Source organism: Styela clava, chromosome 10, assembly GCF_964204865.1.
Source record: "Styela clava chromosome 10, kaStyClav1.hap1.2, whole genome shotgun sequence".
NCBI lineage: Eukaryota > Metazoa > Chordata > Ascidiacea > Stolidobranchia > Styelidae > Styela > Styela clava.
In genome coordinates, this window is record NC_135259.1 from 20,683,285 (window position 1) to 20,755,373 (window position 72,089).

General features: G+C 37.7%; 3 protein-coding genes and 1 long non-coding RNA gene across 4 annotated transcripts; 1 reads left to right on the forward strand and 3 right to left on the reverse strand.

Moving 5' to 3' along the window:
* Positions 1 to 5,366: 5,366 nt before the first annotated feature.
* Positions 5,367 to 8,825, reverse strand: LOC120332627 (uncharacterized). The gene is made up of 4 exons (XR_005568122.2): positions 8,332 to 8,825; positions 7,212 to 7,438; positions 6,948 to 7,118; positions 5,367 to 6,536 (listed from the first exon to the last, which is right to left on the reverse strand). It is a non-coding gene; the product is annotated as an uncharacterized LOC120332627 (long non-coding RNA).
* Positions 8,826 to 12,307: 3,482 nt separating this feature from the next.
* On the reverse strand, positions 12,308 to 28,884 carry LOC120338371 (serine protease 27-like). Its single transcript, XM_078117435.1, has 10 exons — positions 28,816 to 28,884; positions 20,599 to 20,754; positions 19,852 to 19,947; positions 19,054 to 19,185; positions 18,154 to 18,308; positions 16,770 to 16,861; positions 15,594 to 15,756; positions 15,139 to 15,244; positions 13,761 to 13,930; positions 12,308 to 12,673 (listed from the first exon to the last, which is right to left on the reverse strand). The coding sequence occupies exons 1-10, from the start codon at positions 28,877 to 28,879 to the stop codon at positions 12,479 to 12,481; spliced, it is 1,329 nt and encodes a 442-aa protein (XP_077973561.1). The 5' UTR covers positions 28,880 to 28,884; the 3' UTR covers positions 12,308 to 12,478.
* Positions 28,885 to 35,893: 7,009 nt separating this feature from the next.
* Positions 35,894 to 47,565, reverse strand: LOC120342793 (serine protease 27-like). Its single transcript, XM_078117434.1, has 10 exons — positions 47,421 to 47,565; positions 44,551 to 44,706; positions 43,455 to 43,550; positions 42,638 to 42,769; positions 41,737 to 41,891; positions 40,351 to 40,442; positions 39,175 to 39,337; positions 38,720 to 38,825; positions 37,342 to 37,511; positions 35,894 to 36,254 (listed from the first exon to the last, which is right to left on the reverse strand). Exons 1-10 carry the CDS (start codon positions 47,485 to 47,487, stop codon positions 36,060 to 36,062), a joined length of 1,332 nt encoding a protein of 443 aa, XP_077973560.1. The 5' UTR covers positions 47,488 to 47,565; the 3' UTR covers positions 35,894 to 36,059.
* A 9,388-nt stretch (positions 47,566 to 56,953) lies between these two features.
* LOC120338384 (tryptase-2-like) lies at positions 56,954 to 69,047 on the forward strand. The gene is made up of 10 exons (XM_039406369.2): positions 56,954 to 57,105; positions 57,973 to 58,095; positions 59,822 to 59,938; positions 61,128 to 61,262; positions 62,321 to 62,478; positions 64,681 to 64,772; positions 65,221 to 65,380; positions 67,064 to 67,169; positions 67,584 to 67,765; positions 68,679 to 69,047. Exons 1-10 carry the CDS (start codon positions 57,042 to 57,044, stop codon positions 68,865 to 68,867), a joined length of 1,326 nt encoding a protein of 441 aa, XP_039262303.2. The 5' UTR covers positions 56,954 to 57,041; the 3' UTR covers positions 68,868 to 69,047.
* Positions 69,048 to 72,089: the final 3,042 nt, after the last annotated feature.

Sequence of the window (72,089 nt, forward strand, 5' to 3'; positions counted from 1 at the left end):
CAACCATGGCATGATAAAGCATTATTATTATTTTTTCTAGTCATTAATTGATACTTAATTAATGATAGACTAATTAACCGGTGTACTACGATGCTAGTACGCTTATGGGATTGCAAGTACGCTTATGGGATTGTTAGTTAAGCGCATATTATATCTAGCTGACACAATTTCTATGCTAACATCTATATCGTTGCACTAATTTAAGACTTAGTTTAATTTTACTATATCATCAATTGATTTAAATACTCGCCTTTCGCCATTGAATGCTCCAGTCAATAAGATGCGGGCTTCAGTCAATAAGATGCGGCGTCGTTCGGTTAGAGATTCGGTTAGGTTTCGGTTCGGTTAGTGATGGAAAGGCCGGTTCCGCAGAGTCTTTTTTTAGCAGCATAAATTTGGTGTTTTACGCTTTGACGAACAAATTTAACAAGGATCGGTACATTTCCTTTGGAGTCCTTTGGTAGAATACGTGTTGTATCAATATCCCCAAATTGAACCGGTCAGGGTTCTCGCCACAAACATTTCAAATCTCTGATATGGTTTAGACCAGGGCTTCCCAAACTAGGGGCCGCGAAACGAATTTTAGGGGGCCGCAAAGAGAACACCAATTTTACACAAAGTACCATATATATTGTACTTTTTTCAGACTGTTGATTCGAAATACAATTATTATACAAATAGTGTAAAACAAAGATTTTACGATTCCGAGTGAAAACATCATCATAATACCGTGTTTTTCCGGAAAAAAAAAAGACACCGTCTTCAATTTTCTTCGGAAAATAACACTAGGGCTTATTTTTGGGATAGAGAATAATGAGATTTTCTATTATACAAAATTTGAATACCGATTTCCATTTACTTATAAATACCACGTTTTTATTTTAAATAACTGCTACATATAGCATTTTAACCATTTAAACAAGTAGAAAATATTTCTTGCTATCGACTGGGACGCAGTGGTTCTCGAACTTCATCGTATTGTGACGCACTTTGCTCAAGTTGCGACTCCCCGTGAAAATACGTATTGATACCTTTTAATAAAAGACCTTTTTCGCAATGAATTTTAGCTCTTATATTGAAATCTTTTTAAAATTCAAGCTTGGTCTTATCTTCGAGGAAACACGGTAGAATGATGGAGCTTGCATAACAATGCATATTCTGATTGTGAAACCCGATTTGCGGTTTGCATAACAATGACGGCTTTAATCGTTATGCTAGCGGTTCCGAAGACGATTTGCTGAGTGCGTCTCGAAACATATTACATATCATATTTATTCTAAATGTTTAATTGTTTCAAATGACGTGTTTATGAATCAAAGTCATTTTGCCGTTCTATGTGTTTACTTTCTGTACGTAGTAGTCTATTGTTACGTAATATAAGAGATAAACCCTACATGCTGCCATTTGGTATAGGCTGCAGTTTATTTATTTGCTGAACCGAGTGCATCAAACTCGAGTGATTTCTTTAGCATTTTAAAGGAAAACCAGGCAGTGATAAAAAGAAAAAAGAAAGTTTTGACCAATTTAATGCAAAACAATCAAATAATACAGCCGTTTCAAACAAAACAGGCAAAACAAAATTGATTCAAAACAATTGTTTTAAAGTAATTACTTTTGAACAAATCTCTATTCAGAGGGTTATTCACAACCTATAAACTTTATTTTTTGTTCACAGCGAATACCGGATTGACAGTAATAAAATATGAGTAATGATTACCTTCTGCCCATGAATCTTGCGTATCTCCGTAGTGTGTGTACCAGATTGGGGTTAAGCAAAAATTTTATTCCGATATTTCTTATTTTAGTTCTATTACGAATTCGGGGACTGTCTGTGTTGGCCAAGTGAATATACGCTCTGCCCTACTCATAGGTTTCAGTCCCTTTATACAACTTGATGTGAAGTACGCGAGCAAACTTAGTTACCGCCATATTGGTACACATGCTTCTGGAGCGCCGAATTTTGCGTGATTGGACAATCAAAAAATAAATGAAATACAGCTACTTTACTTACTCTGTCCGCAGCTTTCTCCGACAAGCACTGCCACAAAAACGATTAATATATAGCTTGAATACATCGCTAAGTTCTGTTAATGATATTTTTGATTAGATCATCGGTTATTGATTAATGGTTACCGGTTATCAGTTATTGAATACCGGGATCATGTATTTTTACGGTTACCTGTTAGCGGTTACCGGTTTTTGGCTTTTGGTTACGTGTTATCACTTATTGAATACCGGAATCAATTCTTCCTTGCGGTTATCCGTTAATAGTTGCCGGTTATCGGTTTTTAGTTACCAGTTATTAAATACCGGAATCATTTATTCCTTACGGTTATTCATTAGTGGTTATCGGTATTTGGTTACGAGGTATAAATTATTGAATACAGGGAGTCCTCGCCTTACGACGTTGCTTCGTTCTTGAGACGCGGTGTAACCCGAATTTCAGTGCAAGTCGGAACAACCAAAACGACGTACAGTATCACTGAAACTGTGTACCATGTGACTAAAGCTTAGTGTATATTCGTTCATAATTGTAATAGTTCGCAATTGGCCACATCATTTACGATGTAAATGCCGAAAACCAATGAGCCCAAAGCTATGATTTTCTTGATAACAATGATCCAGTTTAAGGCCTTAGATATTATAGTACAATATTATGTTTTATATTTTTATGAATTGCGCGTTCGTAACCTCGAAACAGCGTAAGTCGCGACCGTCGTAACCCGAGGACTCCATGTACAGGGAGTCCTTGACTTACGACGCAGTTCCGTTCCTGAGACTCGGTGTAACCCGAATATCAGTATTAGTGGGAACATTATACTGTACAGTACTACAGCGGTACAGTGCATGAATTACTCTATACACATCGTTCTGTATTGTAAAATATGGTACTGTACACTAATAAAATGTACAAATAATGCAAACTAGAAAATCGGTTAGAAACCGAAGACTTATCGATCTAAGGTTAGGGGGTCAAAACAGTGGTCTTACTCCAAAGTGACGCCGTGTGTTCCATCACTAATTAATTAATAACTCGCTAATTCTAAGACACAATCCATCCAAAATCAATAGGCTTCTGATCCGAGCTATGATGAATGCACATGCAAAATTTGGAGTAGATTCAACCCCGCTCTCGTGAGATATCGCGTGCATCTAACACACAGACAAACAGACAGACAAATACCTCTCAAGATCGATAAGTAATAAAAACTTTATTAGAAAAAAAGAAAACAATTCCACATCACGTGAATAAAAGCAAACACTGTACAGTATCTTAACATATTTTTTTAGCTATGAGTCCACAACAAAGGGCAAAAGTAAAAAAAAGGATCAAACAAAATACGAAAATTCGGCTTAAACAATCAAAATGACGTGCAGTATCACTGAAACTGCGTACAGTACTGTATCACTGGAACTGTGTACCATGGTTGCCAGATCCCAGCGATCAAAAAAAGCCAAATCAAGACATGAAAAAAGCCAACAATTTGACCAAGTACAAAAGCCCCATGATTTGTCAGATTTTAAGCGCTTGGCAACAAACTGATGATGATGTAGAGCCATCAGTTCATTCAGTGAGGCACACAAATAGAAAGTAAAGTTCCTATAGAACTGTAGAAAGTAAAATAAGTATCAAGCGGACAGCTTCATTTTACCATTCAATATATACAATACAGTGTGAAGCTTCAGTCTGTCAGTATGTAATATACCTACATGTTTCTACTTAAACTTACGATATGCCTTTCTCCCTATATCAGTATATCGTGCTTTACTATTGAAAAATTTTTCCCTTTCAAATTTATAAACCATCAATTTTATTAAAAAATTATCTAACCCCCTGCCACTCACAGGTGGACCACTGATATCTAATTCAGTAATTTTAGCGTAGTTAATCACATCGTTACTGCAATTGCAATTGCAGAATTAAACTAAAGCTGAAAGCTCATATAAATCATATCAGGCATAATGAAAACTAAGTTATACAACTATTTTTAGGAAACAGAACGTAAAACTGACAAATAGGCAAAACTTTAAAAATGAGGCAATGTTTACAACCCTGCTTGAATATCTGTCTGAGCAGCTGCAGAAACTGCAATTATTTCTTATTGGGTATGGTTAAAAATTAATGTAACAAACAAGGAAATCGATGCTCCAAGAAATCCTAATGTAAAGTAGCTAAGTACGTTGTTACGCACTAAATATTGTATTTCATATGATTTTAATAATAGACACTAGAATAGACTTGAAAAAAGCCAAAGAAACGCCAAAAAGCCAAACGAAAATTCTGACGCCAAACGCGTTTGAAAAAAGCCAAAAATGGCAAATTTGGCGTTAAAAAAGCCAATATGGCAACCCTGCTGTGTACAGTACTGTACTGTACCATGTGACTGAAGCTTAGTGATTATTCGTTCATAATCGTAATAGTTCGCAATTGGTCACGTCATTTACGATGTTAATAACGAAAACCATTGAGCCCAGAGCACCGATTTTCTTGATCACAATGATCCAGTTTATAGGCTTGGTTGTTACAATACAGTATTATCTTTTATATCTGTATATGTTCGTGAAGTGCGTTCGAAACAGCGTAAGTCGCGACCGTCGTAGCCCGAGGACTCCCAGTACATGAATCAGTTATTTCATACGGTTATTCGCCAATGGTTGCCAGTTATCTTCTATTCATTCAATAATTACTGATTTTATTTTCCAGCAAATGTTGTTGTTGCTACGTGCCATAAAGCATTGGGAACCTCTGATATTGCCCATTACCTTAGAAAATGAGTGGTCGAGCAATAATTAGGTGATACCCTAACCTAAACGAACTTGCTCTAAGTCTAATATAATCTGAAATAACAAAATCAAAGGAAACAAATTGAATACCGAGGCAAAAACTAAACACTAACTACCACTTTCATAAATGCATTGTCAGGACTTTAGAATTTGACGATTTACCAAATATTCTCCCTTTGGCTAAACAACAATCGTCACAGTTTCGAACGCAAAATAGATGTTGTAAAAACATTAAAACTATCTATCAAAACAATCTATCTATCAGTATTTATTCCAATTATATTTAGGGACTCGTAACATTGCTTCAGTTAAGAAATACTCTATTCATAAATATTGCGGGTTCGTCAATGAAAAAGAACTCATAAATTTCCTGATAAATTTTACGAAAAGGAAGAAAAATTATTCAACACTTGAACTTCTGTTTGTGTATGATTGTACCCAAAAGTTTCAGTAAACCTAATACTAGCAGAGGGCCTTGAGCTATTAAAGGGAACCACTTCTTTAAAATACTACACTCTAAAAAATATTGACTCAAATTTGACTCAACGAGCCTCCTACTCTTTCAATGAGTCAAGAAATATTTGACTCTTTACTTGAGTCACGCACATTAACTCTTCTTTGAGTCAAATTTATACCTTGATAGAGTCGTCAAGAGTCATGTGCGATGACTCCTCTTTGAGTCAAGTTTATCCCTTGATAGAGTCGTCAAGAGTCATGTGCGATGACTTCTCTTTGAGTCAAATTTATCGCTTGATAGAGTCGTCAAGAGTCATGTGCGATGACTCCTCTTTGAGTCAAATTTATCTCTTGATAGAGTCGTCAAGATCAATTGCGATAATTCTTTTTTGAGTCAAGTTTCCAACTCGATAGAGTCACCAAAAAGTGAGTTCTTGGTTTCCTCTCCAATTCCCACAGCCCCACTTCAACTTTCTTAAGTTACCCATGCATTTACCCAAAAAAGCAGAAATTAAATATACCAAATTTTTCTTGGAAAAGAACTTCAAAAACACTCACCGAAGATGCAGACTAAACCACAATCACCAATGAACAAAAGAAAATGAAATAAATTTCACAGAAAGAAATCATAATGAAAATTATGACCCCAGTGTTTGCTCACATCGACGACTCAAAACTGTAGTGGCCTATGTCAAATTTTGGCGATATGAGACAATCGCTTTTGAAAATTCCAAAAAAAAATCTCATTTTGAGATGAACATCGGGCTATAAAATCTGCATTTTTGAACGCTAAAAAGAGACACTGCATAATTCGTGTATACATATCGATTTTTTATAAAGTGTATAAACCATCAATTCGTACTCTGACATGATGGTTTATCATAGGGCCAAATCAGTATAAAAACAAAATAAACAAAGTGGACACTTAAAAATTACGAAGGTCGGCATAAGCACATTTTCATTTTGAGCCGTCTATGTAGGATCATTTTTTTTTTTACACAAAGTCCAATGCAGCCAACAATGAGGCCACTGAAGGTTTGGGAGCCATGCCGAAAAGAATAGCTTCAAAAAAATTGAAGAAAGTTGCCAGTTTTTCATAGTACTCAATTCCAAATATCCAAAACGAAGCGAACAGTCTATAAAAAGCCAACAATGATGAATTTCCAACTGGCACCGCTTTCTTGTCAAGAATTAAGAAGAATTCCTCAGGATCAGATTTCGGCCAGTATCAGACTTCCCCTTTGTGTTGAGAGGTGGAAAAATCTTCGATAGAACTAGAAGACTCTTTAGTCCATCTAAAATGTGACAAATACTCGAAATATGCTCTCACACAAAATACATAGATATAATAAAGCTATTTCACTGCCGCCCAGTTGGCAATGTGGCAGAGATAGTTCTAAGTCAACTAGTATTTATACATAGAATATAAGTAATATGAAGCATGAAGCACATACCATCATCACACTGAACACAATCCTGATTCATATTAAGAATTTTTTGAATGAGTGGTGGAAAAATTTCCATAAACTTCTTACACTTCGGGCAATTCATCTCAAATTCACAGTCAATCTGAGTTCACAAGAAGCACATTTGAAAAAAAAGATGCTTTCTATATCCGTACTTTTTAAAAATATCTTGATGTGATGAATACAATAATAAACAGCCTATGTACATTCACTTTACATCTAGATTTATTGCTAACTTACCAATCCACCCTCATAAGCATCACAGAACCTTGAGTACTTTTCTAAAATGTCAGTTAAGGTCATAGGCTTCAGCTGTATTTCAAGCCTACGATAGTCATGACTTTCCTTCATTATGTTATATATTTCTGCCTTATTGTCCTTGTTAGGTGTGGTTTCTTTCAGCCATTTAATCTGAAAAGCAATATACATATAAAATATTCCAAAAAATACTAGCTGCGGAGAAATAAAAATAACCACATATGAAAAAAATCAGAAATTTCCCACCTTTTTCAGTATATGGCTATCGTCTTCCAGAAGTGAGGCATCCAGTTCAACAGTACTCCCACTGGTGTCAGCATCTTCGCTACTCCCAAAACTGAAACTACTTGCATATGTTGAGTGGCTTCTCTTTTGTTTTTATACATCTTATCTTCTATTGCCATTTGTTTTCGTAAAGTTTTGAGCTTGTTTTCTATAAAGCCGGAACCACGAAGAGGATCATAATAATGGCCCTGAAAACATTTTTAGCAATTTAACAATAACAACAAAAGAGCCCTAATGACAAAGCTGACAGAGAGCAGACTTGAAGTCAGTAAACACAGAATCATATTTAACACTCATTTTGGCAACTTCAGAAGAGAGGAATACAGCCTTAATGACGAAATATTGAGTACAAGATTCATGAGATTGAATAATGCCTTGTAGGGAAAGCGAAATTATCTCAAAATGAAATTACGTACATATCCGGTTGTTCCCTTCAACTTCAACTTCAGCTTTGGAAATTCCTCGACACACGTCGAAATTCTAATACTAGTTGGTGGATTTTTTTCACATGCCGTAAAAAATTGTCAAGTCGAGTAAAGGTTGTGCAACATTGATTTTGAGAACAAGTAATATTTATATATTTCTTCTTTGACAGATCATGTTGGTGACGTAAATGAAGTGATAGTTCATCTGTCCCCCTCATCTTTCATTCACAACCTTCCATTGGACACACATAAAAATTCATTATGAGGCTCAAAAGGGCCTAAAACAAATACCAGTATACCGGTATATACCAGGTCTATAGCTGTGCAAGCAGTGTGATAAAAGTACCAATTTAACACTGCAATGAGTTGTCGGTAACTGTTTAAGAAGGAAATAGATGGCAGACTGACATAGGCTAGTTGTACTGTTTTATAGACCCAGTAGACTGCAGTCATCAAGTTGTAGGCCTGTGTGTCTGTAACTTGAGATAACAGCATGTAGCCTACTTCAGACATAAAGTTAACTTAACAGTCAGACAGTAGGCCTACCGGTAGCTTAGGCCGGCAGACCTAACTTGGCTCAGTAGCCAGTTGTGTTATACTGCAGTTCATGCTCATTTCGATAATATTATTTGAATCCACTGCTAGCAATCACTTACCGACAACGGACAATCGCTCCGAAACTGTTAGCACTGTCAGAATGTAGCAGGTGAAAGCTAAATTCCATTCTTTCATAACAGCAATTCACTCTGTAATCCAACTGTAAAAAACAACGACCTAGCCTACCCCATCCAACTGTCCTATTGGCCTCTCACGCAAAATAAAAATCCCAGCATAATATCTTTAACCGTAACTGATAGGCCACGCAAGCTGTGAGTGGCCATGCTGCATTCTGGTCCATGCTGATAACCTTCGGCCGAAACCACCGCCGTCGACAACGCGAGAAGGAACATGACGACTTCGAAAACAATTTCCCCGCCCAATTCCACGCTTCGCCGGTTCCAACTTTAAAAAATAAACAGAGAAATTAGCGGCGAGAGAAAGAAGGCGGTCGTCAAACAAGAGAATATTTGACTTAAAAACGAGTGAGAGTGCGAGAGAAATGACGCTCGAGTCACGATTGAGTCATTTTGTTCCTAACTCTTCCAAATTAGTCACGCGATTGACTCAAGTTTTTTTAGAGTGTACATTCCTAAATATTGCAGAATGGCCCATGAAAAAGAATTCATACCTTTCTTGATAACTTCACAAAAATAACGAAAACTATTTAACACTCGAACTTCTGTTTGTGTATGTTTGTACCCAGAAGTTCCAGTAATCCAGGAAGCTTTGCACAAAAATTATGTTTTCTCCAAAACAGTGGTTTCCAATGTTTTTTATGTAGCATAACCCCAATAAAACATTCTTGAAGAAACCTCTTGTTCAAAACCTTAGTGTAAGGCTGTAAGAAAAATATTTAAGCTATTAATATATATGAAAGAAAATATGTATGAAATTGCACTTCAATTTACACTTTTTTTGGTGCTCCCGAAGTATGCGAACCAAGATGGCGGACAACGGAACGTAACATGGGTAACAGGTTAGGGTTAGGCGATAAGTTTTTCCTATTTTAGTCCTATTATCAGTTCGAAGACTAGCCAAGAGCCTCCCGTAGTATTTATACCTAAAATTACGGCCTAACCCTAACCTAGTACACATATTACATTCCGATGTCCGCCATCTTGGTTCGCATACTTCGGGAGCCCCCTTTTTTTAATACTATTTTGAAAGATATTCTTGACATCTTGCGGTGAATATTTAAATACAATCTAACATGATGTAGTTAATTCCAAGATTGGCAGCTCCGCGGGTCACAAAATTACTTTTGCATTGTTCGCGGGCCACAATAGTGCCAAAAACTTTGCTCGTTTAACTTCGCTAGTTGCCTCAGCAAGCCATAACACTAGTCAATTCAGTGACATTAGGGATGCAATAATATGTCAGAAGATTTTTTGCTTAATTTTATGACAAAACAACACGAAATGCGATTTTTTAATTCCTCTCCGAATGTGACGCGGGCCACAGATAATAAAGCGGCGGGCCACATGTGGCCCGCGGGCCTGGGTTTGGACCACCCTGATGTAGTTAATTAAACACACACGCTCAAACAAACGGGGATTTCCATATTATGTTGCTCACATTCTTTTGTTGCTATTAAAAACTTCAAGTGCCTCTTGGTGTAGGCCAGGGGTGTTTAACCTGCGACTCGTCGTGGGCAAAATGCTGTCTACAAGAAAAAATTGTGCGGCCTGCTGAGCAGTGCCAATTTTGAATGGTGTGTGGCCCTCGAAACATATCTGGTACGTGGGAGTAATTCCAAACGCTGTGCGTCGCAATGCTCACAACTGAGTCCAATTTATTATCTATACCAGAGGTGACGGCCCAGCGGCCCGCCATGGAATTTAGTGCGTCCCACGAAGCATTCAGGGGATTCAGAGTATGTTCATCATAAAGTCATAAACCTTCAGAAACTGTACGGAAAAAACGGTAGCGCCAGTGGTATATCTATTTCTGTTGGATCCAAAACAATGGAAGATCTCGAGAAAATGCCTACGTTTCAAAAATCGGTTGGTCGTGACAAGATGGATTTGTATTCAAAATGACTTTTTTTTTGTACAAGTAAATACAAATTTAAGAAAAACACCGCGATTTGGAATAATAAATTATTGAGAATATCGGTCGGAGACCGAAGACTTATCGATCGACACTGCGGTTTTGATCCATGACTCTATAGTGACACCGCGTGTGCCATCACTAATTAATTAACAACTCGCTAATTATACGACATAATTCATCTAAAATCAATAGGCTTCGGGTCCGAAATATGATGAATGCACATGCAAAACAGATTCAACTTTGCTTTCGTGAGATATCGCGTGCATCTAACAGACAGACAAACAGACAAATACCTATCAACATACTTACCGATCAAGATCGATAAGTAATAACAATACAGTTGCGGTTCTGGTTCGGAATGATTTGGGGATTTGGATTTCCGGCGCAATCTTCACTGCATAAACATAATTGGGTTATTTTTATATTTTTTCTTATTTTGAGCAGAAGTGGTGGTGTTTCTTGTGGTGGGGGCCAGGGCTTTGTACAGAGGATCCCGAAATACTTATCCGAAGCGTTATGCGCAAAGTATTTCATTGACGACCAATACGAGTCTATTTATAAATACTTGCTTTAATAATTTATTTGTGTTTTTAATGTAATCTGCGGTTACGTGAACAAATTGAGAACATTACTATGGAATATCACAGCACTCCCAGCCATGACAAGTGTTTCAAAGTACCCAATTATATGTAGTTTTGATTTGCTTTGTTACGAATTAGGTATACAAATTCAACCTGTTCTTGCATCACTGACTCCGCTCCATCCCAATGCTATTATTTTCAGGATATTAACGTCGGTGAAATCCGTATATCTGCGATGAAATATCAAAGAATGCAATTTATTTTAGTACAATAAAATTTGATTGTCCAGCAATACCCCGGTAGTCGACCAAAAATTGTGAATGGTGTGAAATCTGCGAAAACAGTTTAACTTTAGTTTAATCTAGTATGTGAGAGTATTTCCAACTCCTTTTCGTTGCAAAGTATGAGGTTACAATACTAACAGCTAGCCTGTGCGAAGCAAATAACGCACAATGGTTAAGATAGGATTAATTATCTCGGGGAGAGAAAAACAAATAAGACGGCTTAACCATATGGCGAACCACGGCCTCTCGTCCGTCTACCAGTCAATGTCTGGTATGGGATTTGTTAGTTATTTGTTTTCGGAAGCACAAGCTTGATGGTGGAGGAAGCCGTAACCAACCAGCGGTTCCCTGGAACACCCTACGGAGGTATAAGTTCAATGACGAAAAATAAGCTCGGGTGTTCGAGTACCACCGCATTTTTTAATATAATTTTCTGATCGACTACTGCTTGCCAAAAAAATGGCCCCGTTACCGATTGTAAAAAACCAACTCCGAACTTCACGAAATGCAAATTTTGATAATGAAAAGGAGTCAAGCCGTCTTTAATCTGCGTAAATATACTGTTAAAATCGCTTGGTAAACTCAATGCTTTTCGAGTTTCCATAGGAAAGTTGAATTTTTTTTATCCTAGAGTCCGCAGTTACGACTTCACAGCCAGGTTAAAAAACTAGGGCTGGGCATTTTCAAATATTTGGGGATTTCAGAACCGAATCGAATATTTTTTTCGAATCGAATCTCCAATATTCGGAAGATATGTAGTTGTATTGACTGTTTTATTGTAACGGTTCCCTCAGACACATAAATTAGTGAAAACACGTAATCTATCAGTCTGACCGTTCGCTGAGTGTTCACACAGTAAGTAACATATTTCATTAATAACTCACTCGGTAGAAAAGAGACATACTATGTCAGAATTGCATTTTACAATTGCAAAAACCGAGGGATTCATCTCGGCCTGTGGGCGGACCAAAAAACAAGATGGTGGCGAATCGAAATCTTTGTTTGACCTGTTTCAACTTATTTACAATTCGATTCGAAATGCCCAGCCTTACACCAAACAAGTCATATTTTACTCAAACATTCCATCTTAACACCTTTCCTCTCTCATTGGACAAATATGGAGAAAATAACAAAACAAAATTAACGTTTTAAAGTGAGACAATGTTTCTTTTATTTCCAAACATTTCACAAAACTCGCTATATTACAATACATCCCTCCTGGCGTGGCTATATGAAATCTACCAATCAGCATGTTTTTATGGGCGTGGTCATGTAGAATCCACCAATTAGCAGAAGAAAGCTCCAGATGATTCTATTTTGGATATTTTCTTAATCCAACCTTCGAAATGCTCGACTCTCATATACACACCGGGTGTGTTTTTATCACATCTTTGGCCGCCAGTTCCGTAAGACAACGTTGCAGCAACGTACCAGGTACAAGATCTGCATCTCTGACAGGCGACCGCACTTCCGCTGTCTCCCTGGAATAAATAAGGAACATCATTATGAAGCTTCTTCAGACAAGCATTTTACAAATGTTACAAGAAACGCAATACACTGTTGGGTATTTATTGATTGTAATTCAAATTTAGCTTCTTTATTGTTCTGGCACTTTCCCAATCTTATTTATTTTTTTCTATCGTAAACAGACCCAGTATTTAATACCATTATTCATGTGTATGCCATTGCGTTTCTTGTCGCAGTTGCTTGTCTGATAGAGTCTGACCTCGGTCAGACGAAACGTTGCAGAAATATATTTGTGTTAGTGTGCAGCAAGACTCTTGAACTGAATAGAATAGTCATTTTCACTCTTGCTACAGCATCCTTGCGTTCTACGCATACGGACCCGGCATATAAAGCAAGGAAAGGTAGTTAGTTTCACGCAACCTCAACTGTTAGTATCATTATCAGGCATTGGCTTCAGTCAGCTGAATGAAACAACGCGGACTTTTTATCAACTAAGTGCCCAGTATATTCCCCACCTTTTCATTTTCACTCGCTCTCACCCAAAGAACGGATTCGCGCCAAATTGTGATCTAGAGTAGACCAGTGGTTCTAAAAATGTCCTGCCGGACCCCAGGGCTTCGTGAATAATTCCACAAACTATTCGTTTACTGATTAAAATACTGACTTGGTTAATTTTGTAACTATTCAAAGAATTAATAACTGCAATATTAGAATTTGACAAAAATCAAATACGTCCAAGTCGTTAGAAAAAGTAATTTCGATTCACTCAGGGACATTAATAAATATGGCTATAACGCAGAGGTTTTGATACCAGGGGCCAAAAATTTTGCCCACCTGGACTAGCGGGCTATGAAAGTGTGACATAAAAAGTTACATTTTATGAACAGTGTTACAAAAGTAAAAGTGAAAAACAGTAAGCTTCGTGAAAGCCACTTTAACGTATTTTACAGTTGAGCAAATTAGTGCATTACTATAATCGATAATACTGTTAGAAAAATCGTAAAATTAGTTGGAATTTCGAGTTCAGGTAGACGAATACTTATGAGAAGTGTGTTTTCTTAGTCCTTTAAGCTTAATTCCATAACTGTTCTTATATCTTACCCTGCACGCATCCTTCCCTTCACTGAATCTCCCAACACAGAGGTTTTTTAAGCTCGATATATATTGAGTTTCAGGTATGTTCTTCAAGGCGTTCTGGCACGCATCCATAGGCAGTACTCGTAAAGTTACATGTCGCAGATCATCAGAAGCGGCGCCATTGCTCGTCTCGGCTGTAACAAGTAAACTTTGGGATAGAATTACGGTACTCCCGTAGTATGTGTACCAAGTTAGGGTTAGGTCATAATCTTATTCCGATTTTCGCTTTTTAAGTTCTATTACGAGTTCGGAGACTGTTCGTGTTAGACAAGTGAATAGATACTCCCGAAGTATGTGAACCAAGATGGCGGAAACCAAAACGTAGTATGTGTACTATGTCAGGGTTAGGCCATAATTTAATTTCAATTTTCCTTAATTTAGTTCTATTACGACTCACAAGTTGGGAGACTAGCCAAGTGACTCCCGTAGTTTTTGAACCTGAAATTATGGCCTAATAACCCGAACCTGGTACACATACTATGTTCTAGTGTCCGTCATCTTGGTTCACATACTTCGGGAATATCGCAAAATTTTGGGTACTCCGCGAATATTTTATTATGAGAAAACTTTGCTCAGAGATGAATATAGTTTACTTCTGAGTGAGTGCCAATTACTTTGCTGAGAAATAAGTCTCCTTTACGTCTGAGTGATTGCCCATAACTTTACTCAGAGATGAGTCTCCTTTACTTTCGACTGATCGTCCGTAACTTTGCTCGGAGAGGAGTCTCCTTTACTTCTGAGTGATTGACCGTAACTTTGCTCAGAGATGAATATACTTTGTTTCTGAGTGGGTGCCCGTCATTTTGCTAATAGCGAGTCTCCGTTACTTCTGGGTGATTGCCCCTAACTTTACTCGAGATGATTCTTCTTGACTTCTGCGTGATTGCCTGTAACTTTGCTTAGGGATTAGTCGTCTTTAATTCTGAGTTAGCGTTTATAACTTTGCCTAGAGTTGAGTATCCTTTTTCCTCTGAGTGTTTGCATAAAATGTATTACCACAATTATAATGGTTTTAGTGATTAACTTCATTTCCAGTAGTCGCTTGTAACTTTGCTCAGAGATGAGACCGCTTTATATATCCACTGTTTTTAAAAGGTTTAAAATAACTGGTCATGTCTATTAGGTACTCTGTAGTATGTGAACCAAGATGGCGGATAAGGTTAGGCCATAATTCGAATTACAAATACTACGTGAGTCTCTTGCTTAGTCTCCGAAATCAGAACGGAACTAAAATAAGGAAATTGGAATTAAAATATGGCCTAATCCTAACCTGGTACACATACTACGTCCCGGTGTACGTCATCTTGGTGCACATACTACGGGAGCGCCACCTATTACTTACAAAATCCGAATCCAGCGATGACACAGTTGGTGTCCTCAGGAACTCTTTCTAGTTTCGGAAGACAGATTGGTCTGGCCTGTGAACTAATCGTGATGTCGGTCTTCAACTGTGAAATGTAATAATATTTTTATGCGACGTACTTTTACGCTTTCCACAACGAACTGGGCTTGATTTGTAACGAACTCCTACAGTAAGGCTTACCATATATATGGCACAATTAATCGGGGACAGTGCTGATTGGACAACCTTAGTTCGATTTCGATGCTTAGTAATAATCAAACCATTGGAAAACTTGCTCTCTTTTTCGGCATTTTGAATAATTTAATGGCAGTACAGCTAAGGTAATATGCTAAATTGACGTATTAGACATATAATGATTATGACATAACAGATAACAATATAAATATTAAAAACGCGCGAAACTTCCAAATTTCTTACTCCTACTCACTACTCACCTCTATCAAAGCTATATCCGCCGTTGCCAGTGGATGCTCATAATCTTCGTGAGGGTGAAATTTTTGAATTTCTATTCTCTGGCTATTGACAGAAGGAGTGCTGATTTTTATACTACCAACTCGTATGTAAAAATCTTGAGCTGGGAAAAGACTCGCAAACCCTCTGTAACATAAAAGATTGCATACTTGTAGAGATTAGGCATTCTTACATAGTTTTCCATCCTCTGGTCGGACCGCTAGCTCTGACATGAGCAAACTACGACCCGCGGGCCAAATCCGGCCCATTGTGTTATTCAATCTGGCCCGCTTGATGCTGCCGCAACAAGACTAAAACCAAATATTGATGTTTTAGCTAGAAAATAGGTCTACGAATTTGTTGGGATTGCGATTAAATTTAGTTTTGGAACGAGGCTTATTGTTTTCCAATTTTTCTTTTATAACACTGTAAATATTTTCACAAAATGTTTCCTTCTTTCTTTCACGTCACACTTATATGACCCGCCAGTCTGGGTGGGCAACATTTCTGGTGCTCCCGAAGTGTGTGTACCAAGATGGCGCACAACCTAATCCCTAAACTGGTACACATACTATGTTTAGCTGTGCGCCATATTGGTACACATACTTCGGGAGTACCAAATTTTTGACCCCAAAAACCTTGTCCACCTTTGGTCTAACTTGTCAATCAGAAATTTTAAACCTCCCTTTTAAAAATTTCTCTTCTGAATCACATAGAATTCGTGTTAAATATCGATTACCATAGGAATGTTTACAAACTTTGAAAGGCATATAATGTACACAATAACGATCATAAAATTGCGTTTTACTTGAAAAAATAATTCGTGTGAGTGCGACTTGAGTTTTTTCTTTGATAGTTTACGCGAGATTAATATTAGTTCAAGTCTTCACGGTTAGGAAAACAGGAAACAATAAAATAAATATATATATTGACCTGGCGCTCCAGAAGTACATGTATCAATATGGAGGTAACTAATTTTGTCCGCCTACTTTACATGAAGTTGTGTAAAGGGACTGAAGCCCATGGGCAGGGGGTATATTCACTTGGCTAACACAGCCAGTCCACGAACTTGTAATAGAACTTAATTAAATAAGGAAAATCGGAATAAAATTATGCCATAACCCCAACCTGGTACACATACTACAGGAGTACCAATTTACCTTGTGCAATGTGCAGCTGACAGAATCCATCTCTTATGTATGATGCTCCCCCCACACACCGCTGATGCAGTTTTTTTGGACACCATGACTGCCTGTAATACAATTGTGTTCAAAATATTTTTATAAGGCAATCTTTCAATCCCTGAACAAGGCTCTGTACAAGTCACACCATACACGACGCGGCGGCACAATATTGAAATGCAATCAAAACCCAACTTTATTTATTATTCTATTTAATTCAAGAATCTTGCTGCACAATAACACAGACGAAACGTTACAGAAATATATTTGTGTTCGTGTGCAGCAAGACCAAAATTGAATAGAATAGTCATTTTCACTCTTGCTATAGCATCCTTGCGTTATACGAATACCGTTATACGGACCCACCCGCGCAAAGGCATAGACATAGACCAAGGAAAATAGTTAGTTTCTGTAATATACATAGCTATTTATCGTAGCTTGAAACGGTTTTTAGATCTTCAAGCCTATTAAAAACCCGGACTTTTCGGCCGGAGCCGTTAGCTGTTACGGTCTAACTTGGCAATTAGAAATTTCAGATTCTCTCCCTCAAACCACCTTTGGATATGTAAACAAAAAGAAATTTATTTTCCGTATTGCGCATAGGAATTTCTTATAGCGTGAAACGCATTTCAAACCCGCAATACTCTCAAAGACCAACGCTTTCCGGCTGCACATGCTTGCTGTTTTGGTCTAACGTAGCAATTAGAACTTTCAGACCTCTCATTTGAAAATTTCTGGATATGCCCTACAACAAAACTATATACTACAACAAAAACGCCAAAATCCCTCTCTGGAGAGAAATCCATCTTCGATGGAGAAAATTTAATTTAGTACTAAATTCCAGTAAAAGCGTGGGTGAGCGAACACGTACTACATCTTTTAACAATACCTTTCCTGCATTTAAAATCTGCAAGATTTAAACCTGACTTGAGGTTATGTTTGCTTTACCGAATCTATAATCGGTTCTTTATTTTGTTTTTATCAATTATTTTATCGTCTATTACGCTGATTATGAAGTCGCGGCGTTGTGGCTCATCTTGCTAAGCGTTGGGAATACGCTCGCCACCGCACCTCTGATTACTCTGCGTGGGTTCGCAAGTTCGAATCCCATGTGGGAATAGATATGTAAAAGAGGAGTGCTGGACTCCTCACCGCCATTGGGTGGTTCACGTAACCTCTGGTCGGTTACGGCTTCCACTACCGTCAAGTTCATGCTTCCGAAAGCAAATAACTAACTAATCCCATACCCAACATGGAATGGTAAACGGACGAGCAGCCGTGGTGCGCCATATCGGCTTTCCTCTCCACCGAGATAAATATGTAAATCCTATCATATTGAAATGAACTTATAAAATCAGCCTACCACCCATGGCCACTCTCCCAGCATGGACACGCTTCCTCCAAAGATACGTTGAAACGGATTCCTCTCTAAATGAAGTCCGCATTTCTCGTCGTGTTTCCTGCAACATTCAGACTCGGCGCCGTATCGATACGAATATCCAGACTGGCAAGGTGGAACTAAAATAATAAAATTAAATATTTTGAATTGTAGGATATTGAAGCAGAAGAAGATGAAAATACTGGGCTTCCAGAACGGCAATGATAACCATGGCGCCCTATTTTTAAAAATTTGTCTCGCCCCGCACCACAAAAATAACTTGCTAACAATACGTCACAAATATAAGATAGTAAGACGAAAGTATGTTTAATTCAAAAAACAGTACCCCAGTAGTATATGAACCAAAATGGCGGATACCGGAACGTAGTATGTGTACCAGGATAGGATGAGGCCATAATTTTAGGTACAAATACTACGGGAGTAACTTGGCTAGTCCCCGAACTCGTAATACAACCAAAATTGATAAAATTGGAATAAAACTATGGCCTAACCAGGTAAACATACTACGTTCCAGTGTCCGCCATCTTGGTTCACATACTACGGGAGTACCCAGAAACATGTTGAATATACGTGGATGGAACGTAAATATGAAAATAAAGAAATGTAAATTTCCAAAATAAGGCGTGCAAGATCAAATATAACCAATATTTTTAGTTTAATCAACGCCCTTTCCAAATAATTTCGACGCCCCCCATGTGGAATGCGCCTTATCGTTTGAGAACCACTGCTATAAAATCTATACAGGGTTAACACGAAGCACATTTACGGCATCCGGACGTGATTCGAACTTGCGTCCACAGGTTCAATATGCCAGAGCCTTACCTGTTTGGCCACCGGTTCAAGGTGTTAAATCAAACTACTCACTCGAAGGACATGGTTTAACGTTACAATCTTCGTAAGTCTTCTTGCATTTTTCAATAGCCAGGGGGCAAGGGTCAACCTTGAATCTTGTTCCTCCGCCACATTTTTTCGAACATTCCGTGTATTCTCCCCATCCTATGAGTAATGATATGAGATTTTTAAATTTATTCAGGGGGGATAGAAATCTAGGAGACTTGTAATGGGATTTCAATTTTATTCGGGGGGACAGGAATGCCGATAAGACGAATAAAAGATATGAAAACTTAGGAGATGTGGTATGATATTTTCAAATTTATTTAGAGGGGGGGGGGTGGAAAGTCGATAAGACGGATAAACCATATGAAAACCTAGGGGATGTGGTATGATATTTTCAAATTCGAGGGGAGAGGAAAACCGACAAGACGGATAAACGATATGAAAGCTTAAGAAGTGTGCTATAATATTTTCAAATCTTTTCGGGGGGCGAGGAAAAAAAGGAAAATGGTACTACAGGGCGAGGCACCAGGACTGGGTATCGAGCAGCGACACCCATGACATATGTCTAACAGTAGGCTAATAAATAAATAACAGTAATATATAAGTCAAACAATCATTGTTAATACAAGTTCACGTTAAAGTAAGTCGAGGCGACCAGGATACCAAAATGACGCCCGATCCAAGGCGAAACGGATAACGACTCCGAGCACCGTCTTGTGAGTAACGACAGCAAAAGTCTGTACAGTAACGGAATACAGATATCAACCAGGAGATTCGAAATTGCAACGCTCCCCACCTTGATTCAAAATCATTATAGAACATTACCTTTCACGCATGGCTGTACGTTGCACTGTTGGCAAACTCCTCTGTAATCACAGGAGCGGCTGCCGCCACATTTCGCAGAGCAAGGGAAGTTCCAGGCTGCAATTATAAATAAATACCTGCTCACATGAATAAAATGGTGACCGTACATTTGAACCCAGGTACATTCGAACCCATGGGTTAGGGTTAGTATGGGTTCAAGTATCCGCAAAACAAAACAATTTCAATAGGTGCAATAGTATGCAGGTGCAATTGTCGTGGATTCAAATGTACGTGGGTTCAAATGTATGGCAACCGAATAAAAATACATAATGTGTTTTTCCCTTGTCGTGACTTAAATCATTTCCGTTTACTGGTGCATTTAATACTCCAAGGCTGAGCGATAGTCGCATCCTCTTCTCTTGTCTTTCCCGCTCAATTTTTTGTGTGTAGTTGGTTATACGGCCCATCGACAGAAAATGTTGTACGTTGGGTAGAGCGCTAGACATTGAACTATTCAAAAATTTCGAACGGAAATAAATATCTGAATCTGGCTTGCAAGTACCTCGTTCAGAGCGAAAAGATTGACTAGACGTCAAATGAAAAACGATTTTTTTTATAACGATGGGAAGTACCGAAAAGAACAAGAACGAACTATAGGTCCACTACTGTGTTTTCCCGAAAATAAGACCTAGTCAACAACGCAAAATCTTTGTTTGACCTAGTCGATAACAAAGAATCTAGTCGATGTCCAATAACAAAAAATCTTACTCGGTAATGGTTTAGGATTCGGGTCAGGCAGCGAATGTGGGCATTCTTTATTCGTCTTGCAGACTTTTGTATATGTTTCACAATTCCCAAAAAAAGTTCTGCAAACTCTCTTTGTTTGCTTTCCAGTGCCGCACGTAACGGAGCACGGAGACCATCCTAGAAAATAAAAGTGATTTTTAAATATATGCATAAATGACCCGTTTACCATCATTTCCCCGAAAATCGTACGATTTTCGTGTCCCATGGGATATTCAATTGTGTGCTTTCCCATCCCATACCATGGGACGTTTCCCATGGGATTCCTATTCTCGTGGACAAGCTGGAGTCTATTTTCACGGAGTCAGAGTTACAATTGGAGACTCTTAATAACAATGAAGAAGTCGAAATTTAGTACAAAAATTTAAGCATTAAGTTTATCAGGTACTCCTGAAGTATGCGCACCAAGATGTCGCACAACCTGAACCCTAAACTAGTACACAACCTGAGTTCAGGTTGTGCGCCATCTTGGTGCGCATACTTCAGGAGGTCCGTTTATCCATCAAACTCGAAATGCCAAATATTGAAAGAATACGTTGCAGTTTACAACGATATATGTAAAACAAACGGCGCTCCAGAACTATGTGTATCAATATGAAGATAACTAATTTTGTTCGTAATAGAACTAAAATACGGAAAATCGTAATGAAAGTATGGCCTAGCCCTAATCTGGTACGTACACTACGGGAGTATCAAAAAACGAACACAAAAATATACAATTTAGTAACATGTTATTCAGAGATAAAGTTTTGATTTCTATCAATTTATAAAAAAAACGTCTGTTCTAAAACAAGGGCTTTTTTTTAATTAAATTTTTTTTTCTGTCTCTTTTTGTATTTTTTATTGAAATACATCACCGTGGCATCGCCGTGAAACTACGCCAAAATGTTGCGTTCTGGGGGCTGCACACACAGCCGGAATAACAATTTCGAAAATTAAAAAAAAATTCTTGCTTTGAGTTTGACTTTATTCGCATAACTTTATCGACAAATTAGTACCTTCGTGACATTTGAATTACCAAGAATGTTTACCGGAGAAATCAGGAAAACGGTTCGAGTAAGAAAATGCAAGAAAATTTATGAAACATAGCTCACGGGCTTAATACATGTTTTTCATAAAATAAAGGCTTTATTACGGTAAAATTTGTTCAGTTAATTTGAATTATCATACTTTGTTTTTAAGGTTAAAGGTATAGAGTTCGCAGGTATAGAAATTCATTTATCAGGCCGTATTTCAAATTTTTTGATCTTTCAAACGGTAAATATTGGGAATTATTAACCTGAACAAGAAAATTTTGAAATGTTTTAAACTGACATTATTTTTTCACAGTCTAAAAACAATTTAAAATTGATTGTCAAGGCCATTGAGGTTTGAGGGCCTGGGCTTTAGCCGACCTTGCCTAATGGTATACCCGGCCCTGGTTCGAATGCCATAGCGATGTAGGTATGTATGTTTATTTGCCTCAAAAATGTAACAGTATCTGCATAATAGTTAAACAGTATAAAAGAGACGGGATACATGTACAATACCTTACTGGCCTAAGACACAGATGTGCGACATGCACCCCAACAAGTATAACTGCAGTTTAGGACTGCTGCGTTATAGTAGGACAACAGACATGAAATAGACAAATAAAGCTCTTGTACAAGTACAATACACAGGACAAAGAGGTACGGCACCACGACGATATGTACAATAGTCAGTTTATGGCACGTTCATGTCCCAGGTTTTGATGTGAAGGGATGTGATGTGAGTATAAATCGTATTTTTGTGTTTTACAGAAGATTGTACGAAACAAGTAAAAATTTGTTCGGGACATGAGCTTGCCAAAAACCAACGTTTGGTGGGACCACGACACAAAAAGATTAGGTTCCAAGAAGGTAAACAATAAACGACATATGTAAAAATTCTTTGACACAGTTCTTTCACACAGTTGTTAATCATAAGTTGAATGCGACAAAAGAAATGAGAACAATAGAGTCTGGCATAAAATGCAGGTCAATTTCGTAGGCGTTATTTTGTGGAATTTATTGTCACCACGTCTCAGCATGATACATTTAAATTTGTATAAGATGATCTTTTCATTAGCGACGCTCCAACGAAGTAACTGTACAAAGCTAATAAACCGTAAAAATATGCAGGAACTAGAGACAATAGATCAGTGGGTTGCCCGAGACTTGTTTCCTGAGCAATGGGAGTTGGTTGCATCCACGATGACATTTAGTCAAACGGAGATATTTTCATCTGCCAGTCTTTTCTCAAATTTTTTTCTCCAATCATCAAAACGCCCTTTGTATCTGAAAAATAATGCCTGGAGAGTAGAATGTCCTTACTGCACGAAAGACAATATAATTCCAATAAATGTCTTTTGATCTAAATTCGGACGTCGTTTTTGAGCTTTTAATACTGTTAGGCAGTGGATTCCAGAATTTAAGACCAAACATGTGATCGATTCTTGTGCTATTGATTTTCTCACATACGGAACAAAAAATTTATCGTGATTTCTGCTATTTCGAATATTATTATTTATTCGATCACGATCGGAGCAATTAGGGAGTTGAACAGTAGAAGATAAAAACATCAATGTGCAAATCTCAAGTATTAGTAAACCTTCAACACGTAGTAGTTAGCCAAGATTGAATATTAGTAAGGTCAGCATTAGCTTTTTCAATAAGGTCTGGTAATTTTTTCCCATGTAGGAAATGGGTGGTGTCGTCAGAAAATAGGATAGCATCGGAGTTCCTGAGTGATTTAGAGAAGTTATTAATCATAATTAAGAAAAATATAGGCCCAGAAGTGACTCTTGAGGGACCCTAATTGTTAATTCGCACTCGTTTGCGATCAGCCAGGTAATTGCGTAACCACGAAAGGCAGTGGTCCCTAACACCTATGTGGTAGAGTTTGGAAGATATGATGGTCAATGCAATCAAAAACCCTAGATAGGTCAAGAAATAGTCCGAGAGTATAATGGCCTTTTTCAAAGCCACCCAGTATTTTACTTGTAAGTAGAGACGTAGCCTGCGAAGTGGTATGTCCCTTGCGAAAACTAAGTTGTTGATGGTAGAAAGAACTTTTCCGTTTTAAAAAGTTAACTAATCTATTGTACATTACTTTTTCTAAAATTTTTGAAAAAGACGGCAGTAAGCTAATCGGGCTATAGTTTTTGACATTTTTCATGCCTCCGCCTTTGTGAAGCGGTACAAGTTTAGCGATTTTAAATTCATCAATAAATTTTCCCGATTGCAAAGAAAGATTAAAAACATGTCCATATATGATCGAGAATTGTCGCGCTGTTTTTAGTTATTCTGGTCGGTTTGGTTACGGTGGGATAAAAAGAATATTGGTTCATCAACTCAGTCAATTCGTTGACAAAACGGTGCGAGGTGTCCATCAGGTCGTAATTAAGATCACCCATTAGTATACTTTGTCTTGATAGTGAGGGCAAAACAGTGTTCATTGAATTTTAAAAAAATCTTTATTTCTAGAATTATCAGACAGTGGGTATCGGTAAATAGTACCACAAGTTACAATTCGGTCTTTGAGATAAACGTCAACAAATAATGATTCGATTTCTCTTCCATTATGGACAATTCTGGTCTGGTTTAAAAGGTAATGCCATCTCTAATATACAAGCCTACTCCACCACCTTTATGGTTGCTTCTTGCATATGAAATTAATCTGTATTCACGTAAATTTATATGTGCGCCAACTTGGTCGGGTCTAAGCCAAGTTTCGTTAACTGCAATTATATCGGGTCGACTAGTCATTGATTCTAACAAAACTTTCAGTTTGGCAAAATTTTTTGGGTTTGCAAGTGAACGCATATTTGTGCACATTGTGAGAAGATAACCATTTCGCTTTGAGCTTGGACAAATATCTTCAATATCGTTTGTACTTATATATTGACAATTGCATAGACCTGAAGCTATTTCGTCTTGGTCGTTGTCGATGATATCAGAGATAAAAAGGTCATTCAAAGCTAATGGGTCTAAGGTGCTTGCCCCACTTGGAATAGGAGTTATTTTAAATAAATTAATCACTTCTAATCTTGATAACTGCCAGAAGGGAAGATTGCTATTAAGACAGTATCTACAGCACCAGGGAACACAGTCGGGTTCCTTTTCTAATCTTTTGTATTCACTTTGGGATAACCCACTGCATTTTAAATGGATCCAATATGAACAGTGGTCGCAAAAAATACCGTATTCGTTATTTTTCACAATTTTACTACAACCATGGCATGATAAAGCATTATTGGATCTCCGCTCTATAGGAGACCCTTATTATCAGTCGTTCTGTCTGTCTGTGTATCTGTCTATCTGTTTAGATGTAGCGTCTTAATGGCTGGACCAATCTGGATGAAATTTTTCACATGGGTTATCCTGTCACCCTAGTAATGTGCGTTTTATCGAAAGTCCAGATAAATGTTTCGTTTCCATGGTAACAACGAAAAACGCTCCGATCGTTATGAAATTTTTCACAGTTTATCGCCGTTTTCTCGCCAACCAAGTCGAAAATTAAAATTCCAAGAGCGCTTCCTTCCGCATGGCAAAGTACTCTTTTCAATAAGTCGTCTTTGGTCTCGATACTTCATAAACTGGAGAAGCCTTATTTCAGTGAACATAATTTCCCCATTTAGTCACAGTATATCAGTCACGTGAGTTATGTCAACGGAACGCGCAGCGTTTGAAATGAACTCAACGGAACTGGTGAGCCGGTGCAGGTGTTCTTGATATACGGAATTATTATTTGCTTGAGATTTGATGTACTTCTCGCTGTTAGTGGGTGGTTCACCTAAACGCTGGCTACAGTTTCTTTAACTATTTAGGTCTATAAATTAGGATTGCTATATCCGAATCAAACTGGTAAGCAGACATCGTTGTATAAATATGATAAATAAATAATCCTAATAAACCGTAAAGTACCGGGAAAATGTTGAGTCTTGCATGTATATATGTTCCTTCAGCTTAAGTTGTAATCATAATGCCTAGGGGATTTCAGTGAACATCATTTTCTCATTCAGTCACAGTATATCAGTCACGTGAGTATGTCAACGGAACGCGCAGCGTTCGAAATGAACTCAACGGAACTGGTGAGCCGGTGCAGGTGTTCTTGATATACGGAATTATTATTTGCTTGAGATTTGATGTACTTCTCGCTGTTAGTGGGTGGTTCACCTAAACGCTGGCTACAGTTTTTTTTTAACTATTTAAGTCTATAAATTAGGATTGCTATATCCGAATCAAACTGGTAAGCAGATATCGTTGTATAAATATGATAAATAAATAATCCTATTAAACCGTGAAGTACCGGGAAAAATGTTGAGTCTTGCATGTATATATGTTCCTTCAGCTTAAGTTGTAATCATAATGCCTAGGCGAAAGAAAACTATTAAGCGATTATTGGAAGCACAAACAAGCCAAAATTTGGACGAATGTTGCAGCAGCAGTCAGATTGAAGATGACCCGCATAGCGTACAGTCTACTAGCCATTCCATTGTACCGAAAACCATTCTTGTGAGGAAGTATTCAAAGGTACGACGGGGAGGTGTTTCGCAGCGACTAGCCAGACCGCAACAAATAATCGTCAGCTAGTGCAAAACCTACTCGCCTCTCGCCTATTTCTTGCGAGGAAATTTTCATGAATTCATTTCCAAGCGCACAAATTAAAGAGATTTAAATCTGAACGAAGTTAGGCCGACCACTAAAGTGCTACAGAGACTAACATGAATTGGATCCTCGCGATATACTGTATGCCGCGCGCCTGGGTGTCAGCGGAGATCCTGGACGCCTACCGGCTTGTTATTATTTTTTCTAGTCATTAATTGATACTTTCTGATACACTATTTAACCGGTGTACTACGATGCTGGTACGCTTATGGGATTGCTAGTTATGCGCATATTACATCTAGCTGACACAATTCCTATGCTAACATCTATATCGTTGCACTAATTTAAGACTTAGTTTAATTTTACTATATCATCAATTGATTTAAATACTCGCCTTTCGCCATTGAATGCTCCATACATTGTCGAAAGATAGTCGTTTCCGGGCTTCAGTCAATAAGATGCGGCGTCATTCGGTTAGACTCTTGATTCGAAATACCATTATTATACAAATGGGGTAAAACAAAGATTCCACGATTCCGAGTGAAAACATCATCATAATACCGTGTTTTTCCGAAAATAAGACACTGTCTTCAATTTTCTTTGGAAAATAACACTAGGGCTTATTTTTGAGATAGAGAATAATGAGATTTTTTATTATACAAAATATGAATACCTATTTCCATTTACTTATAAATACCACGTTTTTATTTTAAATAACTGCTACATATAACATTTTAACCATTTAAAAAAATTAGAAAATATTTCTTGCTATCGACTGGGACGCAGTGGTTCTCGAACTTCATCGTATTGTGACGCCCTTCAAAAATATTCTCAAGTTGCGACTCCCCGTGAAAATACGTATTGATACCTTTTAATAAAAGACCTTTTTTGCAATGAGTTTCATATAAACGATTATACAAAACCTAACGACAGTCAGTGAAATCGTAATTAATGGGCCTTGGTAGAAAAGCCTGCTTTATATAAATACGAAATCTCAAATAAGATGGGAGTGCGCAATGCTTTTTGAACCAAGCACAAATAATCTTTATCTACAGAAAACCGAATTTCCAGAATTAAACTTTCCTATCATAGCAACATCACAGGTAAGATCGATTTAATCTTTCTTTATTTCCAGTGAAAGTAGAAGATATGGGTTGTTTGAAAGGTTCACAAATCGCAAAATTTTGCGACGTCCTAGCAAAATTGAAACGACGCACTTCCACGAAATTGAGTCAAAAATATAAAAATAAAATTCGCGCTATCGACTAAGTCCTTTTTAAAGGCGAGCTCTTATATTGAAATCTTTTTAAAATTCAAGCTTGGTCTTATCTTCGAGGAAACACGGTAGAATGATGGCGCTTGCATAACAATGCATATTCGGATTGTGAAACCCGATTTGCGGTTTGCATAACAATGACGGCTTTAATCGTGAGTGCGCCTCGAAACATATTACATATCATATTTTTTCTAAATGTTTAATTGTTTCAAATGACGTGTTTATGAATCAAAGTCATTTTGCCGTTCTATGTGTTTACTTTCTGTACGTAGGGTCTATTGTTACGTAATATAAGAGATAAACCCTACATGCTGCCATTTCGTATAGGCTGCAGTTTATTTATTTGCTGAACCGAGTGCATCAAACTCGAGTGATTTCTTTAGCATTTTAAAGGAAAACCAGGCAGTGATAAAAAGAAAAAAGAAAGTTTTGACCAATTTAATACATAACAATCAAATAATACAGCCGTTTCAAACAAAACAGGCAAAAAAAACTTGATTCAAAACAATTGTTTTAAAGTAATTACTTTTGAACAAATCTCTATTCAGAGGGTTATTCACAACCTATAAACATTCTTTTTTGTTCACAGCAAATACCGAATTGACAATAATAAAATATGAGAATATCGGTTGGAAACCGAAGACTTATCGATCGATAGTTAGGGGATCCCCCAAAACAGAAACTGCAGTTTCGATTCATCCGCTCTTGTAACTTGCGCACTGCGCATCGCGCACACACACTCGGCGGGTTTCAAAATTCTCTCGCTTTACAAAAATCTAGATCACTATATCAATAATTGATTGATAACTCGCTAATTATACGACATAATTCGCCCAAAATCAATAGGATTCTGGTCCGAGATAAGATGAATGCACATGCAAAATCTGGAGCAGATTCAATCTCGCTTTCGTGAGATATCGCGTGCATCTAACAGACACACAGACAAATACCTATCAATATACTTACCGATCTTAAGATCGATAAGTAATGAGTAATGATTACCTTCTGCCCATGAATCTTGCGTACTTCCGTAGTGTGTGTACCAAATTAGTGTTAAGCAATAATTTTATTCCGATATTTCTTATTTTAGTTCTATTACGAATTCGGGGACTGTCTGTGTTGTCCAAGTGAATATACGCCCTGCCCTGCTCATAGGTTTCAGTCCCTTTATACAAGTTGATGTGAAGTAGGCGAACAAACTTAGTTACCGCCATATTGGTACACATGCTTCTGGAGCGCCGAATTTTGCGTGATTGGACAATCAAAAAATAAATGAAATACAGCTACTTTACTTACTCTGTCCGCAGCTTTCTCCGACAAGCACTGCCACAAAAACAATTAATATATAGCTTGAATACATCGCTAAGTTCTGTTAAAGATATTTTTGATTAGATCATCGGTTATTGATTAATGGTTACCGGTTACCGGTTATTGGCTTTTGGTTTCGTGTTATCACTTATTGAATACCGGAATCAATTCTTCCTTGCGGTTATCCGTTAATAGTTGCCGGTTAGCGGTTTTTAGTTGCCAGTTATTGATTACCGGAATCATTTATTCCTTACGGTTATTCATTAGTGGTTATCGGTATTTGGTTACGAGGTATAAGTTATTGAATACAGGAAGTCCTCGCCTTACGACGTTGTTACTTATCGATCTTAAGATCGGTAAGTACATTGATAGGTATTTGTATGTCTGTCTGTCTGTCTGTGTGTGTGTGTGTTAGATGCACGCGATATCTCACGAAAGCGAGATTGAATCTGCTCCAGATTTTGCATGTGCATTCAGCTTATCTCGGACCAGAAGCCTATTGATTTTGGGCGAATTATGTCGTATAATTAGCGAGTTATCAATCAATTATTGATATAGTGATCTAGATTTTTGTAAAGCGAGAGAATTTTGAAACCCGCCGAGTGTGTGTGTGCGATGCGCAGTGCGCAAGTTACAAGAGCGGATGAATCGAAACTGCAGTTTCTGTTTTGGGGGATCCCCTAACTTTCGATCGATAAGTCTTCGGTTTCCAACCGATATTCTCGTTTCGTTCTTGAGACGCAGTGTAACCTGAATTTCAGTGCAAGTCGGAACAACCAAAATGACGTACAGTATCACTGAAACTGTGTACCATGTGACTAAAGCTTAGTGATTATTCGTTCATAATTGTAATAGTTCGCAATTGTCCACATCATTTACGATGTAAATGCCGAAAACCAATGAGCCCAAAGCCATGATTTTCTTGATAACAATGATCCAGTTTAAGGCCTTAGATATTATAGTACAGTATTATGTTTTATATTTTTATGAATTGCGCGTTCGTAACCTCGAAACAGCGTAAGTCGCGACCGTCGTAACCCGAGGACTCCATGTACAGGGAGTCCTTGACTTACGACGCAGTTCCGTTCCTGAGACTCGGTGTAACCCGAATATCAGTATTAGTGGGAACATTATACTGTACAGTACTACAGCGGTACAGTGCATGAATTACTCTATACACATCGTTCTGTATTGTAAAATATGGTACTGTACACTAATAAAATGTACAAATAATGCAAACTAGAAAATCGGTTAGAAACCGAAGACTTATCGATCTAAGGTTAGGGGGTCAAAACAGTGGTCTTACTCCAAAGTGACGCCGTGTGTTCCATCACTAATTAATTAATAACTCGCTAATTCTAAGACACAATCCATCCAAAATCAATAGGCTTCTGATCCGAGCTATGATGAATGCACATGCAAAATTTGGAGTAGATTCAACCCCGCTCTCGTGAGATATCGCGTGCATCTAACACACAGACAAACAGACAGACAAATACCTCTCAAGATCGATAAGTAATAAAAACTTTATTAGAAAAACAGAAAACAATTCCACATCACGTGAATAAAAACAAACACTGTACAGTATCTTAACATATTTTTTTAGCTATGAGTCCACAACAAAGGGCAAAAGTAAAAAAAAGGATCAAACAAAATACGAAAAATCGGCTTAAACAATCAAAATGACGTGCAGTATCACTGAAACTGCGTACAGTACTGTATCACTGGAACTGTGTACCATGGTTGCCAGATCCCAGCGATCAAAAAAAGCCAAATCAAGACATGAAAAAAGCCAACAATTTGACCAAGTACAAAAGCCCCATGATTTGTCAGATTTTAAGCGCTTTGCAACAAACTGATGATGATGTAGAGCCATCAGTTCATTCAGTGAGGCACACAAATAGAAAGTAAAGTTCCTATAAAACTGTAGAAAGTAAAATAAGTATCAAGCGGACAGCTTCATTTTACCATTCAATATATACAATACAGTGTGAAGCTTCAGTCTGTCAGTATGTAATATACCTACATGTTTCTACTTAAACTTACGATATACCTTTCTCCCTATATCAGTATATCGTGCTTTACTATTGAAAAATTTTTCCCTTTCAAATTTATAAACCATCAATTTTATTAAAAAATTATCTAACCCCCTGCCACTCACAGGTGGACCACTGATATCTAATTCAGTAATTTTAGCGTAGTTAATCACATCGTTACTGCAATTGCAATTGCAGAATTAAACTAAAGCTGAAAGCTCATATAAATCATATCAGGCATAATGAAAACTAAGTTATACAACTATTTTTAGGAAACAGAACGTAAAACTGACAAATAGGCAAAACTTTAAAAATGAGGCAATGTTTACAACCCTGCTTGAATATCTGTCTGAGCAGCTGCAGAAACTGCAATTATTTCTTATTGGGTATGGTTAAAAATTAATGTAACAAACAAGGAAATCGATGCTCCAAGAAATCCTAATGTAAAGTAGCTAAGTACGTTGTTACGCACTAAATATTGTATTTCATATGATTTTAATAATAGACACTAGAATAGACTTGAAAAAAGCCAAAGAAACGCCAAAAAGCCAAACGAAAATTCTGACGCCAAACGCGTTTGAAAAAAGCCAAAAATGGCAAATTTGGCGTTAAAAAAGCCAATATGGCAACCCTGCTGTGTACAGTACTGTACTGTACCATGTGACTGAAGCTTAGTGATTATTCGTTCATAATCGTAATAGTTCGCAATTGGTCACGTCATTTACGATGTTAATAACGAAAACCATTGAGCCCAGAGCACCGATTTTCTTGATCACAATGATCCAGTTTATAGGCTTGGTTGTTACAATACAGTATTATCTTTTATATCTGTATATGTTCGTGAAGTGCGTTCGAAACAGCGTAAGTCGCGACCGTCGTAGCCCGAGGACTCCCAGTACATGAATCAGTTATTTCATACGGTTATTCGCCAATGGTTGCCAGTTATCTTCTATTCATTCAATAATTACTGATTTTATTTTCCAGCAAATGTTGTTGTTGCTACGTGCCATAAAGCATTGGGAACCTCTGATATTGCCCATTACCTTAGAAAATGAGTGGTCGAGCAATAATTAGGTGATACCCTAACCTAAACGAACTTGCTCTAAGTCTAATATAATCTGAAATAACAAAATCAAAGGAAACAAATTGAATACCGAGGCAAAAACTAAACACTAACTACCACTTTCATAAATGCATTGTCAGGACTTTAGAATTTGACGATTTACCAAATATTCTCCCTTTGGCTAAACAACAATCGTCACAGTTTCGAACGCAAAATAGATGTTGTAAAAACATTAAAACTATCTATCAAAACAATCTATCTATCAGTATTTATTCCAATTATATTTAGGGACTCGTAACATTGCTTCAGTTAAGAAATACTCTATTCATAAATATTGCGGGTTCGTCAATGAAAAAGAACTCATAAATTTCCTGATAAATTTTACGAAAAGGAAGAAAAATTATTCAACACTTGAACTTCTGTTTGTGTATGATTGTACCCAAAAGTTTCAGTAAACCTAATACTAGCAGAGGGCCTTGAGCTATTAAAGGGAACCACTTCTTTAAAATACTACATTCCTAAATATTGCAGAATGGCCCATGAAAAAGAATTCATACCTTTCTTGATAACTTCACAAAAATAACGAAAACTATTTAACACTCGAACTTCTGTTTGTGTATGTTTGTACCCAGAAGTTCCAGTAATCCAGGAAGCTTTGCACAAAAATTATGTTTTCTCCAAAACAGTGGTTTCCAATGTTTTTTTATGTAGCATAACCCCAATAAAACATTCTTGAAGAAACCTCTTGTTCAAAACCTTAGTGTAAGGCTGTAAGAAAAATATTTAAGCTATTAATATATATGAAAGAAAATATGTATGAAATTGCACTTCAATTTACACTTTTTTTGGTGCTCCCGAAGTATGCGAACCAAGATGGCGGACAACGGAACGTAACATGGGTAACAGGTTAGGGTTAGGCGATAAGTTTTTCCTATTTTAGTCCTATTATCAGTTCGAAGACTAGCCAAGAGCCTCCCGTAGTATTTATACCTAAAATTACGGCCTAACCCTAACCTAGTACACATATTACATTCCGATGTCCGCCATCTTGGTTCGCATACTTCGGGAGCCCCCTTTTTTTAATACTATTTTGAAAGATATTCTTGACATCTTGCGGTGAATATTTAAATACAATCTAACATGATGTAGTTAATTCCAAGATTGGCAGCTCCGCGGGTCACAAAATTACTTTTGCATTGTTCGCGGGCCACAATAGTGCCAAAAACTTTGCTCGTTTAACTTCGCTAGTTGCCTCAGCAAGCCATAACACTAGTCAATTCAGTGACATTAGGGATGCAATAATATGTCAGAAGATTTTTTGCTTAATTTTATGACAAAACAACACGAAATGCGATTTTTTAATTCCTCTCCGAATGTGACGCGGGCCACAGATAATAAAGCGGCGGGCCACATGTGGCCCGCGGGCCTGGGTTTGGACCACCCTGATGTAGTTAATTAAACACACACGCTCAAACAAACGGGGATTTCCATATTATGTTGCTCACATTCTTTTGTTGCTATTAAAAACTTCAAGTGCCTCTTGGTGTAGGCCAGGGGTGTTTAACCTGCGACTCGTCGTGGGCAAAATGCTGTCTACAAGAAAAAATTGTGCGGCCTGCTGAGCAGTGCCAATTTTGAATGGTGTGTGGCCCTCGAAACATATCTGGTACGTGGGAGTAATTCCAAACGCTGTGCGTCGCAATGCTCACAACTGAGTCCAATTTATTATCTATACCAGAGGTGACGGCCCAGCGGCCCGCCATGGAATTTAGTGCGTCCCACGAAGCATTCAGGGGATTCAGAGTATGTTCATCATAAAGTCATAAACCTTCAGAAACTGTACGGAAAAAACGGTAGCGCCAGTGGTATATCTATTTCTGTTGGATCCAAAACAATGGAAGATCTCGAGAAAATGCCTACGTTTCAAAAATCGGTTGGTCGTGACAAGATGGATTTGTATTCAAAATGACTTTTTTTTTGTACAAGTAAATACAAATTTAAGAAAAACACCGCGATTTGGAATAATAAATTATTGAGAATATCGGTCGGAGACCGAAGACTTATCGATCGACACTGCGGTTTTGATCCATGACTCTATAGTGACACCGCGTGTGCCATCACTAATTAATTAACAACTCGCTAATTATACGACATAATTCATCTAAAATCAATAGGCTTCGGGTCCGAAATATGATGAATGCACATGCAAAACAGATTCAACTTTGCTTTCGTGAGATATCGCGTGCATCTAACAGACAGACAAACAGACAAATACCTATCAACATACTTACCGATCAAGATCGATAAGTAATAACTATACAGTTGCGGTTCTGGTTCGGAATGATTTGGGGATTTGGATTTCCGGCGCAATCTTCACTGCATAAACATAATTGGGTTATTTTTATATTTTTTCTTATTTTGAGCAGAAGTGGTGGTGTTTCTTGTGGTGGGGGCCAGGGCTTTGTACAGAGGATCCCGAAATACTTATCCGAAGCGTTATGCGCAAAGTATTTCATTGACGACCAATACGAGTCTATTTATAAATACTTGCTTTAATAATTTATTTGTGTTTTTAATGTAATCTGCGGTTACGTGAACAAATTGAGAACATTACTATGGAATATCACAGCACTCCCAGCCATGACAAGTGTTTCAAAGTACCCAATTATATGTAGTTTTGATTTGCTTTGTTACGAATTAGGTATACAAATTCAACCTGTTCTTGCATCACTGACTCCGCTCCATCCCAATGCTATTATTTTCAGGATATTAACGTCGGTGAAATCCGTATATCTGCGATGAAATATCAAAGAATGCAATTTATTTTAGTACAATAAAATTTGATTGTCCAGCAATACCCCGGTAGTCGACCAAAAATTGTGAATGGTGTGAAATCTGCGAAAACAGTTTAACTTTAGTTTAATCTAGTATGTGAGAGTATTTCCAACTCCTTTTCGTTGCAAAGTATGAGGTTACAATACTAACAGCTAGCCTGTGCGAAGCAAATAACGCACAATGGTTAAGATAGGATTAATTATCTCGGGGAGAGAAAAACAAATAAGACGGCTTAACCATATGGCGAACCACGGCCTATCGTCCGTCTACCAGTCAATGTCTGGTATGGGATTTGTTAGTTATTTGTTTTCGGAAGCACAAGCTTGATGGTGGAGGAAGCCGTAACCAACCAGCGGTTCCCTGGAACACCCTACGGAGGTATAAGTTCAATGACGAAAAATAAGCTCGGGTGTTCGAGTACCACCGCATTTTTTAATATAATTTTCTGATCGACTACTGCTTGCCAAAAAAATGGCCCCGTTACCGATTGTAAAAAACCAACTCCGAACTTCACGAAATGCAAATTTTGATAATGAAAAGGAGTCAAGCCGTCTTTAATCTGCGTAAATATACTGTTAAAATCGCTTGGTAAACTCAATGCTTTTCGAGTTTCCATAGGAAAGTTGAATTTTTTTTATCCTAGAGTCCGCAGTTACGACTTCACAGCCAGGTTAAAAAACTAGGGCTGGGCATTTTCAAATATTTGGGGATTTCAGAACCGAATCGAATATTTTTTTCGAATCGAATCTCCAATATTCGGAAGATATGTAGTTGTATTGACTGTTTTATTGTAACGGTTCCCTCAGACACATAAATTAGTGAAAACACGTAATCTATCAGTCTGACCGTTCGCTGAGTGTTCACACAGTAAGTAACATATTTCATTAATAACTCACTCGGTAGAAAAGAGACATACTATGTCAGAATTGCATTTTACAATTGCAAAAACCGAGGGATTCATCTCGGCCTGTGGGCGGACCAAAAAACAAGATGGTGGCGAATCGAAATCTTTGTTTGACCTGTTTCAACTTATTTACAATTCGATTCGAAATGCCCAGCCTTACACCAAACAAGTCATATTTTACTCAAACATTCCATCTTAACACCTTTCCTCTCTCATTGGACAAATATGGAGAAAATAACAAAACAAAATTAACGTTTTAAAGTGAGACAATGTTTCTTTTATTTCCAAACATTTCACAAAACTCGCTATATTACAATACATCCCTCCTGGCGTGGCTATATGAAATCTACCAATCAGCATGTTTTTATGGGCGTGGTCATGTAGAATCCACCAATTAGCAGAAGAAAGCTCCAGATGATTCTATTTTGGATATTTTCTTAATCCAACCTTCGAAATGCTCGACTCTCATATACACACCGGGTGTGTTTTTATCACATCTTTGGCCGCCAGTTCCGTAAGACAACGTTGCAGCAACGTACCAGGTACAAGATCTGCATCTCTGACAGGCGACCGCACTTCCGCTGTCTCCCTGGAATAAATAAGGAACATCATTATGAAGCTTCTTCAGACAAGCATTTTACAAATGTTACAAGAAACGCAATACACTGTTGGGTATTTATTGATTGTAATTCAAATTTAGCTTCTTTATTGTTCTGGCACTTTCCCAATCTTATTTATTTTTTTCTATCGTAAACAGACCCAGTATTTAATACCATTATTCATGTGTATGCCATTGCGTTTCTTGTCGCAGTTGCTTGTCTGATAGAGTCTGACCTCGGTCAGACGAAACGTTGCAGAAATATATTTGTGTTAGTGTGCAGCAAGACTCTTGAACTGAATAGAATAGTCATTTTCACTCTTGCTACAGCATCCTTGCGTTCTACGCATACGGACCCGGCATATAAAGCAAGGAAAGGTAGTTAGTTTCACGCAACCTCAACTGTTAGTATCATTATCAAGCATTGGCTTCAGTCAGCTGAATGAAACAACGCGGACTTTTTATCAACTAAGTGCCCAGTATATTCCCCACCTTTTCATTTTCACTCGCTCTCACCCAAAGAACGGATTCGCGCCAAATTGTGATCTAGAGTAGACCAGTGGTTCTAAAAATGTCCTGCCGGACCCCAGGGCTTCGTGAATAATTCCACAAACTATTCGTTTACTGATTAAAATACTGACTTGGTTAATTTTGTAACTATTCAAAGAATTAATAACTGCAATATTAGAATTTGACAAAAATCAAATACGTCCAAGTCGTTAGAAAAAGTAATTTCGATTCACTCAGGGACATTAATAAATATGGCTATAACGCAGAGGTTTTGATACCAGGGGCCAAAAATTTTGCCCACCTGGACTAGCGGGCTATGAAAGTGTGACATAAAAAGTTACATTTTATGAACAGTGTTACAAAAGTAAAAGTGAAAAACAGTAAGCTTCGTGAAAGCCACTTTAACGTATTTTACAGTTGAGCAAATTAGTGCATTACTATAATCGATAATACTGTTAGAAAAATCGTAAAATTAGTTGGAATTTCGAGTTCAGGTAGACGAATACTTATGAGAAGTGTGTTTTCTTAGTCCTTTAAGCTTAATTCCATAACTGTTCTTATATCTTACCCTGCACGCATCCTTCCCTTCACTGAATCTCCCAACACAGAGGTTTTTTAAGCTCGATATATATTGAGTTTCAGGTATGTTCTTCAAGGCGTTCTGGCACGCATCCATAGGCAGTACTCGTAAAGTTACATGTCGCAGATCATCAGAAGCGGCGCCATTGCTCGTCTCGGCTGTAACAAGTAAACTTTGGGATAGAATTACGGTACTCCCGTAGTATGTGTACCAAGTTAGGGTTAGGTCATAATCTTATTCCGATTTTCGCTTTTTAAGTTCTATTACGAGTTCGGAGACTGTTCGTGTTAGACAAGTGAATAGATACTCCCGAAGTATGTGAACCAAGATGGCGGAAACCAAAACGTAGTATGTGTACTATGTCAGGGTTAGGCCATAATTTAATTTCAATTTTCCTTAATTTAGTTCTATTACGACTCACAAGTTGGGAGACTAGCCAAGTGACTCCCGTAGTTTTTGAACCTGAAATTATGGCCTAATAACCCGAACCTGGTACACATACTATGTTCTAGTGTCCGTCATCTTGGTTCACATACTTCGGGAATATCGCAAAATTTTGGGTACTCCGCGAATATTTTATTATGAGAAAACTTTGCTCAGAGATGAATATAGTTTACTTCTGAGTGAGTGCCAATTACTTTGCTGAGAAATAAGTCTCCTTTACGTCTGAGTGATTGCCCATAACTTTACTCAGAGATGAGTCTCCTTTACTTTCGACTGATCGTCCGTAACTTTGCTCGGAGAGGAGTCTCCTTTACTTCTGAGTGATTGACCGTAACTTTGCTCAGAGATGAATATACTTTGTTTCTGAGTGGGTGCCCGTCATTTTGCTAATAGCGAGTCTCCGTTACTTCTGGGTGATTGCCCCTAACTTTACTCGAGATGATTCTTCTTGACTTCTGCGTGATTGCCTGTAACTTTGCTTAGGGATTAGTCGTCTTTAATTCTGAGTTAGCGTTTATAACTTTGCCTAGAGTTGAGTATCCTTTTTCCTCTGAGTGTTTGCATAAAATGTATTACCACAATTATAATGGTTTTAGTGATTAACTTCATTTCCAGTAGTCGCTTGTAACTTTGCTCAGAGATGAGACCGCTTTATATATCCACTGTTTTTAAAAGGTTTAAAATAACTGGTCATGTCTATTAGGTACTCTGTAGTATGTGAACCAAGATGGCGGATAAGGTTAGGCCATAATTCGAATTACAAATACTACGTGAGTCTCTTGCTTAGTCTCCGAAATCAGAACGGAACTAAAATAAGGAAATTGGAATTAAAATATGGCCTAATCCTAACCTGGTACACATACTACGTCCCGGTGTACGTCATCTTGGTGCACATACTACGGGAGCGCCACCTATTACTTACAAAATCCGAATCCAGCGATGACACAGTTGGTGTCCTCAGGAACTCTTTCTAGTTTCGGAAGACAGATTGGTCTGGCCTGTGAACTAATCGTGATGTCGGTCTTCAACTGTGAAATGTAATAATATTTTTATGCGACGTACTTTTACGCTTTCCACAACGAACTGGGCTTGATTTGTAACGAACTCCTACAGTAAGGCTTACCATATATATGGCACAATTAATCGGGGACAGTGCTGATTGGACAACCTTAGTTCGATTTCGATGCTTAGTAATAATCAAACCATTGGAAAACTTGCTCTCTTTTTCGGCATTTTGAATAATTTAATGGCAGTACAGCTAAGGTAATATGCTAAATTGACGTATTAGACATATAATGATTATGACATAACAGATAACAATATAAATATTAAAAACGCGCGAAACTTCCAAATTTCTTACTCCTACTCACTACTCACCTCTATCAAAGCTATATCCGCCGTTGCCAGTGGATGCTCATAATCTTCGTGAGGGTGAAATTTTTGAATTTCTATTCTCTGGCTATTGACAGAAGGAGTGCTGATTTTTATACTACCAACTCGTATGTAAAAATCTTGAGCTGGGAAAAGACTCGCAAACCCTCTGTAACATAAAAGATTGCATACTTGTAGAGATTAGGCATTCTTACATAGTTTTCCATCCTCTGGTCGGACCGCTAGCTCTGACATGAGCAAACTACGACCCGCGGGCCAAATCCGGCCCATTGTGTTATTCAATCTGGCCCGCTTGATGCTGCCGCAACAAGACTAAAACCAAATATTGATGTTTTAGCTAGAAAATAGGTCTACGAATTTGTTGGGATTGCGATTAAATTTAGTTTTGGAACGAGGCTTATTGTTTTCCAATTTTTCTTTTATAACACTGTAAATATTTTCACAAAATGTTTCCTTCTTTCTTTCACGTCACACTTATATGACCCGCCAGTCTGGGTGGGCAACATTTCTGGTGCTCCCGAAGTGTGTGTACCAAGATGGCGCACAACCTAATCCCTAAACTGGTACACATACTATGTTTAGCTGTGCGCCATATTGGTACACATACTTCGGGAGTACCAAATTTTTGACCCCAAAAACCTTGTCCACCTTTGGTCTAACTTGTCAATCAGAAATTTTAAACCTCCCTTTTAAAAATTTCTCTTCTGAATCACATAGAATTCGTGTTAAATATCGATTACCATAGGAATGTTTACAAACTTTGAAAGGCATATAATGTACACAATAACGATCATAAAATTGCGTTTTACTTGAAAAAATAATTCGTGTGAGTGCGACTTGAGTTTTTTCTTTGATAGTTTACGCGAGATTAATATTAGTTCAAGTCTTCACGGTTAGGAAAACAGGAAACAATAAAATAAATATATATATTGACCTGGCGCTCCAGAAGTACATGTATCAATATGGAGGTAACTAATTTTGTCCGCCTACTTTACATGAAGTTGTGTAAAGGGACTGAAGCCCATGGGCAGGGGGTATATTCACTTGGCTAACACAGCCAGTCCACGAACTTGTAATAGAACTTAATTAAATAAGGAAAATCGGAATAAAATTATGCCATAACCCCAACCTGGTACACATACTACAGGAGTACCAATTTACCTTGTGCAATGTGCAGCTGACAGAATCCATCTCTTATGTATGATGCTCCCCCCACACACCGCTGATGCAGTTTTCTTGGACACCATGACTGCCTGTAATACAATTGTGTTCAAAATATTTTTATAAGGCAATCTTTCAATCCCTGAACAAGGCTCTGTACAAGTCACACCATACACGACGCGGCGGCACAATATTGAAATGCAATCAAAACCCAACTTTATTTATTATTCTATTTAATTCAAGAATCTTGCTGCACAATAACACAGACGAAACGTTACAGAAATATATTTGTGTTTCCTGTGCAGCAAGACCAAAATTGAATAGAATAGTCATTTTCACTCTTGCTATAGCATCCTTGCGTTATACGAATACCGTTATACGGACCCACCCGCGCAAAGGCATAGACATAGACCAAGGAAAATAGTTAGTTTCTGTAATATACATAGCTATTTATCGTAGCTTGAAACGGTTTTTAGATCTTCAAGCCTATTAAAAACCCGGACTTTTCGGCCGGAGCCGTTAGCTGTTACGGTCTAACTTGGCAATTAGAAATTTCAGATTCTCTCCCTCAAACCACCTTTTGATATGTAAACCAAAAAGAAATTTATTTTCCGTATTGCGCAAAGGAATTTCTTATAGCGTGAAACGCATTTCAGACCCGCAATACTCTCAAAGACCAACGCTTTCCGGCTGCACATGCTTGCTGTTTTGGTCTAACGTAGCAATTAGAACTTTCAAACCTCTCATTTGAAAATTTCTGGATATGCCCTACAACAAAACTATATACTACAACAAAAACGCCAAAATCCCTCTCTGGAGAGAAATCCATCTTCGATGGAGAAAATTTAATTTAGTACTAAATTCCAGTAAAAGCGTGGGTGAGCGAACACGTACTACATCTTTTAACAATACCTTTCCTGCATTTAAAATCTGCACGATTTAAACCTGACTTGAGGTTATGTTTGCTTTACCGAATCTATAATCGGTTCTTTATTTTGTTTTTATCAATTATTTTATCGTCTATTACGCTGATTATGAAGTCGCGGCGTTGTGGCTCATCTTGCTAAGCGTTGGGAATACGCTCGCCACCGCACCTCTGATTACTCTGCGTGGGTTCGCAAGTTCGAATCCCATGTGGGAATAGATATGTAAAAGAGGAGTGCTGGACTCCTCACCGCCATTGGGTGGTTCACGTAACCTCTGGTCGGTTACGGCTTCCTCTACCGTCAAGTTCATGCTTCCGAAAGCAAATAACTAACTAATCCCATACCCAACATGGAATGGTAAACGGACGAGCAGCCGTGATGCGCCATATCGACTTTCCTCTCCACCGGGATAAATATGTAAATCCTATCCTATCGAAATGAACTTATAAAATCAGCCTACCACCCATGGCCACTCTCCCAACATAGACACGCTTCCTCCGAAGATACGTTGAAACGGATTCCTCTCTAAATGAAGTCCGCATTTCTCGTCGTGTTTCCTGCAACATTCAGACTCGGCGCCGTATCGATACGAATATCCAGATTGGCAAGGTGGAACTAAAATTATAAAATTAAATATTTTGAATTGTAGGATATTGAAGCAGAAGAAGATGAAAATACTGGGCTTCCAGAACGGCAATGATAACCAGGGCGCCCTATTTTTGAAAATTTGTCTCGCCCCGCACCACAAAAATAACTTGCTAACAATACGTCACAAATATAAGATAGTAAGACGAAAGTATGTTTAATTCAAAAAACGGTACCCCAGTAGTATAGGAAACAAAATGGCGGATACCGGAACGTAGTATGTGTACCAGGATAGGATGAGGCCATAATTTTAGGTACAAATACTACGGGAGTAACTTGGCTAGTCCCCGAACTCGTAATACAACCAAAATTGATAAAATTGGAATAAAACTATGGCCTAACCAGGTAAGCATACTACGTTCCAGTGTCCGCCATCTTGGTTCACATACTACGGGAGTACCCAGAAACATGTTGAATATACGTGGATGGAACGTAAATATACAATATAAAGAAATGTAAATTTCCAAAATAAGGCGTGCAAGATCAAATATAAACAATATTTTTAGTTTAATCAACGCCCTTTCCAAATAATTTCGACGCCCCCCATGTGGAATGCGCCTTATCGTTTGAGAACCACTGCTATAAAATCTATACAGGGTTAACACGAAGCACATTTACGGCATCCGGACGTGATTCGAACTTGCGTTCACAGGTTCAATACGCCGGAGCCTTACCTGTTTGGCCACCGGTTCAAGGTGTTAAATCAAACTACTCACTCGAAGGACATGGTTTAACGTTACAATCTTCGTAAGTCTTCTTGCATTTTTCAATAGCCAGGGGGCAAGGGTCAACCTTGAATCTTGTTCCTCCGCCACATTTTTTCGAACATTCCGTGTATTCTCCCCATCCTATGAGTAATGATATGAGATTTTTAAATTTATTCAGGGGGGATAGAAATCTAGGAGACTTGTAATGGGATTTCAATTTTATTCGAGGGGACAGGAATGCCGATAAGACGAATAAAAGATATGAAAACTTAGGAGATGTGGTATGATATTTTCAAATTTATTTAGAGGGGGGGGGGGGTGGAAAGTCGATAAGACGGATAAACCATATGAAAGCCTAGGGGATGTGGTATGATATTTTCAAATTCAGTCGAGGGGAGAGGAAAACCGACAAGACGGATAAACGATATGGAAGCTTAAGAAATATTTTCGGGGAAGGGGGGGGGGGGGGGGGGGGGGAGGGCGAGGAAAAAAAAGAAAATGGTACTTCAGGGCGAGGCACCAGGACTGTTTATCGAGCAGCGACACCCATGACAGATGTCTAACAGTAGGCTAATAAATAAATAACAGTAATATATAAGTCAAACAATCATTGTTAAAACAAGTTCACGTTAAAGTAAGTCGAGGCGACCAGGATACCAAAATGACGCCCGATTCAAGGAGAAACGGATAACGACTCCGAGCACCGCGTGTGAGTAACCATAGGAACAGCATTAAAAGTCTGTTCAGTAATGGAATACAGATATAACCCAGGAGATTCGAAATTGCAAAGCTTCCCACCTTGATTTAAAATCATTTTAGACATTACCTTTCACGCATGGCTGTACGTTGCACTGTTGGCAAACTCCTCTGTAATCACAGGAGAGGCCTCCGCCACATGCTGCTGAGCAAGGGAAGTTCCAAGCTGCAATAATAAATAAATACCTGCTCACATGAATAAAATGGTGACCGTACATTTGAACCCAGGTACATTCGAACCCATGGGTTAGGGTTAGTATGGGTTCAAGTATCCGCAAAATAAAACAATTTCAATAGGCGCAGTAGTATACAGGTGCAATTATCGTGGATTCAAATGTACGCGAACCGAATAAAAATACATAATGTGTTTTTCCCTTGTCGTGAGTTAAATCATTCTCCGTTTTACTGTTGCATTTAACACTCTAAGGCTAAGCGATAGTCGCATACTCCTCTCTTGCCTCTACCGCTCAATTTTTTGTGTAATTGGTTGTATGGCCCATCGACAGAAAATGTTGTACGCCCCTGAGTAAAGCGTTGAACATTGAACTGTTTAAAAATCTGGAACGGAAATAAATATCTGAATCTGGCTTGCAAGTAGCTCGTTCAGAGCGAAAAGATTGAATAGACGTCGAATGAAAAAAAATTGAGCAATGTTAAAATGGACACGGCAGGCAAAACAAAATATTTTATCGACACTTCCATGAAAATCATATGCGGTATGGTAACTTAACAGTGCCGTACCTGTAGCCGTAGGCCCGATATTCGATCGCGCAACAGCCCAAAATAATTTAAAAACATTGTTCCAATGAGTAAAAATAATACAGCAAAATTTTGGATGAAATATCAGATCTCATAGGATTCATAGAAAATTAGGAATAAAGTAAAATTAATAGCCTTCTGCAAGAAGTACAATCTTTAACCAATGGAAATATCAAAGCAATTGGTCTAGTTGTTGAAGAGAAAAGCGATGTTTTGATAACGATGCGAAGTAACGCAAAAAACAAGAACAATCCATAGATAGGTTCACTACTGTGTTTCCCCGAAAATAAGACCTAGCCCAAATTTTAAAAATGATTTAACACAAGCCCTCCCCTTAAAAGAAGACCTAGTCAACAACGCAAAATCTTTGTTTGACCTAGTCGATGTCCAATACCAAAAAATCTTACTCGGTAATGGTTTAGGAATTGGGTCAGGCAGCGAATGTGGGCATTTTTTCTTCCTCTTGCAGACTTTTGTATATGTTTCACAATTCCCGAAAAAGGTTTTGCAAACTCTTTTTGTTTGCTTTCCAATGCCGCAGGTAACGGAGCACGGAGACCATCCTAGAAAATAAAAGTGATTTTTTTTAAAAGTATATGCATAAATGATGAGAGAGGAAAGGCGATAACACGGCTTAATTATAACGTATGGCAGGACAATGTAAGTTTCCCCGACTCTTGACCCCAGAAAAATTCTTCCTATACTTTGATATTGCAACATTTCGGATGCATATTTTGAGTGTTTCGGAGAATTACGATTCACGAACTGAGTTTCATGCTCAAAATCATTACTCGTAGAATTTGGCGTTTGGCCTATTTTCCAATCTTGTCCATGGGACATATTTTTCTGTCCCATTCCTATCCCACCCCATAGCAAATATGCCTGTCCAATCCCATCGGACTCCCATTGAAATAAAATTGGTAAATTTAGGTTTAGCGTTTACTCAATAGGACTACATGTACGAAGAGACATGCAAAACAACAAAATTTACGGACTTTGTTAGCTTCGTATTTATAACTATTATACATGTGTCCATCAGCCCTTTCATGAAGCATATTATTAATGCTGAATATATTTTGCTTTTTATAACTAACGAGAGAGCTATGCTGAAATAAATGGACACGGAATCCATAACGAAATGTTTTATCATCATTTCCCCCAAAATCATACGGTTTTCATGTCCCACGGGACACGGGATATATTCTCATGGACAAGCCTGCTATTTTCACGGAGTCAATGTTACAATTGGAGACTCTTAATAACGATGAAGAAGTCGAAATTTAGAACAGAAACTCAAGTATAAAGTTTATCCGGTACTCCCGAAGTATGCGCACCAAGATGTCGCATAACCTGAACCCTAACCTGGTACACAACCTGAGTTCAGGTTGTGCGACATCTTGGTGCGCATACTTCAGGAGGTCCATTTATCCATCAAACTCGAAATGCCAAATATTGAAAGAATACGTTGCAGTTTACAACGATATATGTAAAACAAACGGCGCTCCAGAACTATGTGTATCAATATGGAGGTAACTAATTTTGTTCGCCTACTTTACATTAAGTTGTATGAAGGGACTGAAACCTGTGGGTAGGGGTATATTCACTTAGCTAGCACAGACAGTTCCGACCTCGTAATGGAACTAAAATAAGGAAAATCGGAATAAAAGTATGGCTTAACTCTAATCTGGTACACACTACGGGAGTACCAAAAAATCGAGCACAAAAATATACACAAATTTATTAACATGTTATTCAGAGATAAGGTTTTGATTTCTATCAATTCATAAATAAACGTCTGTTCTAAAACAAGGGCTTGTTTTAAATAAATTCGTTTCTGTCTCTTTTTGTATTTTTTATTGAAATACATCACCGTGGCATCGCAGTGAAACTACGCCAAAATGTTGCGTTCTGAGGGCTGCACACACAGCCGGAATACCAATTTCAAAAATTAAAAAAAAATTCTTGCTTTGATTTTGACTTTAATCGCATAACTTTATCGACAAATTAGTACCTTAGTGACATTTTAATTACCAAGAATGTTTGCCGGAGATATCAGGAAGACGGTTCGAGTAAGAAAATTTATGAAACATAGCTTACGGGCTTACTAAATGTTTTTCATAAAATAAATTCTTTATTACGGTAAAATCTGATAAGTTAATTTGAATTATCATACTTTGTTTTTAAGGTTAAAGGTATAGAGTTCGCAGTTATAGAAGTTCATTATCAGGCCGTATTTCAAATTTTTCATCTTTCAAACGGTAAATATTAGGAATTATTAACCTGAACAAGGAAATTTTAAAATGTTTTAAACTGACATTATTTTGGAATAAGCCTTCACAGTTTAAAAACAATTTAAAATTGATTGTCAAGGCCATTGAGGTTTGAGGGCCTGGGCTTTAGCCGACCTTGCCTAATGGTTTACCCGTCCCTTGTTCAAATGCCATAGTGATGTGACAATGTGTAAGAGAATTGCTGGACTCTTCGCCGTCGCAGGGTGGTGCATGTAATGGCTGACTTTTCGTTTGCGTCTTCCTCCGCCAACCAATGTGCGGACGCATTTCGTTACAGCTTGAGAATAATATGGGCAAGTCGTCGATATTTGGGAGCTCCCGAAGAATGTGTACCAAGATGGCGCACAATCTGAACATAGTCTATGTACCAGGTTAGGGTTAAGGTTGTGCGCCATCTTGGTACACATACTTCGGGAGCGCCGATATTTATGGCGTTTCGAAGAGTTTATTGTGAATAAGGAGCAATTGGCAAGTTTCCACATCCATTTTTCTTGTTTTAGTTTTGACTAATTTAATACAAAACAATCAAATAATACAGCCATTTCAAACAAAACAGGCAAAAAAAACTTGATTTAACACAATTGTTTTAAAACAATTACTTTTAAACAAATCCTTATACAGAGGGTTATTCAGAACCTAAAAACATTCTTTTTTGTTTACAGTAAATGCCGGATTGACAGTAATAAAATATGAGTATTGATTAACTTCTGCCTAAAAATATTGCGTACTCCCGTAGTGTGTGTACCAGGTTCGGGTTAGGCCATAATTTTATTCCGATTTTTCTTATTTTAGTTCTATTACAAATTCGGGGACTGTTGGCCAAGTGAATATACGCCCTGCCCATAGGTTTTAGTCCCTTAATACAAGTTGATGTGAAGTAGGCATACAAACTTAGTTTTTACCATATTGGTACACATGCTTCTGGAGCGCCGAATCTTGCGCGATTGAACGATGAAAAATAAATGAAATACAGCTACTGTACTTACTCTGTCCGCAGCTTTCTCTGACAAGCACTGCCACGAAAACGATTAATATATAGTTTATTAAATACATCGCTATCTTCTGCTAAATATATATTGAGATCGGTAATCGGTTAACAGTTATCGGTTTTTGGTTACGAGTTATCAGTCGTTGAATACCGGAATCATTTATTACTCAGAGTTATCCGTTAATGGTTGTCGGTTATCGGTTTTTATTTACGAGTTATCGATCACTGGATACTGGAATCATTTATTCCTTACGGTTATCAGTTAATGGTTGCTGGTTATCGGTATTTGGTTACGAGTTATCAGTTATTGAATACATGAATCAGTCATTCCATACGGTTCCAGCAAATGTTGTTGTTTGTATTATATTTGGTATTGAAGGGTGACCGTACATTTGAACCCATGTACATTTGAACCCATGCGTATATCCACGGGTTCAATCTATATGCGGGTGCTAAAACCCATGGGTTAGGGTTAGTATGGGTTTAACTATCCGTGAAACAATAAAAATTCCATAGATGCAATAGCATACAGGTGAAATTGTCATGGGTTCAAATGTACGTGGGTTCAAATGTAATGGAACCGTATTGAAGTGTTGCTCAATAGTAATTGTATACGTGAGAAGTATCACAGCGTAAAAACTCATAAGTATTTATTTTGTTATGCCTAAAAAGTTAAAGCCACGCCACGATTTCAAAACCTCGCTGAGGGCAAACTAGCGCAGCTTTCTCACTTTGTATATATTAGTTATTATAAAAGTTTGGGAACCACGGATTTCTATTATAAGTCATACATAAGGCATATACTGTACATTATTTGCTGTTTGATCAAGTTATATCTAGTTTTATCAGAAGAAGTTTGATCAAACGAATGCTCGCAATAATCTTGCTATTTCGTGGGAAGACATTATGCTGTTTCCATAAAGCATACTTTATAAAAAAAAATTAGATTTGGGAAAGTTTCGCAAGAATTTCAACCTCATCAAATCTAAAAATCGAACTATCTCATCCTGTATGTCTAGTTTACGAAATACTGCAAAAAAACTGCTGGGTGCTTGTCTTGTTATTATTATTTCGTCATCTTTCGTAGCGGTTCGCAACTGGGGGTCCGTGACCTGCCAAGGATGGTACAAGGCGGTTGGAAGGGGAACACAATGCTGGATGCAAAACTGATTTTACTTTTCCCTCTTTACAAGAAAACACCACGTTTTTACTAGTTTCATTACTTGATACGGTTATCCCACGGTGTGGTATCACTTTGTTGAGCATGAATTATTAGAACATAAAGAATTTACCAATCATAATACCACTATAAATACCACTGGAATGATAAACAGAAGGCCATGAATGCTAAAACCCTTTGGAGGGGGCCACGTGCCATAAAACGCTGGGAATCTCTGATATGGCACATTCCCTTAATTTAAAAATGAAATCAGAAAATGAGTGATCACGCAATAATTAGATAGTACCCTAACCTAACTGAACTTACTCTAATATGATATGAGATACCAAAATCAAAGGAAACAAATTGAATACCGAGGCATAAACTCGACACTAACTATCACTTTCTGGCAATGCTAACTATATAACCTTTAAGATAGCAATATAATTTTAATCAATGCATTGTCAGGACTTTAGAATTTGACGATTTACCAAATATTCGCCCTTCGGCTAAACAACAATCGTCAGAGCTTCGTACGCAAAAATAGACGCGGTGTTGCAAAAACATGGCTGTAAGAAAAACTGTGGAATCAATCGTGATTTTGTCGCAATGGCGTCAGTTGTTGAACTTTTCTACCAGTATTCATTCCAATTATAATTGAGGGTTTGTAACCTTGCCTTAAGAAACACTCCATTCATCTGTATCGAAGGATATAAATTTGCTGATAACTTTTTCGAAAATGAAGCAAATTTATTTAACACTTGAACTTCTGTTTGTGTATGGTTGTACCTAAAAGTTCCAGTAATCAAGGACGTTTTTAATTAAAAATGTGTTTTCTTTAGAACATTGGTTCTCTATCCTTTTGGTGTAGCTTTACCATAATAAATCATTCCTCAGGCTCAAGGAATCCCTGTTCAATACTCCTTTGCAAGACTTGAAGAAAAATATTTTTGCTATGAATATATATAAAAGAAAACCTAATACTGGCGAAACAAAATGATTTTTTAACCGTAGCAAGTTTCATAATACAGTAGAGGGAAACCTATAAAGTATCTGATTTTGCCTTCCTAGTTTACGAAATCTTACTTTAAATTACACTTTTTTTAAATATTATTTTAAAAGATAATCGTGACATCTTGCGGTGAATATTTAAATACCATCTAACATGATGCAGTTAATCAAACACACACGCTCGAGAAAACGGGGATTTCCATATTATGTTGCTCACATTCTTTTGTAGCTTTTGAAAACTTCAAGTGCCTCTCGGTGTAGACCGGGAGTGTTCAACATGCGACTCGTGAGCCAAATGCGGCCCACAAGAAAAAATTGTGCAGCCTGCAGAGAAGTGTCAATTTTGAATGGTGTGTGGCCCGCGGAACATATCTGGTACGTGGGAGTAATTCCAATTCCTTTGCGTCGCAATGCCCATACCTGAGTTCAATTTATTGTCTATTCCTATGACGTTACAATGCTCTAACAGTCAGCTTGTGCAAATCGAACAGCGCATTTCATCAGATCGATAACCAGAATTTTTGTGCTTGCAACTACTGGAAAGCATATCTTAAATAAAAGGGGCGGCCCGCGGTTTCGCCTTGTTATTCGTATCTGGCCCTTCCGTATTAAAGGTTGCACACCCATGGTCTGTAGACGCTTGTATGCAGACCTTTTACAATTAGACTGTTTGGAACATTTGAACAGCAATTTTATTACTTATCGATCTTAAGATCGGTAAGTATGTTGATAGGTATTCGTCTGTCTGTATGTCTATTTGTCTGTTAGATGAACGCGATATCTCACGAAGGAGAGGTTGAATCTACTGCAAATTTTGCATGTACATTCATCATATCTCGGACCACAGGCCTATTGATTTTGGATGAATTATATCGTGTAATTAGCGAGGTATCAATTAATTAATGATGGAACATGCTATGTCACTATACAGTCATAGATCGAAACCGCAGTTTCGATCGATAAGTCTTCGGTCTCCGACCGATATTCTCGTTTATTTATTATGCAATTCAAGAATCTTGCTGCACATTAACACAAATGCATCTCTGTAACGTTTCGTCTGACCAAAATCAGACTTACTCATATCAGCAGTTTATAACAATGACGAGGAAACTAATTGTTACTAATTAACTAATTGTTATTATATGTTATTGTCTGATGAAGACTTATGCTGTTTAGACGAAACGTTGCAGAAATACATTTGTGTTAGTGTGCAGCGGGACTCTTGAATTGCATAGAATAGTCATGTTTATTCCTGCTACAGCATCCTTGCATTATACGAATTCGGATCCACTAGCGCAAATGTATTGAAGAAGGTTTGGGAGTTAGTCTCGCGTAACCTCTATTGATAGTAACTCTATTTAGTTTTGAGTTTTCATAGTATTTTAGAGCCATGTAGTTCAACATTCCGACTTCGGGTCCAGTTTCCGGAGATATTAAAAATATGATTCTTACCCAAGTAAAACATATCAAAATCTGAATCCATAGCCTGAGAAACAAAAAATATCAGTGACATTTGGTTGCAGCGTGTTGTAAAATTGTTGACCGCAGTGTACATGCCCGACTTGTGCACGTTGCAAACGGGGATTTCCATGCTATGTTCTCGACATTCCATTGCAGCTACAAAAACCTCAAGTGCCTAGGGCTGTAGAACTATACATGCTTCGTTAAGAGACTGTTTGAACAACATTTTTGTTTTATTTACAGGGTTTTATCATGATTTTCCTTGACATTCGATTGCAGCTACTGAAAGCTTTGAGTGCCTAGAGCAGGCGCTTCAGTGTTTGTTAAAATAACTCGAATTGGTCTGTCGGTTGTCCGAATTGCCCGGTTGAGGTAAATTTATCATATTTGTCCCTTTCAATTATCATCGTAACCCTCTACAGATCTTGGTAGACAGATGAGCTATTTCCTAAAATCCTATACAAATTTATAATTCGGCCTTCAATCAATAATGAATACTGTTGAAAAACGTCAGTTGTTGAACGTTTGAATAGTATTCCACCGTAATTTCAGCACTGTTACAAACATCAGTCGTTGAATGTTGAAATAGCATTTCATCGTAACTTCGAAATGTTATTAAGAAGTATCAGTCGTTCAATGTGGAAAAGCATTTCACCGTAACTTCAGTACTATTAAAAAGCATTGGCCGTGAAAACGTTCAAACAGCATTTCAACGTATTTTCAATACTGTTAAAAAGCATCAGCCGTGAAAACGTTCAAACAGCATTTCAACGTATTTTCAATACTGTTAAAAAGCATCAGTCGTTAACGTTCAAATGGCATTTCACCGTAACTTTAATACTGTTAAAAAGCATCAGTCCTTGAACGTTCAAAAAGCATTTAACCGTAACTCCAGTACTGTTAAAAATCATCAGTCGCTAAACGTTCAAATAGCATTACACCGTAACTTCAATACTGTTAAAAAGCATCAGTCGCTAAACGTTCAAATAGCATTTCATCGTAACTTCAATACTGTTAAAAAGCATCAGTCGCTAAACGTTCAAATAGCATTTCACCGTAATTTCAATACTGCTAAAAAGCATCAGTTCTTGAACGTTCAAATAGCATTTCACCGTAACTTCAATACTATTAAAAAGCATCAGTCGTTAAACGTTCAAATGGCATTTCCCTGTAACGCCAATACTATTAAAAAGCGTAACTTTTTTACCGAGCCCTTGGAATGCTTGGGTTCCGCACTCACCAGCGGAAAAAGTTGAAAATCGTGATCACCGATTCTAGGGGGCCATGGCTCACTGCTGGGTCACAAAAACATTTTAGGTGGGCCAAGAACCTATTGCAAATTGAAAGAGTTATTGATAAATTTAGTTTCATACTTTATCTAGTGTCACTAGAGTTAAATTTGGATTGCAGTAGCAATAAATAAAGCTTAAGAGACGTTTTTTTCATAGTTCTAATTTTCATTCTAACTAATAAAGTGAAACTGTCTATATTGCGGGAAGAAATATTTGTTTTTCTTGTATTTTTACCCTGGCATGGAAAAGTTACTGAACCACGGAATTTTGGTGCAACGAGAAAATGACCAAGACAGAAAAAAGATTGAGACGCGCTGTTCTAGGTGTAAAATATTAAATTTATGGTAAGACTAATACAGTGAAGTTACCCAAATCGTTTGTACTGAATTACAATGTAAAAAAGTGAAGGCTACAGTTTTATTCATACCTTAGAATTGGCTCAGCGCAATTCTTTTCGAGTCTAGGGCCTGCAATAGTTAAGACCTGGTTAGAAACACTGTACACTGAAAGTGAACTATATTTGTAACGATTCCATCTTATGTTGTCGACATTTGCCTGAAGCTATGATAGCTCTGTCCGGTGGATAAAACATCTGGTCGTACCCCTTTAATGGGAAGGCTTTTTTTGATGGACTAACACTCAAGCCCCAGCACCTCATATGTTATATCATGGTATCGTGTTCTTTAGATTTGATTCTACAACATGATATTTTTTTATACTATATTAAACCTGACATGTGCACACTATGGCCCGCGGGCCAAATTCGACCCGTTAAATAATTCAATCTGGCCCGCCTGATGCTGCCACAGTCCAACTAAAACCAAATTTTTAGGTTTAGGCATGGAATTTTTTGGGATTGCGATTAAATTTAGTTTTGGCACAAGGCTTGTTTTCCACTTTTGCTTCAGTAGGACTGTAAATATAGTTCATAGAATGTTACTTTTTACGTCACACTTGCATGAACAGCCAGCCAAAATGATTTGATCCCTAGCCATTAAAGCTTGCCCACCCTGATATAAACATATGTACGATGGTATCTTTATCATATTCGGTCTCTGATGAAGATTATAAGAATGTAAATTCGAAACGTTGGCAAATTACATTGTTTTTCCAACACCGGTTGTGCTTTATGTATTTGTCTTTTGTACTTTAAATCGAATTCGGTGCAAATACAAGTCCGAATCTCAGTCAATTGTGCTTATTTAATTAATTCATTCCGGAAAGTGCAACGCCGAAGGAATGCTTAAATTCGAAACGCTGGTAAATTACATTGTTCAGCTAACATGGTTATGCCATATATTTATTTACCTTACGAACTTTGGATACTCAGTAAAATATGCTCCAAACAAACTCTTTAGAATTCTCGTTATAGAAAGCGTTTACATGAAAGTAATCCAATTTTAGAATACAAAACGAACGCTTCAATATCAAGCTTAATCCAATCCTGATTCGCAACACTTGCATTCGAACCATTTGAAGATAAACATAGTCTCGTATTTTTCTCCCAAAGGCCTAAGGGCATTGGTGTTATTTTGGTGTTGCGTACGGGTTCCTGGAATGTCGCGATAATCAGCAAAACGCGTTCTTTGTGACTAAATGTTTTAGTATCCAGTGGAGCGCAAGGTTTTTGGTCCAGGGGCCAAAAGTTTCGCCCACCTAGACTGGCGGGCCATATAAGTGTGGCTTGAAAAGTTAGATTTTATGAACAATATTTACAGTGTTACAAAAGCAAAAGTGGAAAACAATAAGCCTCGTGCCCAAACCAAATTTAATCACTATTTCACGATTCCCATTTCCATTTTTTTTGCTAAAATACCAAAATTTGGTTTTGGTTTGGTTGCGGCAGCATCAGGCGGGCCAGATTTAATAGCCTGACGGGCCGGATTTGGCCTGCGGGCCATATTTGCCTATGTCAGTTTTGGACGTTTGACGACCGCAGGTAACAAGCACTATAGCTGACGGCTAGCCTTATATTTGGCATTTCGAAAGTTATGTATTATATTCATAAGAGCGTGCCATGTTAATGTAGCTTACATAGTGACATACATACATTTTTCTGAAATGAGGGAACCTGTTCTTTGTGAGTTCCATACACGAGAGAACCCGTTCCTTAAATTACGAATCCCGTCCCATCACTATTTGGGAACACGGCATGTTTCTTTTTAAATGAGGGAACCCGTTGTAAGCGAGTTTCATTCAAAGAAGAACTCGTTCTAGGATTTGAATTCCTTTTCTATTTGGGAACACGCATAGTTTTCACGTTGCTAAAATATTGAATCCCATCGCAATGATACAATGATACTTTTTATGAGAGCAAATACTCGTAATAAGGATACTTGAACGAGATAGTATTAAAAGTGATGAATGAAAATTTATAATGATTCAATCTATACCACCTGTTTCAAAATAGTGCGCGGCGTTTTTTTTTCGTTCGTTTGTTTTTTCCTTGATAATTTGGCGCGCACGAGCAATGAGTTTGGGAACCGATGATCTACGATTGCTTTTTTTTTATTAGTTAAGGGAAAATGACTTCACCTGACTTATCTCAGAAATTGTGTAAAGAGATCATGTTATTCTTATTTATTACTTCAATAATGTCTCGTCTAAGAATTTATGTCGAGGCATACCAATAATTTCTTATTTTGACGCGGTACATCTTTTCAAACTTTATTCGTTATGGCGTGCCATTTATTCGTTGCTAATAAATTGTTGATGTGCACGTATGCTTTATTTTTGAGATTTCAATGTTATCTTAGAATACTTAGCAAAATTTGTCAATAGTATTCTTTAGAAAGCGTATACAAAGAACAATCCAATTTTAGAAATCAATACTAACGCTTCAATACCAAACTTAATCCAACCCTGATATAAAGGATTTACAGTCGGTTTATTTAAAGGTAAACATAAACACGAATTTGCGAAAGTGGTGAAACCTTGAGTAACAAAATCTGTCATATTTATCTCAGAGAGAGAAAATGCGATAAGAAGGTTTTGCGTTATGTTGTTCTTATCTATTACTTTAAATGATGTCTCGCCCAAGAATTTGTGTCGAAACATGGCAATAAGATTTTATTTTGTCGCGGTACATCTTTTCAAACTTTCATCTGTTAAGGTGTTTTATTTATTCGCTCGCTAATAAATTGTCGATTTGGTCGTGGTGCATATGCTTCATTTGTAAGCTTAATTCACAAATGAACTAGACTAGACTTTTCCTATAATTTGGAATAATTGACGTAATTTGTCAAAAGTATTCTCAAAGTTTTATCTGTAATAGCGTTTCATTTCTTCGTTCGCTGAATTGTGGATGTGCACATATGCTTTATTTGTAAGTGTTTATTATTTATCTTAGAATTTGTAATACTTGGCAAATTTTGTTGAAAATATTCTTTAGAAAGCCTTTACACAGAATAATCCAATTTTAGAAAGCAACGTAACGCTTTCATACCAAGCATAAATCATCTCCGCTTTATGTAACTTACATACGGCCCATACAAGAATAAACATAACCACCACTTCCCTTGCAAAGGCCTTAATTATATCGAGTGAGAATTAAACTGATAATGCCCGCAGGTGCTGTCGGGTCATGTTGTGCGTAGTGCCGGCCTGATACTGCCTGTTACGCGATGTAAGGAGAGGAAGTTGAGCGATATTATCGAGATATTAATATGATATAATGAGTGATATTAGTATCGTCGTTTTGGGAAATGTAAGCTTTCTGTAGTTTATTAGTTAGCCTTAGTTATTGTACTAGTCGGGACGTTGTGAGGTGGTATATGCAAAATTTTCAGTTTTTTTCAATCTCATTTTTGAGTCTTGCTGCACAATAACAGAAATGTATTTCTGTAACGTTTCCTGAAACAAACAATTGGATTACGCTGTAAACTGCTTTTCCGAGAAGGTATACATTTGGTCAGACGAAACGTTACAGAAATACATTTGTGTTAGTGTGCTGCAGGACTTTTCAATTGCATAGTATGGTCATGTTTATTCCTGCTACAGCATCCGTGCATTACACGCATATACACTAGCATAGCGGAAGGATTGGAAGTTAATCTCGCGCATAATTCCATTTTGAGTGGTGTTCTAAGTATTATTCGCAATCTTGCTAATATTATTTAGTTATTTATTTCATTAAAATTAAATAATCAAATTGAATATTTATCATAATATGTGCCAGTTTGAATAGCCATGATCTGAAGACATCGAAAAGCCATTGACCTATAGTCGTCATACATGTCGTATTTTTTACATGTTATATTGATATAATGAGGAAAACCAATAGTTTTGTGAAATAACAGACAGGTTATTGTATTTAAATAGTAAGTTATAGTACTGCTAAGGGTTTGTAAGAAGGTGAATTCCAGATTTTTACATCTCATTTTGAGTGGTTTTCAGCGCTAAATGAACAAAATATGTTTTTTGTTAGTTAGCCATAGCCATATTACTGTAATACCTATTTATGTACGCGTTGTGAACTATTTCAATTGCACTAAAGCCAAAGTGCGATTTGGACGTAACACTACATGAGGTTCCTTCGCAGAACAAACAATATTCTTGTTGTCACAAACCACCAATCGCATGCTAGTTCAGAAAAAAATTCTTGAGGTGGTCACGAATGACATAATTTTAGATTCAAAGTTTTAATCAACAATTTTTGATTCCATATTTTCACAATGTTTTTCCAGAAATTGAAATAATGATGTTACTTACACTAGCTGCCGTTGTCGTGTTCCTCACTGGTAATACCTACGCAGCGAGAAGTAAGTTATTTATCTTAAATAATTGAATTTTTTTACAGCGTTTCCTAAACGAGGGAGGATTTCCCCCAGAATTTTTTTTTGTTGGAGGGTACTGAGGTACTGTTTCCAAAATCGAGAATATATCAATAAATGTTGGGTAACATTGACTCAATAAAAAAATTTCACGTTCATGCCTACGCAGCAAGAAGTAAGCCATACATAAAAAATGTCGAGGAGAATTCCCTTCCCATATATATGTTGAATTTTGTTGCTTTTGGAGAAGAAATACAGCATTATTACTTGGTTTTCGGTTTTACTAATATTGTTGCATATTTAGTATTATTGTAATACATATTCATGCGCACACATTATATAAACTACTTAAACCAAATTAAAGTCAGATTGCGACTTGCTTTAAAACGAGATAATAATCCTTCAAAGATTGAACAAATTATGGAAACAAACTTGCATAGTGAGAATGGAATCAACACTAAAGGGTTCCAAAAAATGCAACAGGAATAATAATGTTGCAAAAAGTTTACGAGGAACTTGAATTCAAGCTTTGCATAGTTTGAACAGATTATAATCTGTGCGTAAATAAGTATTACAATAATACTAAATAAAATAAAAAATCTCAGTAATACCACACCCAAATGGGAGCTTCAAAAGTATGTATACCAATATAAAGGTAACTAATTTTGTTCGCCTACTTTACATCAAATTGTGTGAAGGGACTGAAACCTATGAACGGGGGGTATATTCACTTTGCTAACTAAGACAGTTTCCACACTCGTAATAAAACTAAAACTATGTCTTAACCCTAACCTGGTACACTTACTACGGGAGTACCCCTAAATGTACTATAATTAAATTCTATTCTTTTTTCAGCCTGGAGCGCGTGTTCTAAAGACTGTGGATACGGCGTTCAAACTCTTGAATTTTGCGCTGGGTTCTATGGAAAATGCACAACGTACAGCAGAGCATGCAAGATTAAAGACTGCGAGCCCGGTGGTGAGTAAAAGTAATGTTTCATATTCCTTGAGGGGCACTCCAGAAGTATGTGTACCAATATGGAGGTAACTAATTTTGTTCGCCTACTTTGCATCAATTGTGTAAAGGGACTGAAACCTATCGGCAGGGGGTATATTCACTTGACTAACACAAACAGTCCCCGAACTTGTAAAATAACTTAAAGAAAAAAAATCAGATAACATTATTGCCTAACCCTAACATGGTACACACACTACGGGAGTACCCTTGACGGGCAAGGTAGTTCCTATATTAGAGATGGCTAACTACTAACCCTCTGGTCTGGCTTGCCATGTTTTTTGTCGCGAATTGTTGCAAAAATTATCAATATTCCCGTAAGAAATAATTTGTAAAAAAGCCGGAATGATGGAACAGTGGCCATTTTACGACCGAAATAGTAAGTGGAAAAATGAAAAAAAGTTCGCCATTTCTGTACTAGACCAATATTCACAGGAGTTGAAAATGTCCCTAACTTTTTTCTTTGGTCAAATGCTCTTTACGATATGCAGTCCCATTTTATTCATTTATTTGAACATTATTGTTATCTTCTTCGCTTTATGCGGTATAGTGTATTTTTATTGAACACAAAGTGGGCCATAGCACCCACCGAGTATGTATCGAGATTATGTATCGTTAACAGTGGATAACGTGGTATATTAATCATTAAGCAAAATAAACACGTGCTTAGGGCATCAAGGAAAAGGGCACCACAGAAATTTCCAGAGAAAGGGAATTTTCATCAGTCAGAAAAATCGAGCATTGCAACAATAATTAACATTAACACAATAGTAACATAAGCAAAGTTTTCGATATAGACTAGGGGGAGCAATACGACCATACGGTTATCAGAGTCAGCTCTACCAAACTCATAACCTAGTTCAGGGCTACTCAACTATTTTTACCGAAGATCTGCATACAAAACTTTAAAATTATTTGGGTCTGGTATTTCCAGAAATTATATTCCGCCATCCTTAAACGCACACTTCCTCGGCCGGCTATAGCAAATCAAGATTGTTTATTATGGTATTATAGTTCTTTTCATATATATTCAAAACTATAATTGTCATTTTATTAAAGAAAACTTTAAAAGTGGAGCTAATGATAATAAAAGTATTAGGTGCGGTCCGAATCAAATACTCGAATGGTCCGGATTCGGACCGCCAGTTGAGTAGCCCTGGCCTAGTTTACAATGGTGTCCCAGTGTTTAGCGGAACAATTCGAGTTGTCAGACGACAGAGACCACAATATTGTTATTGAAAACTGCTGGTCTCGCAGCAACGTTTAATGTTACAACCGCTAGTTCACAGCGCCTACAAAGTTCTTTGTTTTGTTGTCAGTTTAGCAACAATTTTCTGTTAAGTATTTATCATCGATTGTTACTGGGAGTGGAATACCATAAAAAAGTAAGATATAAAAAGTCAGTTCATATGTTTTATATCAGTGTTAAGCAAACTTTTTAGCAGCGCGCACTTAGAAAATTCAGTGACTACTCCCCCCCCCCCTCCCTCCACACACACAAAAAAAATTCCAAAAAAATATTTTTCATCCATCATTTAGAACCTATTTGCTATTGTGGAGGATTAGCTTAGTGCAATGCCACTAAATATGATGCGATGAATGGTGAATTCACCGAACAGTTTACGCAAAAGCTCACAGGCGGTACTGTCGCCCACTTTGGGTAACGGTGTTACATATGATTACTTTACAGAATGTGACAAACCATGTGGCGGCGGTCGGGTGTGCAATCAAAATTGCCATGGACCTGGGGGAACTCCTCCTTGTGATGAAGTATGTGAAGTGTGCAACGATTTCCCATGCGTCCCGGGTAAGTGATATTTTGTTTTTCAGAAATCTCTTCTCGAGGTAAGATTGTGTGACTATATCATGTTTATGGCGGTTAATTTGCAGTTTTGTGAAACTGTCGTCATTTATAAACTTGTTCTACCGTTATCTTTTGGCTAGATGAATTGCCAACCAACTACCAAAAGTTTGGGTTCCATGGGCCCCCGGTTGGGATCCACTGCTATAGAGAGAGGAAAGCCAATGAGACGGCTTGACTATATCGCAAATGCTTCGAACTAAAAGTGGAAAGAGTACTGAATGAAGATTTTCATCAGGGTTGCCCCAAAAATGAACCCAGGTCATTTGTAACATATTTTAGAGAGAACATAATTTTTCCTAAGTTAATGAAACTTTTGCGTACAATCATATCAATTATTTTAGTGAAAATAATTGAACATTTATAGGTTCTTGGTCAACCATATCATTGGCTTTCTTCTCTATAGAGCAGTGGTTACCAACCAGAGGGCCATGGCCCCCAAACGATTGGTAGTTGGTTGACAATACATCTGGCCTGCACATAACTGTAGAACCTTGTGTAGTTAACCGTCGTAAACATATTAGAAAAAAACGTAACATTACTTACGTCGCCATTCGTGACCAAGGTATATCAAGTGGCCTAGAATGTGCGCGGTTCTCTCATAGCTCATATTTTTGAAATGGTAAACAGGGAGCCGTGAGAGCTGAAAGTTTCCAAAAGGGGGACACGAGCTCTAATAGTTTTCAGTTCTCTTTAAAAAATTTTCTTTCTTCAAATACAAAATCATACCCTATCTCAGGGCCCGCCCTTTAAGATTAATCAGTACTCTTTAATAGAACTCATTCTCGTGAGAAATTTTAAATTCCCAATTTCTTTACAGGGCATGGTCCGCCATATAATTGAGCCGCCTTTTTGCTTTTCGTTTTCTATGAGAAAGAAAATGAACTATAAAATCTTATGTCATTGCCCTCTAAGAACTACCAGTGGAATTAAATAATAAAAAAAACTGTAAAAAACGGTGGAAATTTTCGATATCTGGACAAGACGTGATTCCCTGATTCGCCTACGGTTAAAACATCTTATTGACTTTCCTCTCTCTAGAGATAAAAACCGTATAATATGAGTAGCCCCGGTGAAACTATCAATTCTCCCTCTCTTTGCTTGAGTTAGTTACTCTACAATTGTTCTTTTCCAGGTTTCGACACTTACAGCGAATGCACCAAGCCATGTGGTGGAGGAACAAGATTCAAAGTTCCCATGTGCGCGGATGGAACCCCCGAAACCTGCCCTAAAGAATACGAAGAGTGTAATGCGCAAGCGTGCCCTCCAGGTATGCATTTTTGGTGCTACCGTAGTATGTTCACCAAAATGATGCACGACCTGAACATAATATGTGTACCAGGTTAGGGTTCAGGTTGTGCGCCATCTTGGTGCACATACTACGGGAGCGCCCGTTTTTTTACGATTGCTTTTTATCACTTCGCTACGAACTGTACAAAAGTGATCGAACGCTGCTATTTTTGCAGAAGACGGGATCTTTTCGTTGCGGCATTGTCTACCCAAATTTGTACACCCTGATGAAGGTTATGGGCATCGGATTTGAACCCTAGATGTGTAACAAGGTTTTTAACAGAGTTCGCAAACTGATGACGTAATCAGTGACGTCACGATATATAGTTGTGAAGTTATCTGTATAGTTACGTCATTAAACACACTATTTAACCCCATGTCCACTGAGTATAAAATGATGTTTCGGCATTGCCACCATGTCTTCATGCCTCCCACTACCCAGTCGGTCGGACCCACTAGTCGTTACGATCTGACTTGGCAATTAAAAATATGCAATCTGTAACAGTAGACTACTGTTCCAGCCGTCACAATGTCATTTAAAATGTGGAAGACAGCCATCACGATGTCATACAAACGTGTTCCCATATTTAAAAATTATACAGCGCATTTTAGATGAAATATCACAGAAAATTTGGAAACAAATAAAATGAAGTGAATAAGAAAAGCGTTCTTATCATAACAACAAGAAAAAAAGGTACTCCCGTAGTATGTGCAACAAGATGGTGGACCCGGAACGTGGAATGTGTACCAGGTTAGGGTTAGGCCATAATTTCCTGTTCAAATACTGCGGAAGTCACTTGGCTAGTCCCCAAACTCGTAATGGAACTAAAATAAGGAAAAATGGAATAAAATTATGGCCTAACCCTAACCTGGTACACATACTATGATGTTCAGGTGTCCGCCATCTTGTTGCACATACTACGGGAGCACTAAAAAAATACCAACAAGATTAACAAAACAACATAATAGCAAAACGATCCATATTTCCGCTTCATGTCTGAAAAGGAAAATCACCTAATTATGTCTCATTATTTTCAGTTTCTTGTCCCATTGGTCAGCAGCACAGGTATGATTCTATGTCATCCTGCTGTAGAACGATATCTTCTTCGTCAACTTGCGGAAAAAACAACGAGCCTAACTTTTTCCAGAAAATTTTTGGAGGAGAGTTATCAACCTTGGGTTTATGGCCGTGGTTGGTAAGTACCTTAAAAATGAAGAGTTTTTCTATACTGCACTGTACGCAGCATATGCGTAGCCAGTGGTAGGGGTTATAATGCCCCCTCCCCTCCCCCTTTTTTGTTATGTCGCGGCATTTGCAGTGAGACATAATTCCTTATGCCCTTTTACTTCACCCTTTTCCATTTTACTTTATTCTTGAACGATTTACTAAAAACTGAACGTTTCCTGTCTTGCTTTCAATAATCCTAGCACAAAATGCCACGAAATAAACCAAACGAGATAGGTTACTATGCGCGCTTGTATACCTTGCTCAGACAACTTAAACAACAATGTAAGTTTATACAGATATTTCTCAAGCTATTGATAAATATCAGTAACTGCTTTAACCAACCTTCTTTGAAGCAAAATACACGAGTAGGCGTCGTATTACGTCACTATACAAATAAATTCATAAATTCCCCCCCCCCAAAATGGCTTTTTACGCAGTGATAGCATTCAAAACGTCAAGAACGGGTTCTCTTTCACAGGCGTTACTAACAACAGGTTCCCTTATTTTAGAAGACCGCTCATAACTTTATAACTACACAAGAACGCAGCATAGGATAACATTATTATTATTTTTAGTTCTTATGACTAACGTAGTTTGTGGGTACTCCCGAAGTATGTGAACCAAGATGGCGGTTACGTAGTATGTGTACCAGGTTAGGGTTGGGCCATAATTTCCGGTACAAATACTACGGGAGTCACTTGGTACTCCCGAAGTATATGAACCAAGATGGCTGTTACGTAGTATGTGTACCAGGTTAGGGTTGGGCCATAATTTCCGGTACAAATACTACGGGAGTCACTTGGTACTCCCGAAGTATATGAACCAAGATGGCGGTTACGTAGTATGTGTCCCAGGTTAGGGTTGGGCCATAATTTCCGGTACAAATACTACGGGAGTCACTTGGCTAGTCCCGAACTCGTAATAGAACTATATTAAGGGACCCTGGTACAATACTACGTTCAGGTGTCCGCCATCTTGATTAACACACTTCGGGAGTACCGTTTTGTGCACCAGGACTATAATATTTCTAGTTATAAGACCAAATAATTTTTATCGTTGTGATGACGTATTCTTTGACGAAAGATATAATTCTGAAATTTGTTAGCAAATTGATAATATTTACTGGGGATATATTCAGTTCTTTACACGTCAAGTTGAAAATGATCTTAGGACGTCCTAGCGGAGACGATATATTCTAAAATGCTCGACGGTTTCGTTTTTTGTGATGAAAAAATTTTTTAACGCCATATTTATAAACGTATGTCACTACATAAGCTGCATCAACATAACATGTTAAGATAAATCGATCTAATACCTAACTTTCAAAACGCCAAATCGAACGACATTTGTTAGCGGCCAGTGGTGTTTCTACGTAAAATTGAGCCAATGGTAAAGTTTAATAATGCACCGCCTTGGCCGTTGACTGACAATTTTTAACGACTGTTGTTAAAATTAGATGCCTGTTCTTTATTACTTGATAAAAAAACGAGTTTCATTTATTCCTAACTTTGAAATTATTTTATTGAAACGTTCTATGATTAAGACATTTCAATCCTATATGAACGGCGCCCATGGCGCAAGACATGGCTGCCATACCCTACCTTGATCAGGGCTACTCAACTGGCGGACCACGGTCCAAATCCGAACCTTTCGAGTATTTGATTCGCACCTCACCTAGTTCTTTATTTTGGATCATTAGCCCAACTTTTGAAGATTCCTTTTATAAAGTGACTTTTATAGTTTTGAATATATTTGAAAAGAACTATGACATCATAATAAACAATATTTAGCTAATAATCATCAGTCGGTCGAGGAAGTGCGCGTTTCGGATGACGAAATACAATTTCTGGAAACACCGGACCCAAATAATTTTTAAGTTTTGTATGCGGATTTTCCATAAAAATAGTTGAGTAGCCTTGCTCTAGATACGCCACTGGCTGCGGTGCACCCATTTGCCGCAGTCGCTCAACGCCTATAACAAAAATGGTTTAGGTGGTTATCGCGAGACTGAAAATAGCCCCATTAAGCTGTCACATTATTTTTTTTCTTCTGAGGACCCCTATTAAACCCATTTATTAGTTTTTTTTTTCCTAACCCCGCTCCTCCACTCAATATTCTATGACCTATGTCATTCTAATCATTTTAAATTCTATCGATTTATTCGTTTCAGGCCGTCATTGTCGACAAAAGATCAGCCTCGGCCGCTTGTGGAGGGTCTCTGATCCATAAGAAATGGATTCTGTCTGCAGCTCATTGCATGAGGTAAGGATATAATAAAAATTATTATCCGGATCCAAAATTTCACTGCGATCATTTCTAAAACCAACTCCGGTTATTGTATCCGGACTTGAAAATTTGACTCGGAACAATTTTATTACGCCTTTTACTCCCAACAAGGGTGAGTACGGTGATGTACCCAAGACCTATAGCAGTGAACAACCCCCTAAAATCTTTACGTTTTTTTTTACCTCCAACAAGGGTTTGTACGATGATGTACCGACACCCCCGCCCATATAGGGGTAAACAGCACCCATCCCCTAAAATTGCAAACCCCCGCCCGGTGTGGAAGTCTTAATTTCAAAAATATGATTTCAAAATCCCCGGGTTAGCCCGAGACGTTTTAAAAGTCGCTTACTCAAACATTACGTATTTTTGAGGTCCTTGAAGCAGTGACCGACAGAACCCCTAACAAACAAGTTTTAAATAACAGGGCAAGATTTCCCTTTGACCCAGCCGACTTTTACGCATTGCTTGGAACAATTAAAATCAGTACTCCCAGTGCCGGCCACGTAAGAGAGGAGATAGTAAGATATATCCCCCACGAAGATTATGATCCGACAACATCCGAGAACGATATCGGTTTGATGGAGGTAAGATTTGATTTTCTTCTTCTGCTCTTTCTTTTTATCTCTCTCTCTCTTTATTACAATACCTTTTTCTCTCTCATTTTTCTTCTCTTCCCCTACTATCTTTCGCTTCCCTAATTTTCTTTCTTTCTCTTTTTCATTCTCCCTCACTCTCTTTCCCAGTCTCTCTTATTTCAATATCTTTCTCTCCTCTATCTCCCCAAGTATATCTTTCTTACTCTCTCCTCCATTTCTCTACCTCTCTCTCTTACTCTCTTTACAACTGTAATTCCCACTTCCTCACTCTCTCTCTGTCTCTTCATCTCACCCTTTCTCTTTTACTACTTTTTGTGCATTGGCCAGGCTATTTATGACAAAAGAGTCACCTTTGTCTTAGTACGATATAATTCTGATGAATCGCCCGAGCCCGAAGCAAACCCGAAATTTTCACATTTTATTCATGAGTTCTTTGAATGGTCATTACAAGAGTTTAGTACAGTATGAGTCGTGTTGATGAGGCAACTTCTGTTTTTTTGCAGACCACGGTCTCTCATGGCTAAAACGCCTCATTTAAAAAAAAAGTCAGCGATAGAGAAGCCCGACCCGACCCGACCTAGCTCTACTGTAGATGACAGGGATAATCAGAGTATAGATTGACATAATAGGGCGACAAACTCCAAATGCCTTCATTACAGTGTTACTGCCGGTTCCAGGCTCGTGTCATTCGAATTAGACTCGAATCACCATTTGTCAAAGAATGAATAAATTGTTTCGGACTCGGTATCAACTTACCCCTAGTGCAGACATGGGCAGTGCACGTCTCGCGGGCCAAATCCGGCCCATTTGGTAGTTCAATCTGACCCACCTGATGCTGCCACAACCAAACTGAAACCAAGTTTTGGCACAAGGCTTATTGTTTTCCACCTATGCTTTATAACACTGTAAATATTGTTCATGAAATGTAACTATTTAAGTCACACTTTCATAACCCGTCAGTCTTAGTGGGCAAAACTTTTGGCCCCTGGTTCAAAAGCCTTGCCCACCTCTGAACTAACCCCTAATGCGATTTAACTAAGAGATTTACACGACCCCACTCGAGATTTAGATGACTCATGGACTAGAGCGGGGCATTTTCGAATAGCTGGTGATTTAAGAATCGAATCGAATATTATTTTTGAATCGAATCTCGAATACTTGGAAATATATAATTGAATGCAAATTCTAATTGGTCCTGTCAACAAATGAATTACTGAAAACATAGAATACATCACTCAGACAGATTACTGAGCGTTAACACACAATAAGATACACGTTTTATCAATTCCACACTACAGAAAATAGTCAAATTTCAGAATTGCGTGAGAAAAATATGGATTGAATAGAAAAAAAAATGAGAAATTCACCTCGACGATTGGCGGAAAAAATATGGAGGCGATTCGAAATTCTATTAAGAACCGAGTCGAATAATTTACTATTCGATTCGGAATACCCAGCCCTATCGTGGACCCAACCTGACTCGCGATTCGGGGTTCAGAAACTTTTACCCATTACTGGCCATTGCCACACAGATCTAACAATTTTACTTTCCGGGCACAAAATGGGGATCGTCAAGTTAAGTTGTTGCTATTTATTTCCAAAATTTAATAATACTACTACTTTGTTTTGGCTTTCGTGTCCACATATCTGATCATTGCTCTCTTGTTTTAGCTGGAAAACGAAGTCACATACTCGGGAACTGTTATGCCGATATGTATGCCCGAGTACGAGACGCCTCCAGAAGATTGGCATTGCTATGCAGCAGGATTTGGAATAAGTAAGTTAATATTATCTCCTAGTTGTCAAAATATGTTTTTATTAGGTGGAAATTTATGAGTATTCATTCAGGATTAAAGGATTTGGATCAGATTACGAGGGACTAGTGAAACGCCAACCTCTATCGAACTATATGGTTTCAAATTATGAGCCAGTAAATCAATATCAACGAAAGGATGGAAGCAAGTCAATACGATCAGTAAAACAGCTTTTACCGTTTTTTACGAACCATATAGCGCCAGGTTATAAAGCTCAATGTCAATAAATTGCTTAGATTGGCTTCGTATTTATGTATCGGACGATAATGCGTGCATTGGCTCATACAGGATGTATTTTTGAGATAAATATTTGAAGCGTGACGTATGGTCCAAAAAAATACGGTAGATGGAAATTCACATCTTGTTTTCATTTACAGCAAACTTTGAAGATTTGTCCACTAACACTCCTTCAGATGACATGTTCCACGTCGGTCTAAAAGTTTTTCCGATAGACGTCTGCAAAAACGAGCTACGTCTTCTGGTCGACGAAATCGGCCCCGTTCAAAGAGATAGAAGTTTGTGCGTCGGGCGGCTTTCTGGCTCAAGAGATACCTGCAGAGTAAGTTAAACAAAGGTGTAGCATGATTTTTAAAGGGGAGAGGGTCAAGAATCGGAATTGAATATTTGTACAACGGCGTCTAGGACAGGCGCCGCGATTATACTATGCGTTGAAAAAGCCAACTTTTTCAGCGAATCGATTTTTCCGTTTTCCGAAGATAAATTTCGATAGGGAGGGTTCCGCCCAGCACTCCTGATGTAGAATATACTGGAGATGTTGTTTTCAAACTTTCATAACCTGTGGCCCGCTTCTGAGGTTATCAACATCTGTGGCCTCCTGCTCTTCTATAAATAATATCTAATTTTTTTTTTCTTATCGTTTGCATTAGTTATTTTATGCGCCACGTTTAAGAATACGAGAGACAACAAACGAAGGAAAACGAATAAATATATTTCAGTTGAAGAATTAAATAAACTTTGCTTAATTTGCTTTAAATTAATGTAGACATGGCAAATGGTCTTTGCTCTTGGCCCCAGGAAAACCGCTACATGACAATGAAGGGCGGTTTTGAAGGAACTGTTTTGTGCATTACTGTCATAATTGAAATTTATTTGGGACTCACTAAAAAATCCTTAGTGGCCCACAGTTTGACGACCACTTAACAAAAGTGTATTAAATTGGGTGCTCCCGAAGTATTCGTACTAAGATGGTGCACAACCTGAACGTGGTATGTGTACCAGGTTAGGGTTGTCAAGGTTGTGCGTCATCTTGGTACAAATACGTCCGGAGCGCCATAAATTGGGTAGACCGAAATTGAAATTTTCAAGTCTTAGCAAACTATAATAGCGCTACGTGGTGAAGGCGTGAAATAGCAAGCAGCTCTTTACGTACCAGCGGCTTTATTTACAGAGCTATTTTCACAGCAAATACTAAAAGAAAAACGTGTTCAAATTTTTTTTTCTTCTTTATACAGGGTGACAGCGGAGGCCCGATTATGTGCCAGCGTTGCCATACGTGTGCTTGGTTCATCGCAGGTTTAACTTCTTTCGGGCAATCTTGCGGGCAGAATAAGCCTGGAGTTTACAGCAGAATAGAGTTTTATGAAGATTGGATCAAGATGAACAGTGGAATTACATTCACAGGATTCTCACTCTCGTGTTAAAATTAAGCTGTTTTGCTGATAAATGAAACGTGGCCATTTTTTACTTTTATCTGAAGCTAACGATATTTACGTTTCCATAATAATTAATATAAAGAGTGTTCGAAAAGTGGTAAATTTCAATTTACAAAAAGAATTTATTGATGAACTTTGCTAAATAAATAGAATCCTGATGAAACGAGACTTTTGTTTGTTTTTTATCTGCAGTTAACGATTTTAAAATTTCCAGAGTAATTAATATAGACAAGGTGTTTATAAAGTCTTGAAAAGTTGCAAAGGGAATTTATTGAAACTATATATGGTTCGATTATTCGGCCATGTTTTAAAATTTTCTATATATTTTTATTTGGTCTTCCGAGTTTTCGACTAGGCCGTTTTTAAATTCCTCTAAGTGAAGTTTATCACATTAAATATATTCAACAACAAAAATCTTCTTCACTGTTTGTCTTGATGTGAACCAAGAGTAACTGTTTGGGTACCGCACGTACTTTTAAATTTACCGTATTTAGGAGCCAAAGCTTTTTTTTCGGATTTTCGAATTTCGATATGGCTTGTTAAGAGTCAGATTCGAAAGGGGGTAGGGTAGGGGTTCCCAACCGGGCTCCTCAAGAGGGCCACATTGCAGTTTAAAGTGGCCACAATGATGAGCGCAAAACTAATTTCACTTTTCACTTTACAAGAAACTCCTCTTCCGTTCATCCCAGTTCCATTGCTTGATAAGGTTATTTCACAGGTGTTTTCACACTTTGTTGAGCATGAATTGTTTGAACATAACGGGAGGGGGATTGAGTGCTAAAGCCATCGGGAAGAATACCACGAGCCATGAGCGGTTGGATAGCACTGGGTTAGGGTTTAGTGTTAGAGGCGGTATTATTGTACTAGACATACTTTTAAACTTCCCGGACCCAATGGTGAACACTGTGCTTCTTCCGGATATTGGAGTCCGAAATTTGATTGTTGGAGTCGAAAATTCCGATGACTGAATAATAAATTTAGCCAAAATATATATATCAAACTTTTCGTGACAGTAATATTTCTATCGCGAATTTTAAAGCTGTGTTTAGGCACAGTGTTACTGTGACACAGTTTTAGTGTCAGCACTTTTGTAAATCCGAGGCCGGAATAAATTTCAAACTAATGTGGTATTCCGAATCGGATGAATTAAGGGTGTAAAAGCGCATTTCAACATCGTTCTTAAACTGTTTTTGAGTAGAGTTGATTTTCACGCTCGGTAAATATTTAGTGAAATTAGTGAAATAGTTTACACGAAGCAATATGATTTTAAAAAGTCAGTAATAAAAGAGACAGTGTGTTTGTGAGACAGACAGTTTCGATGTCCACCAAGAGTCACAAAGGACCACGGAACAGTTAGAGAGGACACAATACTAGGCAAACACTAATTTTACTTTTCCTTGTCAAGAAAACTACCCTTCCTAGTTGATTGATTGATAAGGTTATTCCACATGGTGTTTTCACTTCGTTGAGCACAACGAGATTTGAAATCTACCGATCAAGATAACAAGATAAATACCATTAGAATGATAAACAGCGGGAGGCACGAGGACTAAAAGCTTCCGGAAGAGGGCCGCGAGCAATAAAAAAAGTTGGAAACACTGTTTTAACCAAACCAACCAGGATAACCCACAAGTTGGCGATATAGAGTATTTAAACTGTCATATTTCGAACTGGTATAACTTCATACCGAAACTGAAACAGAACAAACAATAAGTAACAGTACTGAGAATACCTATGAGGTAGTATTGATATATATATTGTGAGTCATCGTCGTTCGTGTAAATATAACCTAGTTTACAGGTTCCGTATACAGACTTGCGGTTGGGGTTACGCGAGACTAACTATCCTTCCTTGCCATTGTGGGAGTGAATCCGTAGGCGTGTAACGCAAGAATGCTGCGGCAAGATCTTGCTGTACACTGACGCAAATGTTTTTCTGTAACGTACATTTGAGGTAGTGTGGAGCAAGATCCTTATTCAGACTCGCGCTTTTTGTATCGATTCATGGACTGTTTTAGTAAAAATTTGATTAATAGAAAAACTTCAAAAAACCACCGTTTTTTTTATGTTGCACCAATATCTACGATAGGTACTTTGACACGACTGATTAAAGTTCGTATTACTAATAAAATAGTTTACCAAATAAAATGATGCATGAGGATTAAACTGTTCTAGTTTAGTTATCTGCTATTTATTATAATCGAGCTGATGGGCTTTGTCAAAATTAAAAAATATTTGCTTATCTGTTCATTGCATACGAAATGTAGTATTTGCAGCTCTTTCCCAAAAAAATATGCTTGCTTATAGTTTGTAACACTCTCAAAAGATTCCGCGTGCTGCAAGGTCACAGAATAGTCTTGATTGTCTGATGACGTACTATCCAACAGTAAGACTGCTTTTACAACAGAATCTTGTCCAAAGTGAACGTGTGAAAAAGCCTCATTAAAAATCCTGGATCTTTTGTACAAAGCTCCCGTAAACGCTAAAAATTTAGTTTGGCATATTGTTAGGGACGCAGATTGAGCAGGAAATTCACATCTTTAAATCATTGTTAGCCCCAACTGGATGATTACTAATTTGGTATTTTAAAACGTTGCGGAGGTGTTTTTCTGAAATCTCTTTTTTTTCGCATTAGTGTCGACCTTAACAAATTCCTCTATCAATGATTTCAACGAGTCAATCAAAAGTAATTTAATAACATGTTAAACATATTGAATTTTTGGATATTTTGTACCAACTCCCTACCAACGCTCAAAATAAGAAAATTAGTAATTATCCAGTTAGGGCGAGAGCTAGGAATGCAAATTGCGCTGAAAATTCAAATTTTTAAATCATTTTTAACCAAACTGATAATTACCTAATACGTATTTAAAAAACGTGCAAAACCTGTCTCAGAGTAAAAGTGGTGAAAATCTTAAAAGAGTCGGACCTTCTGGAGTATTCGCATCAAGATGGCGCACAACCTGAACTCAGGTTGTGTACCAGGTTACGGTTCAGGTTATGCGCCATCTCGGTGCGCATACTTCATGAGTACCAAAGAGCCGTTACCAGAATAAAAGATTGGCATTTAGATAGCAGCTTCTCACATATCTTATGGCTTCTTGCACAGTGCATTGTTCCGAGCAAAAAAAACGTGAATAAACGTCGTATTGAAAACACAGATCCTTTTTTTTATTTAATATAAATTTTTCAACAAATCTCGGAATGAACT

Excerpts from the sequence above, each read along its gene's own strand:
- LOC120342793 (XM_078117434.1), bottom strand. The coding sequence starts at position 47,487 with ATGTATTTAATAAACTATATATTAATCGTTTTCGTGGCAGTGCTTGTC. Across the intron at positions 42,770-43,454 it reads CGTACAGCCATGCGTGAAAG|GATGGGGAGAATACACGGAA; the intron begins GTAATGTCTAAA and ends CATTACTCATAG. Across the intron at positions 37,512-38,719 it reads CATCGCTGGATTCGGATTTT|CCGAGACGAGCAATGGCGCC; the intron begins GTAAGTAATAGG and ends TACTTGTTACAG.
- LOC120338371 (XM_078117435.1), bottom strand. The coding sequence starts at position 28,879 with ATGTATTCAAGCTATATATTAATTGTTTTTGTGGCAGTGCTTGTCGGA. Across the intron at positions 20,755-28,815 it reads CGGAGAAAGCTGCGGACAGA|GATGGTCTCCGTGCTCCGTT; the intron begins GTAAGTAAAGTA and ends TTTATTTTCTAG. Across the intron at positions 15,245-15,593 it reads CGGATATAGCTTTGATAGAG|TTGAAGACCGACATCACGAT; the intron begins GTGAGTAGTGAG and ends TACATTTCACAG.
- LOC120338384 (XM_039406369.2), top strand. The coding sequence starts at position 57,042 with ATGATGTTACTTACACTAGCTGCCGTTGTCGTGTTCCTCACTGGTAAT. Across the intron at positions 61,263-62,320 it reads TGCGCAAGCGTGCCCTCCAG|TTTCTTGTCCCATTGGTCAG; the intron begins GTATGCATTTTT and ends CATTATTTTCAG. Across the intron at positions 64,773-65,220 it reads TCTGCAGCTCATTGCATGAG|GGCAAGATTTCCCTTTGACC; the intron begins GTAAGGATATAA and ends TTTAAATAACAG.